Here is a 72089-nt window from a genome sequence, read left to right as displayed (position 1 = left end):
GGCAGAAGCCGCCAAGGCATTCTGAGGGGGACAACAGAGTCACCCACCACACATCGATTGGACAAGTCCGCACCAGGCGGTGAAAAAAGCTGAGAGTCACAGTCCTCATAGACGATTCTCCATGTGAGATGGAGATCGACACAGAGACTTCTCTGACTATCATAACATGGTCGACCCTGAAGAAGGCTATCCCTAGCCTCACAAAGCAACACCTTCACGCCCCTGACATCCGCCTATGTGATTACTAGGGGAACCAGGTCCCCGTAATGGGCCAAGGCATGTTCCGGGTGGACTTCAAACAGTTCAGCAGAAAACTCCCAGTGACAGTGGTCAGCAGCAATCTGCAAAGCCTCCTAGGGCTAGATTGGTTCCAAGCCCTGGGCCTCAACGTAACCGGTATCAATGCCATGACAAACGCTTCCACATCGAACGCTCCATCAGACGACGACACTGAGGCCATTTTTAAGGAGTTCGAGGACGTCTTCGGCACCGGTCTGGGTAAGTATGTGGGGATTTCATTTAACCGGTCTGGGTAAGTATGTGGGGATTTCCATTTCATTTAATTTGGACCCCAACATTGCCCCAATAAGGCTAAAACCCAGGAGAGTGCCGTTTACTCTCCGCCCTAAAATCGACAAGGAAATTGACAAGCTCGTAGGCCAGGGAATCCTAGAGCCGGTCGATCATGCACGCTGGGAGACCCCTATAGTGACACATGTCAAATCTGACGGCTCAGTCTGCATCTGCGCGGACTACAAATGCACAATTAATAAAGCGCTACAACAAAGCACCTACCCTGTACCCATTGTACAGCATCTCCTCCATTCACTAGGCCAGGGGAAAATAGTCACAAAATTAGACATGGTGTAGGCATACCAACAATTGCCTGTAGATGGCGCTATGGCAGAGGTCCAAACCATTGTGACACACAGGGGTGCATTCAATTATCACCGCCTGCAATTCGGCGTTAATATCGCCCCTGGACTGTCCCAAAGCATCATGGAATGGCTTTTGCAGGGGATCCTAGGAGTCATCACCTATTTCGATGACATATTGGTATCGGCTATAAACAAGGCACAACTTTTAAAACGAGTATGAACAGTTTTGGCCAGAATTAGAGAAAAAGGCCTCCGTCTTAAAAAAAGAAATATGTCAAATAAATGTGCCGAGGATTGAATTCCTAAGGTACCTTATCGATGGCTCTGGGATTCCCCCAACCTCACAAAAAATCAAAGCCATTCAGGACGCCCCCACACCTCGCAATCAAATCGAGCTGCAGGCCTTCCTCAGGCTCCTTAACTTTTATAGCATCTTTCTAAAACAGAAAGCCACCGTTGCTGAACCCCTACACCGACTCCTGGCCAAAAACACACAGTGGACATAGGGAAAAGCCGAGGCTGCTGCATTTGCCGCGATAAAACGACTCCTGTCAGCAGATTCTTTCCTCATCCAGTACAGCCAGACCCTGCCATTGGCGTCAGCGCAGTCATCAGTCACCGCATGCCCAATGGAACTGAAGCCCCCCTAGCATTTTACTCCAGGACCTATCTGCCGCAGAACAGAACTACAGCCAGTTGGACCGTGAGGCTTTGGCTGCTGTGGCCAGAATAAAAAGATTTCACGTGTATCTCTATGGGAGGGACTTTGAACTAATTACGGACCATAAACCGCTTTTGGGCTTGCTGGCTGGGGACCAACCAACTCCTGTGTCATTATCACCATGAATGACCAGATAGATCATTTTCCTGGCTGCCTATTCCTACCGGCTCATCCACTGACCTGGCTCCACCTTGAGGCATGCAGACGCTTTGAGTCGCTGCCCGCTGCCAGAACTTCTTGCAGACCCTACTCTCGAGACGCCAGTCCTGCTTATTGACTGTTTGGAGACTGGTCCTGTCTCATCTAGCGATGTTGCCCGCTACTCCGAAAAAGACTCCACCATCAAACAGATTTTGAACTGCGTGTGGAAGCGGTGGCCCAAGGGGCCTGTTGGGTCTGATTTCAAAACGTACTATTGTAAGTGTGATGAATTGTCTGTTGTTAAGGGCTGCTTGCTGTGGGGGGACCGGGTCGTTGTTCCACCCAAACTGCGCATTGTAGCATTAGAGGCTTTACACGTAGGACATCCTGGAATTGTCAGGATGAAGTCTTTGGCTAGGAGTTATGTGTGGTAGCCTAACATGGACAGGGAGATTGAAGAATGGGTGGCCACCTGCACGCCGTGTCAGGAGTCCAGACTAGCTTCCCCAGATGCGTCCGCTAAGGAGTGGGAGCATCCTCAAGCACCATGGTCTAGGGTGCACATCGATTTTGATGGCCCAGTTCATGGCCAGACATTCTTAGTAATTGTGGACACCTACTCAAAGTGGTTAGAGGTAGTCCTGATGACCTCCACAACAGCAGAGGCGGTCAAAGTGCTATGGAGACTTTTCTCCACGCACGGCCTGCACGATGTCTTGGTCTCTGACAATGGGCCCCAATTCACGGCCATGCAGATTGACACCTTCCTAACAGCTCAGGGAATCCAGCATGCCTTGGTCGTGCCATTCCATCTGGCCTCCAATGGTCAGGCAGAGAGAATGGTGAGATCTGCAAAAGAGGCCCTCTCTAGGATGGGCCCGGGAGATTGGCAAACATGGGTTGACCATTACCTCCTAATTCAACACATCACACCCAATGCCACCACTGGGAGAAGTCCTTTTGAGCTTCTCATGGGTCGCCGGCTAAGGTCTCCACTTAGACCAGCTACACCCTAATTATTCTGCCTCATTGCCCCCAGACTCCACAAGCAAGATTTGGAATTTTAGTGTAGGGGATTCGGTATACGCTCACAACTACGCTGGGGGATCACTGTGGATTCCTGCCACAGTGATAGGCATCACCAGCTCTCACTCTTACCTTCTAGAGCTCGAGGACGGTAGGAACTGGAGAAGGCATATTGACCAACTCCGTGGCCACCTCTCCAACTCCACACTTAGACAAGCAGAGGTAACTCCTGCACAAGTTAGCCAAAGCCCTACCCAAACAGAGCAAACAGTCACTCCTCCTACAGTCAGCTCAAGCCCGAGGGTACCGGAGTAGTTACCTGGTTGTGTTGCAGGCCCACAGGGAGTTCCGAGTGAACCGGCTCCAGAAGCTCCAGCTGTGGCCTGCAGAAGGTTCCAGGAGCTTCCACCAAGCAGAGCTGCGGAGCAAACAGATCCGTCCTACCGGTCCAAGGAAACCCCTCCTACTGAACTGCGCAGGTCAGGCAGAGCTACACAAAAGCCCGCCTACCTGCGTGACTACATCACCCGTAGGATTGTCCCATCTAAGAGGGGGGGTGTTAGATATCTACAATAGCAACTATGGTTTCCACCAAGGTCCTCTGTTCCGACAGAAACAGAGGTTTGATTCTATTGGTCGAAAGGTCTGACAGCTCCCTATAAAAGGGCTGCTGTCAGACTCAGGCTTTCTCTGGATAGTTCACAATTGTTGTATTAAATAAAGAGCTGTTGTTACTGTTAGCCTGTGTCTGCCTATCCATTACCCGATCTAACACCATATACAACATTCCTCCTGGCCTTCCTGTTCTCTACCATCTTCCTGTAAATTAAATTACCATTTAAGCTCACACCTTCTGCTTTGGTGACTCCATCCAGCTACCTCATTCTCTGTCGTCCCTTCTTCTTTTGCCCTCAGTCTTTCCCAGCATTAGACTCTTCTCTTCTCCAGAAGATTTTTAATAGGACACAAATCTTCAAAGGTTTCATCAAACCTTCATCAAGATCTTCCTGAAGTTGCTTTATGAAGTAGCCCTGCCCATTCTCTGTTTCCAAAAGTTATATTGTTACATTGGTTTCCTTCTATTATTCCTAATATGGTGGAACTGGCAAATGAAAAATGTCTGTCCATCCACAGTGCTTACCCAGGAATCTTTTTCAGGCCTCTGAGACAACTAGTGCAACTATTGAGAGCCTTTTTATACTATGAGGTTACTAGATGAGGCTTTAAGGCATGTTGTTCAGGGTGCAAACCCTTATCTGTCAGCTCTATGGGATATTGCAGACAAGAAGCATCAACCATGAATATCAATACTACCTTTATTGTAAGGTGAAAGCATCAGAATTTCTCAAGTCTGAAAGTACATCTGTCCCCTATCGCTTTTACAGTCCAAGAAACTATGAACAATACCTTTTGAGACATTTGCCATGCCTTCATTTTTTATATGGACTCAGCTGATTATTATTTTACTGTTGCTATATATATGCTGGTCTTCTTGTATTCGAGACTTTTCCCGTGTAACATTGAGATTGTCTTGGCAACGTTTTGGCGAGGTACCACTCGCCATCTTCAAGTTGGTGTTTTCGACTTCGTGCTTGTGCGAGTAAGGCGTGGTCGGAGTTGTTGTCTTTCTATAAATCTTGGGGGGGTGGAGTGCTGGCTTTGTTGCTGTAAGTGGGTTGATTGGCTGTGTAGTTGCATCCTGATTGGTAGATGGAGTTGATGTTTGTAGATTGGTCGGCTGTTTCAAAAGAAACAGCCGACCAATCCTGTGTGGCTGAGGTGCTGGTTGTGTGTCCGTTGTTCTTTTGTATTGTAGCAACCTGGGTGGTGGGTGGGGTTCGTTTGTTGACTAGGGCTGGTTTCCAGATGTCTGGTAGGCGGGAGGTATCGTCACGTTTATTCATGTTGTGGGGGTGTTTCTCTATTTTGATGGCTTCCATAATTATTCTCTTGTTGAAGTGTTCTGTTTTGGAGATTAATTTGGTTCCTTCAAAATCAATTTCATGACCTGTTGCTTTAAGGTGCTGGAAAAGGGAGGATGTTTTTTCTTTTTTTCTGACTGCGTTCTTGTTTTCTGCAATGTGTGCATTTATTCCCCTATTAGTTTGTCCAACGTATGTGGCAGGGCAGATTTTGCATGGTATTTCATAGACTCCTTGGTTTTCTAGCTGGATCTTGTGTTTGGGGCTTCTTAAGACATTGGCTATTTTTTGGTCAGTGCTCAAGGCTGTCTTGATATTGTGCTTGTGGAGAATTTTGCTGATTTTATCTGTGATGCCTTTAATGTAAGGGAGGAGGGCTATGCTGTTGTCCTTTTCTGTGTCTCGGTTCTTGGGGGGAGTCTACCTTTGGATTAGGCTATATATGCTGGTCTTGTTGTATTCAGGTCTTTTCCCGTGTAAGATTGAGATTGTCTTGGCAACGTTTCAGCGAGGTCTCACTTGCCATCTTCAGGCTGGGTTTTGGGCATATATATATATATATATATATATATATATATATATGTATGTATGTATGTATGTATGTATGTATGTATGTATGTATGTATGTATGTATGTAGGTAGGTAGGTAGGTAGGTAGGTAGGTAGGTAGGTAGGTGTGTGTGTTAATCCTGATAAGGAGCAGAGCCTGTGGCTAAGTGGCTAATATACTGCCTAATATGTAATACAGCCCAGGTTCGAATCCCAGTAAGGGTATGGCTAGCTGATGAGAACTAAATCGCTTGAAATAGCTCTATACTAGTCTCCCTTTATTTATTTATCAGCACACACACACACACACACACACACACACATATTTATATATGTGTGTGTGTGTGTGTGTGTGTTGTATTTGTGCTGATAAATAAATAAAGGGAGACTAGTATGGATCCATTTCAAGCTATTTAGCTCTCATCAGCTAGCCATACCCTTACTGGGATTTGAACCTGGGATGTGTTATATATTAGGCAGACTTGCTAGCCACTACACCACCGGTTCTCCTCCTTTATCAGCTGTATGTAGGTATGTATGTATGTATCTATCATCTATCTATCTATCTATCTATCTATCTATCTATCTATCTATCTATCTATCTATCTATCATCTATCTATCTATCTATCTATCATCTATCATCTATCTATCTATCTATCTATCTATCTATCTATCTATCTATCTATCTATCTATCTATCTATCTATCATCTATCTATGCACGCCCCTTACAGACATCTTAGGAATGGGGTGAGGTCAATAGTAGACAGTTTAAGGTTAAATTCGCTAAGAGAATCAAGATTGAGAAATAGAAGGGAATTTTCCTGGAATAAAAGCAAGATAGCAACATGCATTAAATGAGAGAGATTGGAAGAAAGATGAAGCTATATATAATTGGAACAGATCCAAAAGAATTTTGGGGACATATATTTCTATTAGACTGTTTCTATTTGCCACCATATTATTATGTGGATGTGTTCTGGTTTAATAATATGAAGCAGTCTTGTGATTTAGCAACACTAATAAACATTGTTCAGTGAATTTTTGTTAACAGAGTTGTACAGCACTTGAACATTATGGAAAGGAAGTGGCTTGGGCTTTGTGCAAACCTAAGTACAGCATCTCTCTACTGTTCATTAAAGCAGTCTGATTTTCTCAGGCTTCCACAAAGGGTTAATTTATTAAAGTTAATGTTGCTATTAATGCAGCATAAATTTTGTTCAATTTACAAAGAAGTCAGAAAAACCAGGACTGCTTTAAAGAATAGCAGTGCCTTTTGCAAGCATTTCTTCCTAATAATATTCATAGCATGCACAATTCTATTCCTCAACCAACTGATTGGGCTACTTTTGACACAATCAAAGAAATTAATTAATTAATAATTCATTATGTTTTTTTAAAAGTTTATTACTGAGGTTCATCAAGCTGGTCAAGTTATGTACATCGATGTAGAATATTCGTCAACTTCTTTCTAAGCCATTCAGAGTCACCTGATTGTGTGCAGCTAATAAACTTGACTTCCTCCTGCTTCTTTGGAACCATAACTTCCAAAATTCCTATATCACTATCATATCTGACCACTAAATGGCAACAATTAAGGTGTATAGGAAATTTTATTTGCTACTATTTAGTGGCGATGTGGATCTAACGATTATATGGTTTTTTGCAGCCTAGATATGGTAATTGAATTCTGGATCTTATTTTCCAATTTATTTGAAGGATACCAAGTGGAGGAAAGTTGTATTAAGAATTGTGCATCAGTCCTTCAGCCAAATTCCAAGCCTTATGCTGTCCATTATTTAACCAAATTAATTGTATAGGACAGACAACACATAAGTTCAGCAAATGACAGAATTAAGCTAGACAGCTCACCAATGTGAGGTCTGTTAGGAAAAGCAGAAATCACTTGTCAGAATGACACATACTGTTTGGTTTCCCTCTGTCCACTATATAAAGAAGGACTGTACAAATCTCATCCATGACAGAACACCTTTGTGATTATGATTAATCATGAAATCCATTTATAAATAAGATCATAAAGCAGGAAGAGAACTTTCAGTTCATCTCATATATGTAATTGGCTATTCACATTCAGTTTTGTGCTATAATGGTGATATTAAAATTGTACAACTAACTAACAATTTGTGAGAAAGGAAAATATTTTTAAAATGTTAGACTCTTACTGTAAGAAATAATAGCAACACTAGCAGCCACAAGAGGGCATGTTACACCATGTAATCCTTATTCTAAAATTATTTGATGGCACATAATCAATGGTGAATGAAGACAGCTATACATGTCCCAGGATAATGTTGCAGGATCTAATCTGGGTGGACACCAGGACCAGAGGCTTAGTTTCCTGCATAATCAATCAATTGATTTTTAAAAAATGTTGAAAGGAGAGCCCAGACCCTAAAAATGAATATTTCTTAGTTCTATTTGAGAGGACCATGATAAATATTCAATTGAAATTGACCAGTCAAAAATCTGGATATCTTCCCACACACACACATACATCAGATGTATTTTGCCTGCATTTTGCTAATAAATGTTAACTTGTCCCAAGTTGCTCTCTTCTGAAACTGGTCAATCCAAAACTCTCAATATCTCAAGTCAACCCAGTTATTTGGCCGGTTGGCTGGAATTGACGGATTATTGTCTTGCAGAGGTATTTATAAAAAATAATAAATAGGGGATATTAATAAATAAGTAGACATAACATGTGGCATTGCACAAGGCCAGAGTTAGAAAAAAGTAGCCAATCACTATGATTCTTCAAGATAGACAACTGTGAGTGCTACTTATTCGAAAGATCATACAGATATTCCATCCTTCATCTACAATGTATTTTCTAGTAAGGGAATGGAATAAATGGTGGAAAGATGGAGGAGAATTATAAATGTGAGATGAGATGCCCCAACAATCAAGTTCTGTGAATAAAAAAGCGATTTTACAAAAATGAAAGAAAAAACTCCATCCTAAACAAATAAAGGACATCCACCTCACTAACCTTTTTTAAAGAGAGAGCACTTCAGGCAGCTATCAGCACAATCATTTTGTGTTATTTACATTATAAAAGGGCAAGTTGTTTTGATTCAGTAATTACACTGTGTATTATATTTTGTTCTAGATCATTTTATAGTCCACCATAGTTTCTATTATGCTACAATATTTTGCAATTAGGGATTGCCAACCATTTTTATTCTGGTTTTGTTTTATAGAAGCATGCATACTCAACGCCCACATGCATTTTAATGTGTGCAAACCAACATAAGACATTTAATGAGCAACAGTTGATTTTTCTACATTCAGGTTTCATATTTTGACATTTTTAATATCTCAATTTAAAATTGTATCTGTGCCTTCGGTGGCTATAGCATGTCAAGTGTATGATTCAAAATCCCAGGGATATTATAATGAATCGCAGATAAATACAGACAGATATCTCTATCTTTCCCTTCCACATCATTCCATAAGTGACACAGTTGACCCTGGAATTCTAATATTACAAATAGTTGGCTGATGTATCCATAGGTGGCTAGTCCCAAATCTTCTCAAAGAAAGTTCAAGAAATGGCCAGTTCTCCTACTTCTCTTTTCTCTCCTCTTTTCTTTCTTCCTTTTCTTTTCTCTTCTCCAAACATTATCATGCAGTACATGAAAGTCAAGAATAAGGCACTGTTTGCTTTTCTAATAGCTGTACATTAACAATATTATTTGCTTTTCAGTTGCTTGCATCAAGAACTGCTGCTTGTAACTACAAGATCCTTGTCAATATCTGGTGGTTTAAATTGAAAAATGTCAATTTATAATATAATATGTAGAATATACTCAGTGATAAATAACCCTTTTCCTGAAAATTAAAGTTAAATTAAACATCTATCTCTGATAGTAATGACCTGTTTTTGCCAGTCAAGACTGTTGATGGATAGAATATCTGATTCATAAATCCAGTGCACGCCTTGATGTGACATCCATAAATGGGTGGAATAAATTGCACAGCAAGTATGAAAAGCTAGGATGTGTACTAAATTATGAACCTTATGCATTAATGATTTTATTGCTGTTTTGTTGTGATGCTGTTTATTATAGTTAAGTACTTTGGTCCATGAAGCATTGGAGATCAGTCAATGAAACCAACCAGGTTAATGGAGCTCTGACATAATCTAAATGTTCTAATAAATTATTAAGAAATCCTGACCAGTAAATCTCAGTCTGTCTTAAATTTTTGGTTTCCTATTAAAAAAAACACTAGGCTATCTTTATCACTAACCTTTTGTGAGTGTAAAGGGCTCACGGAGGGTTTAGCTTCGCTAAACACAATCCCTATGATCTTTGTGTTCTCTTAGTAGCAGCTGTTTCTTTTTTCTTTTTCATGTTTACTTTTCTTTTCCTAACTCCACTTTTCTCTGTTGGTTCCAACTGTTGGTTTTCTTCCCAACTGTTAGTTATGGTAGTCCTTCGGGTTTGAAGAAGATACACTGTTCAGAAGTGGATGGATGGATACCGAAACTACAAACTATGGATTCAGAAGTGCAGAGTCTAGCACAACTGGGGCACTGAAAGTTTATTGTTGTAGTAACTGTTGGTGTTATTCTGTGTTGCCATTCATGGTTTTCTATCAGTTTTTGGTGGCACCTGTCTTTCAAGGGAGTAGAGGCTTCTTAGCATACCCTTAGCTCGATATTACAGTGGCATAGGGGTTCTTTCATAGTTTCTTGTGTGGTTGACCTTGAGGTCTCTTTCCAGACTCCCTTATAATATAGACCAGTGATGGCGAACCTATGGCACGCGTGCCACAGGTGGCACGCAGAGCCATTTGTCAGGGCACGCAAGGCGCTGCCCTGTCAGCTGGCCAGCACGCATGTGTGCGCTGGCCAGCTGAGTTCACCCTTTTTTAAAGCCATTTTTTCACCCTCCCCAGGCTCCAGAGGCTTTATAGGAGCCTGGGGAGGGTGAAAAAAGCCTTCCCCCCCCCGGACGCCCTCCGGAGGCGTCAGGGAAGCCTCTGGACAGTCCCTGAAGCCTTCGGAGCGCTCAAAACGATCCTCCGAGCAAACTGGAAGTGACTTCCAGTTTGCTCAGAGGGTTGTTTTGAGTGCTCCAAAGGCGTCAGGGAAACCTCCGGACAGTCCCTGAAGCCTTCCGAGCACTTAAAACGACCCTCCGAGCAAACCGGAGCGCTCAAAATGATCTTCCGAGCAAACCGGAAGTGACTTCCAGTTTGCTCGGAGGGTCATTTTGAGCGCTCCGAAGGCTTCAGGGACCGTCCGGAGGCATCCGGGGGGGCGGAGGTGCTGTTTTCACCCTACCCAGGCTTCTATAAAGCTCTGGAGCCTGGGGAGGATGAAAAAAGCATGTAAAAATGGGAGGGAGCGCCTGTAGTGCATGCATGCGCACTGGGGGGGTCGCGCCTTGCATTATGGGTGCAGCACGCCCACACACGACCCCCCTGCGCTCCCCCCACTTATGGCACGCGAGCCAAAAAAGGTTCACCATCGCTGATATAGACCAACAAAGTGTATAACAGTCATCCATTGTGATGATGTGTCCAACCCATTTCATCAGGACTTTAATAATCAGGGATTTGATGCTAGTGGACTTTCTGCAATCCAAGACCTTGAGTTGGAGACACCATCATGCCAATGAATACTGAGGATGAAGTGGGGAGTTCTAGCCACATTTCTAACCAGTTCTGTCATGCAGGGGTGGGGAGTATAATCTTAGAAAGGCTGCCCAGTCACCTTGGATGCTTCTGGAATCTCAGCTGTTCTGGATACTGAGACAATCCACTGATCCACAAGCTACCCATTTGCAGGTTTATAACTACAACTGCCAATGGTCATCTCTATTTGCACTCCCCCATTGCTACAGGACTCAGTGAATTAGGTTTGGACTGAGATTATTTGCAGATGTTATAGATAATGGATTGCCCAACAGAAACCTATCAGTAGTAAAGTTTTAAGTGGAACAGCCCCTGCACAGGGGCAATCCCACTCTCTCGGCAGATGAGATTTTAATATAGTGGCTGTCAGTTTCAAGGTTGACAGTGGCATGATGAACCATTACAGCTGAAGATCTCTCCTTCTGCATTGGCTGACCAGGATGTCAAAGTGTTTTATGCTCAGACTGCTCCAATAATAAATGACTAACTTATAAACATCATAAATGGATGAAATATCATTTAAAAGGCTTATATACACAAAGCATAATTTTCTCCCTTCTAACTCTCTCTCTCTCTCTCTCTTTCTCTCTAGATAATCTAACCATATTTTCAAAAAAAATACAATTCCTTTGTTCTACTTTGTGGGATAGATACTTTAGTTTCTGAAGAAGATTTAGCATTGAAGACTTTGCATGAAGCAAGTTTGATCTCACCAGATGTATAAGATTTAAAATGCCATCAAATTTCAGACTGCAAAAGGAGGCCCAAGAAGCCCTGAGAGTAATACGTCAACTCAGCTAGAGGACGTTGACTTGCAACTGCACCCTAAAGCAAACAAGAAAGAAATTGTATTCAGGACTGGAGAACATACTACATTTACCATAAGTATAAGATAGAGAGAGGAAATAGCTAATGAACTTTGGCTGTCCAAAAATTCAAAACATCTCCAAACAGACTGTAATTAAGTGATCACTTTTACTAAAATGCTTCAAAAATCAGTTCCTTTATGATATTTAAAAGGTAAATATAGTCATTGTTGAGGGCAGAAACATCATAATTACTTCCATGAGAATGCCAAAAATATAAATGCACTTCAAAAGTACAGAAATTCAAAATGTACTTCAAAAGTACAAAAGCACTTCATTTTATCTGATATAAAATGAGAATATAATCAGATGCAATATATATTAATTGAACTCCTTCACACTTTCACAATGTATTACCCAGTGGTGGGTTTCAATTTATTTTACTACCGGTTCACTAGCGTGACACTTCTGCGCATGTACAGAAGCCTCCGGGCGGGTGGGCGGAGCCTCCCACCATTGCCACTACTGGTTTGCCCGATCCGAGGCAAACCAGCAGAAACCCACCTATGGTGTGACCAATATCAATAAACTATAAATATAGATTTGAAGGCAGAGCTATTTTTTAAGTAAAAGAAATTGATTTTCATTAACACTTACTTATATTTCACTAACACATACAGCAACATAATTGTCTTCTCTGTTGATTGCATATTTACATTAGTATGGTTAATCTTCAGGATTTCAGGGCTTTGTGTGAATTATCAATATTTAGCATAAACTACTTAAAATATGGCAAATCTAAAGCAAAAGAGACACACTACCTGTTTGTCATGCATGAATTTCAAGGTTCTCTTCTAATACTAGACACTTTATTGCAGGGGTGTCCAAACTTGGGAACGTTAAGACTTGTGGACTTGAACTCCCAGAATTCCCCAGCCAGCCAAGTCTTAACGTTCCCAAGTTTGGACACCTCTGTTTTAGAGGGTCCCTGAAGCACCCTCTTCGTTGAAGTGCCCTCAGGGTCACCTGAGCAGTGCTCCTGGTCCTGTAGTTTGCAATTTTTTTTCCTCTGGAAATCCATTCCTACTCCCATATCATTCAAAGGGTGTTCATCCCAAATTGTATAGCTAAAAGTCTGTAGAGGCTATCAGTCATCCAGGTCATGGTTGTCCCAAAGATGAAAAAGAAAAGAAGAAACAAGGGAGTCCAGTTTTTGCTGGCTGGGGAATTCTGGAAGTTGAAGTCCACAAGTCTTAAAGTTGCCAAGTTTGGACACCCCTGCTTTATTGCAATATCTTCATATAGTAATATGAACCATATGTTATGTTAATCCCTCCCCTGTGATTTGTAAACCATGGCTCTTTCTTTGAAGAGTTCTGTTTTATAAAAGCTTTAACGTACTGTAACATCTGCCACTAATTTGGTGCCATCCAGATGTGTTTGACTTCAAAATTCCCAGGAATAATATCTGTTGCAGAACCAATTAGCTCATGCAATGACGACAGTTGCTCTGAATCTGAAGTTGGGCCTGTTTTAGGATTTGGAAAGAGAGGGTGGCTATTATTCATCAAATGAGATAATTTCCTACATTTCAGGCAAAGTTCTATGTTCATTGCCATTGCTAATAAAGCTCAATTTTAGCCTAGCAAGGTGACACATATGCATATGGGTCTATGAATTAAGTCTCTCAAAACTGTTTGTTTATATAGTATTTCTTTAAGAATATAATTTTGGAATTAAGGAAGAGAGAATATCCACAAACACAGAGCGAGAGTGACAACTAGATAATGGAATACCTTCTCCTTTGTGCATTAACACAAAAGCAGTCACTTCAAGATGCCTTTATATGCAGCCAAAAGTGGCCCTTTTGTTTCCGAAGCAACAGGAAGCGAACCATTTCTAATCAGCAGTGGTTCTTGGCCTCCCAAAAGATGCTTATCTCTCTCTCCCAGGCTACCAACTGTAGCTTCCTGAGTCAGAAAGATTCATTTCTTTCACACACATATCTCAGCCCCCCATATGTGAAGAGCGTTCAACGGATGATTATTTTTGGAACAATTTACATTTCATATTTAAACCGAGTTTGAGATGTTTAAAAACATATTTCCTAGAAAGATGGAAGAAGAAGAGGGAAATAAAAACAGGCATAAATGAGAAGAATCTAGTTATTATTTCAGTTATTTTAGAACTTCTTAAGGGGATAAGTTTAAGTTTACTGTATTTTCATTGCACCTCGTACAACGAAATTAAATGCCACCTTCGGTGCACATCATACCTAAGAAAACTATTTAAAAAATAAAACAAAAGCACATATCCTTCACAATTGAACTGAAAACCCCTGATATTGCATTAATATCGCAATATACGGTAAGAGAGGGTGCCCAAGCTATTGTAGGAAGAACAGAAGACACTTGACCTAATCTTACAAAAAATGATTCAATCTGATTATACTGATAAAATCAGCTTGCATTCTAAAAGCAAATTTACATATTGCTAGTTGTTACTGGAAAATACTTTGTTGCTGTAGGGAATTCCCCCCCCCCCCAAAAAAAAATTTTTTTAAAAAAAACCAGTATACTCCTACAGTCCTACAAGTACTCTTTTGCTGCTGTGCTACGACCTCAGAAACTAATGAAATATATGTGCAGTTGCTCATTTTGTGAGCCATGAAAGTGTAGAATGCAGATTCTCATTTAAATATCACATCAGAACATCGCCTTACGCAGCCTGGTCAATTGATCATCCTGGACAGAAACAATGTATGTGTTTTCTGTTCCTGATGTACCTTCCCTAATAAGAAAAATTTCTCTGAGATTTGGGGTGTTCTGCATCCTTTGGTTATTCTTTTGTTCTAATTTCTATTTTGCTCTCTGAGCTTGCTTCCTGACCTCACTTGCTTTTTTTGTTCTTACTTACAATAGCAGGATTTCAACTGTCCCTCAGGGTTTCCTAGTTATTAGGTTATTCACTTTTCTAGTACTGTACTCAGTTTCATAACTCTGTGAATGTACTTCTGGGAACAGGCTTCTTATAAATGTTCATTTTTCATAACACAGTCATATAGAGCTTATTGTGATAATCTTTGAAAGTCCATCTTATTTTCTATGTAACTAAAAGTGATTCTTTGAGGATGGTGGGGTTAGATAATTGTCTTGGGATTCCCATCATCAGAGAATTTCTAGTAAGAATCTAAAAAGGACTTTCTTGGTCACTACTTTCAGATTTTAAAATTTTCAAATATCAGAAAGACTTTTATGCAGCCCTTTTATTGATTGAATAGTGGGATATACTTTAAATCAATGAATAACAACCAAGACTTCTTAAAATTAATATATACAGTGTGCAATTTCAATTTACCAGTCAGAGTTTAAATGATGAGAGCACTTTGAAGAGGAAAAGAATATATGCAATGATTGAACTTTTGTCATAATCAATATGCCAAGAGTTATTTTTATGTCTAATCTCCCTTTCTATTATTAGCTATAATAGATGGGACTAGAACCTCACAATTCATCTTCAAATCCTGAAGACAAACCATCAGTTCTTGTAGCTCAGATGTGACAAATAGAGAATAGAGAGTGAAGAAGGGTGTCTTCTTTCATACTTTCCCATTTTTCATGGAACAATGGAATTATTATTTGAATAAAGTTACTGATTGATAGGAGTTCACTTTAATTGAGAAAGAACTATGTATCACACTTTCCATGTTTTCAGTCTCTTGCATAGCTGGATGTATCTCAACATGACTACAAAATCAGCAATGTCCCATCTGATTGCTAACATATCATTTAAATTTCCATCATAACTCGTAACTAGCTGCCCTACTCAGGAAATGTATTCCATCAAGAATTCTGAAATCAATTTTCATTCACGCTAGGAAATACCAACCTTTCTGGTTCTCACACCCAAGAGCATGTAAGTTGAAATTTATCCTATTTTTAGTATGATGTAGTGTTATTTTTAGATTTTTTTTTGGGAGGAAAGGCAAGTCAAAGTCTGCCACTTATAGTCCGGATGGGCTTGCTGTTTTCTTTTATTCAATCCCACAGTTCAATGTAATGAGAGAATACCAGGAAACCAGGCAGTGTGGACAGGAGGAAAAACAAGTGACTTGAACAGCCAGGAAATAAGAAGGTTGAAGGTGATGAGAATAATGACTCTTCTACAATGGTATGGATAGGAACTGATATCAGATTTGTGGAATTCCCCTTTACATGGCTAAAACTCGGGATTCAGTTGACAACTCAAACCAGTTCTTATTGCTTCACTTTCAAGGGAACAGATGATTCTGCAGCTGTTGCAGTGCAAACCTCTCCTTACCACATGAGGACAGAGTGGTGAGGACCTTGTTAGAAACAAAATTAATGAGAAATTACCTCTGGTGTTTTTCAGAGCACTGTTATGCTTATATGTCATGGTTGGTAAATCTCTTATTTATCCAAATAAGAACAGTCCAAATGCTTCAAGTGTAATGCCCTGAGGAGGATTTCAGTATAATCCTCTTCAAGGTGCTGCCCCAGATTCATCATAGATTAGATTAGACAACAACTTAAATAACTACTGTCCAGTCCTTAAACTCTTATTTTTGTTTCACCATCAACCACAAAAAGCTCTGGAAGTAATGGATTGTTATTTAAATCTTTTTCAGTTTTCGGGACTATGTTCAGAAACTCCTGCAGCCCTATCAGGTAGACAAGACTGAGAAATAGTCAGTGTTCCAACTTAAAGATATTTTTATTAGAACAGGTTTACAGAATCTTCCGAGTCTGAATGTGCTGCCTTTTCTCCTTCTTTTATCTAAATGAGAATTGAGGGGAGAAGGTTGTTTGTAGCATATTCACAAATTATTTTCTTGGATTGAGGTCAGGTTTTGTTTACCTGATAGTAACTTCTCTCTGCTCTTCAAACCATCCTCTTTATTCGTGACAGCTACATTGTTTGCTCTTATTGATGATCTACTGCAGATCTTAGATAGGGGAGTGCAGCCCTGCAAGGTTTAGATTTTTCAGTGCCACTCAATACCATTGACTATGGTATTTTTCTGGACTAGTTTGGATAATTGAGAATTCAGGACACTATTCTTCAGTTAATTTTATAAGTGGGTTGTCCCAGTTGGTGTGTATGGAAATGAGGGGTTGAGCCCTCAGTGTCTACAATATGGAATTATTTTGGGCTTGATTTCCTGTCCTATCATCTGTAACATCTGCATGAAGTCACTGGCTTTTGGAGGTCATCCAAAAGTTTGGGGTTTAGTATTGGCAATATGCTGATGATACTTGGTGATACCTGATATACCAGGTGTCAAGGCACTGACTAATGAACCCAAGCAAATTAGCTCTCTGAGACTTGGCTCCTTCTCAAATGCCTTTTTTATTGAGTACATCATATTAGCACAGCTTCAATAGAAAACCAAATCTAAATCTTTCCCACAGTTTCAGTATAATTAAACTAGGAAATAACCACATCCCTAAGTGTCACAGATCATATTGGCTAATTGAATAAAGTGGTGGGCTCCTTCCCCAACCTTATCTGTTGTTAGTACAGATGATCTTGGTTCTCATGAGAAAGCTCTTTGTTGTGTCTAGTAATTCTAGCATCCTTCCCCCCCTCCCCCCCATTTCGGCTGTGTGTCAACTGAGGAACAGAAACTGAGGAACCTGTAGCCAGGTTCAGTTCAAACTTGACACCAGGCTGTTCAGGAAATGTTGCTAAAAGCATGTCTTTAGTATCATGAATGGCAGTAAACTGATCATTATTTAATATATTTTATTGTATTTTTTATTAATTGAAGAGGTACTTATGGGAGTTTCTACTTCAAGTGCCAAAATGTCTTGGCCAGTTTTCATTTTGACTAGGTTGGGGTGGAGTAAGAATTATATTTGCTGTTCTGCCTTTGGCAGTTAAATGTCTTAGGTTGCCATTATCAATACTGGTGAAATGGTAGAAAAAAATGCAGCACAGGTCATCGCCTTTAGTTTGGAAAATGTCCTAGAAAGCAATGAGAATAGGAGAAGTTCTATAGCAAGTTTGAGAAAGGATACAACCCTTGAAGAAACCATCAAGCTGAGTACTTTCTGGATATTTTGTCATCGCTCTACTTCAAATTAGCCTCATTATGAGCTTGAAGAATTTGTGTGACAGAAAAAATCACCAGAATATCAAAATAAGCAAAAAAACCTATTTCTTCCAGGGATGGTCCATATTTATGAGAAACAAAGATGTCGTCCATTCAATCAAGTTGGCAATCCTTTCTTAAAGTTTATTAATTCAGCTTCCTTTCTTAAAAACCTAACCATTCTTTTGGAAACAAATAAATTCCTCTCACAAATATCACTAACATTTCTTCCTAAGAAGAAATGATGATTCAATTATTCAATGATTCAATACATTGAATCACATTTTTCCAAACACAGCATAATTTCCTAGTTTTTCCTCACTAACTGTGGGTTAATAACAGCAGCCAATCAGCCAGCTGGAAAATTGACTGGTAAAATATTTTATATAAAAATCTTAGTAGGAATTGAGACATATATTTTGACCTTCTATGAGAGCACAAAAATGAAATATTTACCTGGGACTGCTGCCTAGCTGATGAGTCAGTTGGAAAAAATGCAGAACTTCAAATGTGAGTCACAGAAAAACAAATTTTTAACAGTGTTTTATGTAAATTCAGACCACTTAACATTTAGATGTACTGCACACATACATAATATAGGTGCTTGTAACACTGTAAAAGGGAAATTATCTGTTGTGTTTGTCTTCTGTTACTTTGAAAGTGATTTGGAATAAAATATTATTTCTTCCCTTCTCACTCCAAGGAGGCCCATTTTTTGAAATCCTACATGATTAACAGAAAATAATAAAGACAGAAAAATTGTGAAATGTAACAGTAGTACAAAAAGTATCAATAAAAGATGAAAGAGATCGTTCTAAGGAAAGAGAGACATATTTCATATAAAGAGCAATACAGACATGCAAAATCAAGTTCATATTTTTAGCATATGAATCAATAATCTCAACTGGATATTCTTTCTTTGTTTTAAATTTCAATGTTTTCGTAGATTTTCACGGGTGTAGGTATGCTGGTTTTTTTGTATTCGGGTCTTTTCCCGTGTCAACCTTACATATATATATGCTGGTTTTGTTTGTATATATATGGTTTAGATTGATAGATGAATGCTGTTTGAATGGGAACGGATGGCAAGGGATGCCCATGGAATTTAGGTGGCAAAGGGTTGAATTCTCTGAAATGGCTGTAAGTGTTTTACAACTACTTGGTTTGTAAGTTATAATCAGCATCTTGGATTGCACTTAGAAATTCCATGGGAGCCAGTGGTATTATATCAGCCAATCATGAAATGCCCAGAACTTCCCAAACTGTCATGCACTACTGTATCTTCAAGCCAGCCTGTTTTCAGTCATTATTATTCTACGTTTCTCCTAACCACAGGAGAGCCACATGTGTGGCCATTTTCCTGAGCTTTTTTCTTAGGCTATCAGATCTTCATAGCAAAAATTGAATTCTGCTACTTATCTAATAGTAATCCAGGGTTTTGCAGCCCAAATGTTATAGCCTTACCCTTTTTTAGATTCTGTAACTACTAGACTTTGCCACCTTCAATTGGACAAAATGCTCTTTTTCTTTAAAATGAAGTGATCTTTTTGTCTATAAAGTTTTACAGCTGTATAAAGCCATTTTTATTTTTCTTATATAACTCTGCCTGAGAATTGTACTGAACTATAATAAAAAAGGAATACATGTAGTCCAAATTACCAATCCCAAGATAATATTTTTATTGTCCTAGGCACTTTGCAAAGCTGAACAGGAAGAACACATGGATTAACACCAAAAATGGCTTTCAGTGTTTAAAAGATTGGATCATGCTGGCTGACTCCTAAGCTATACTATTTTATTAATAAACTCATTTGAATTAATAGGACTGTAGCTGGTTTGGTTGTATATGGAGAAACTGAAATCAGTTGATAATATAGAAGGCAAATCCTGCTACAGGATGTTCCAAAGATCAATAGTGTTTGTCAGAAATGCTAAAGAACTGTGGAAAAGAGAATGCTAATGGTCCTACTTGAGCTCCCCTCCCTTTCATTTTCACCAGTACAAAAACAGGAAAACTATAAAATACTTAGGCCAAAAATCGCATAATGAGCTTTTACTGTGAGTTTCAAGACACACACCACATGGTTTTACATTGGCAAATATTGACGCAGACAGTTATAGCAGCTGTATTTCATAGAAGTTACCAAACCAGATGTTCTTTCAGATGCAACAATGTTATATTTGACATTTATTAAATTAATAGTATCGATAAAGTAGCTGCCAATTGTTAAGATCTTTCCTTCCCTATATTGACATAAATTTATCTGTATAATCTAAGCTTTGCTATAGAGAAAATCTAGTTAGAAGGACACTTAAGTCCCATCTCTCCATTCCATTCCATTCAGTCATATAGTGTTCAACTTCTGGAAAGAGTCTGATTCTGAATATATGGAAAGAAGCTGTACTTACTCAGTTATCAAAGAAATAACTACTGTAAATGCTCAGGTATATTGTTCAGGGACATCTGAGGGGGAGGGGAAGTCCCCCAAAAGTCAAGGGAGTGGCCATAACTGTGTGCCATCCTTTTTTTTTTTACATGCAATGCATCTTGAGTCTTTTGACACTTCATTTCCCCAGCACTGCAGATACTGTTGATGCTGGGTTGTTGTTGTTTTTTTCATTATGTGATATATTCCAAGGAATATCAGTTTTGCTGAAATTGAATCGTAAAATTTATCCTCAACTGAACTTGTGTAACTTGTGTTTTAATTGAGCATGTACAACATGCTGGGGTGTTTATTTACACAAACAGATCAGTAACATGGAATGTGTAACGCAGACTGCTTTGTGAAGTTTATCCTACATGATAATGCTCTCCCAAATATACTTGCACATTCTATTTCCTATAACATGCAGACTAAATATCTTCTTCATTTTTCATATATTTAAAAATATATTTTCTGTATGTACAAATATATTCTGAAATGTAAAGCTGACATGTGTCATCATATAGGAGATGGAAGATAATAGTTTTTGAAATTCAGACTACCACAATACATAGAAAAAGTATAGCCAGATGTGCAAGTTGGATTCAGAAGAGGCAAAGGCACATGAGGTCACAGTACTAACATCCAGTGGATAATGGAAAAGGCAAGGGAGTTCCAAAAAGACATCTGTTTCTGCTTTATTTATTATACTAAGGCTTTTTTACTATGTAGCCTACAACAAACTTTGGATAACCTTTAAAAACATGGATCACCTCATTTGCCTAGTAACCCGATGAATAGGAAGCAACTGTTAAGAGTTGGATAAAATGAATTTAAATAGTCAGAAATTGAGGAATTAGTGGAGAAACATTGTGTACTATTCCTTTATTTACATGTTTTCTTACTATATGAAAAATATAACATGAGCAATGTTGAACCAGAATAAATAGAAATTAGAAATAAAATTGATCAGAAAAACACCAGTAATTTCAGATATGCTGCTATCATATTGATAGCAGGAAGTGAGAAAGACTTAAGGAATTTCTTATCAAAGGAGAAAGTGGAGACTGCAGAAATCTGTGTGGCATCAGTATTAACATGAAACAAAAAGACAATGCCAAAATGGAATCAGGGGATGAATAAGTTGAAGTAGTTGTATTTTAGCTTTGTGGGCTCAAAAATTCATAGGCATGTGGTCGGTGACCATGAAACATGAAATATCTGCAATTTGAGAAAGAAAACGAAGCATCTGACAAAATGTGCAGAGACATCACACTGACAATCTATATTGCCAATGCTATGATTTTCATAAATGTAATTCATATGTTAAAAAATAAACGTTGAGGCATTTGAATTATGGTGGAAAACAGAAAAACAGACAACTCATTGAAAGCACTAAAGATGATGGTAAGCCTTAAATATTCTGAATGATATAGTGCCACATCAACCTGAAACAAAATTATAGTCTTTACTGCAATTTAGATTGCAAAATTGAGGCAAGCAATATGTTTAAATATTTGTGTCAGGGTACTTTGTCCTTCTACATAGAGTTATTTTCAACATACTGCATTAGTTAATTTGCATCTTTGTATATTTATTTTTTGACTCCATTGTAGATCATTAAGAAAGGAGTCGCTAATTAGCCACTGTGTGTGTGTGTGTGTGTGTGTGTGTGTCTGTGTGTTTTACAATCCCTGGTATTTCCCTGGCTCACCTGATAAGGAGGAGAGCTTGTGGCTTAGTGGCCAATACATCTGCCTAATATGTAATACAGCCCAGGTTCTAATCCCAGTAAGGGTATGGCTAGCTGATGAGAGCTAAATAGCTTGAAATAGATCTATACTAGTCTCCCCTTATTTATTTATCAGCACAAATACAACACACACACACACATATATAGGCATACCAGGGGTTGTAACACAAATACATTATATATATATATATATATATATATATATATATATATATATATATATATATATATATATATATATATATATATATATATATATATATATATATATATATATATATATATATATATATATATATACACACACACACACACACACACACACACACACAGAGAGAGAGAGAGACAGACAGACAGACAGACAGACAGACAGACGTACGTACGTACGTACGTACGTACGTACATACATACATACATACATACATATATATATATATACAGAACAGGACAATGGCATCGCCCTCCTCCCTTACATCAAAGGCACCACAGATAAAATCAGCAAAATTCTCCACAAGCACAATATCAGGACAGCCTTCACCACTGACCAAAAAATAGCCAACATCTTAAGAAACCCCAAAGACAAAATCCAGCTAGAAAACCAAGGAGTCTACGAAATACCATGCAAAATCTGCCCAGCAATATACATAGGACAAACAAACAGGAGAATAAATGCACGCATCACAGAACACACAAACGCAGTAAGAAAAAAAAAAAACTTCTTCCCTTTTCCAGCACCTTAAAGCTACAGGACATGAAATCAACTTTGAAGGAGCCAGGTTAATCTCCAAAACAGAACACCTCCACAAGAGAATAATCATGGAAGCCATCGAAATAGAGAAACACCCCCACAGCATGAACAAACGTGATGATACCTCCCGCCTACCAAACATCTGGAAACCAGCCCTAACCAACAAATGAACACCACCCACCACCCAAGCCGTTACAATACAAAATAACAATGCACACACAGCCTGCACCAATCAGCACCAATCTACCAATCATGATACAACCACACAACCAATCATTCCACTTACTGAAGCAAAGCCAGCACCCCATCCCCTCCCACCAAGACTTACAGAAAGACGGCAGCTCCGTTCCCATTTTAAGCCCACATTTTGAGCCCACGCTTGAAGATGGCAGGTGAGATCCTGCCGAAACGTTGCAAAGACAATCTGAACCTTACACGGGAAAAGACCCGAATACAACAAAACCAGCATACCTACACCCGTGAAAATCTACGAAAACAAATATAAACATTGTTGTATAAAATAGTACATATAACTAAAAAACCAACAACCCCGGAATAAACTATCCTAGGAACAGATGTTTGTCTTTGGGGGATAATTTCCAGTCTTATGCTAAAATATGAACTATCTATGAAATATTTTTAATCATAGAAATAGGGGGTTAAAATAATAGATTTTCATTGTTGCAGTGGTCTAGAAACTCAATAAGTAAATATAAAAATGAAGTGTATATTTGTAAACTTTAAGCTTTATTTAAATTATTGGCTATGTCAGGTTATAATAGGGAAATAGCATAGGCTAATAACTGGTTGTTTAAGAGCAGTTCATGTCTAATATCAAGCAATCCATATTTGTGTCCTCTACTAATCAGAAATCAAAGAGGAAACCAAAACATTCCTTCTTGTTCTTTAACAAAGGACTAGTGGAAAATCAATTACAAACCCTGATTTCAGATTCTTAATTGATGTTTGCTAGAACCTTGGTTCAGACATTAACAAATATTTTGCTTTGTTAAATTCTGGGTTAGTTTCATCATTCCTCTGATGCTGCTGTCTTCTGATAACCAGAATTCCTTTTCATTACAACTGAAGCAGCCAATATTTATGTACATTCCTTTCTTCCCAGGGACTGACTAATCCTCACACGTACATTCAGGATGCCCAAATATGCATCATAGCATAACCTGATAAAAGGCTGGAATAGGATGTGACATTTCTTTCACGGGAACTTTATCAGATGACTTTGTTCTGTATACTTTGTCTGGAATTACATTCTTTATGAATTGGATGCCTTTGGTTAGATAGTAATTTGAAACACGATAGTCTTTTTAAAATTCCATTGCAACAGAGTCAATTGGTTATTGTGGCACGTTTTCCCTTCCCCTCAGTTTGATATAACGAATGAGATCAGCATTTTCCAGCTGGCATAGTATTAGTATCTGAGCAGGGAATAAAGTTGTTATTGGGAATTTTTATTACTCTGTGATGTTATCCTTTAAAAGGACAAGATGTTAAAAATTATAAGTATATATAAAATAAAAATCAATAATAAATCATTGTAAAAATATCAAAAATATTTAGCCTATGTACTATGTTGGCATTTGAAAAATATTTTCAACTCAATTGGGAACATGTTACTAAAGCCTCAACAGAACATCTTAGTATGCAAATCTATCGATATTAATTCTGAGTTTAAACATGTTTCTCAAAAAATGTTATCAATACACACACACACGCACACACACACATACTACATACCAGTGGTGGATTTCAATTGTTTTAGAACCTATTCTGTGGGTGTGGCCTATTTTGTGGTTGTGGCTTGGCAGTCATGTGACTGGGCGGGTATGGCCAACTTGACATCCCTCATGCACACTCTGTCACATGACCACCATTACCCCAAGCCATGTGGCAAAAAAATTTGAGACTCCTATGAAGTGGGGGGGGGGAAGAGAGGGGAAAACCTCCCAAAAATAGACAACTGGAGGATTAAGGGCCAAAATTAGGGAGATCTGCTGAGGAAAGAACTTTGGGAGATTGGAGGAGGCAGGACAGAGGGGAATCTAGTAGAAAGCTATCACACGCTGGGGAAAGAACTTTGGGAGATCGGAGAAGGCAAGACGGAGGGGAATCCAGGACAAAGGTATCACATGTTGGGGAAAGAACTTTGGGAGATCAGAGGAGGCAGGACAGAGGGGAATCCAGTAGAAAGCTATCACGTGCTGGGGAAAGAACTTTGGGAAATCTGAAAAGGCAGGACAGAGGGGAATCCAGTAGAAAGCTATCACACGGTGGGGAAAGAACTTTGGGAGATCGGAGGAGGTAGGACAGAGGGGAATCCAGTAGAAAGCTATCACATGTTGGGAAAAGAACTTTGGGAGATCGGAGGAGGCAGGACAGAGAGGAATCCAGGAGAAAACTCCAGAGCTTGCCACTGCGGTCTGGTGGATGGTGCCGCTGGACCTCTCCATGCTTCTCCGTTCACCACCTCCACTCCCAGGTATGGGACTTGACACCGAATTAGGCTAGGATAGTGCGGACGGGCGGGGAGGAGCGAGCGATGGAGCAGCTTCCCGACAGTTGGGGGGGAGCGAGCGAGCGACATGGCCGGGGCAAGTGTTCTGGAAGTTACTTCCAGGTCCACCGGTTGAACCTTCTCTCACCGGATTGGTAAATTTCACCATCCGGTTCCGAGCGGGTGCGAACCGCAGAAATCCACCACTGATTCATACATACATACATACATACATACATACATACATACATGTGTGTGTGTGTGTGTGTGTGTGTGTGTGTGTTTTCATAGATTTTCATGGATGTAGGTATGCTGGTCTTGTATTCGGGTCTTTTCCCATTTAAGATTAATCTTACATGGGAAAAGACCCAAATACAAGACCAGCATATATATATACATATATACATACATACATACATACATACATACATACATACATACATACATACCAAGATTTCAAAAATTCATCATGTTCATTATCAAAATGTTATTATATATTTGTATAGAAACATCATTACTATTCAAATTTTTTTACTGAATTAAACTCATACAATAGGAAACTATATTGTTTAATTTTGTCTCACAACTAATCTACTTCAAAAGCTGAATGCTGATAAATTAAAATTAATTAATTAAATTAATAAATGAACCAACATTTTGAATCCAGTATAGATTTTTTTTCTACATGAAATTAATTTTGAAATCATGTAAAACATAATTTTCAAAAAAAACACCTGATGCCATTGATTTGCAATATAAAATATTCCTCTTATATAAAACAGAGGTTTGGGGGTCTAAATTCAACCACAGTCCCAGAGCAAACACAGTCCCAGCATTTGAGATGTATTCTGGGTGTAGATCCAAGAACATCTGCTGCAACAGTTAGAGCTGAGTTGGGAATTCATACAATCCATGACTACCCAAAATTAGAGCATATAACTACTGGTACAAAGTTAATAAAATGGATACTGACAGACTCCCCAAGTTATGTTTACTAGCGTAAATGAAATTAAAATCACAAATCTCCTGCATTACCAAACTAACAAATGTTGTAAGAAGCTGTGGCCTTCCTATCTCTTGTGTAACAGGAGAATGATTTTAAAAAGAGCTGCCCAAAGAATTAAGGATATGAAGCACAAAATGATATAGATATCCTTAGTAAGGTGGGTAACCTGAAATTGCTGAGCAAATACAAACATACTTTTCAAGTAGACAGCTATTTGAAGTTACAACTGCCAAAACATCTTAGGGAGATATTTACGCACGCGAGATTCGAACATCTTGACACACTGGTCAGATATGGGAGATTCCATTCTATACCCTACAATGAACATCTCTGCATTTGCAGAGCGGCAGAGGTAGAAGACCTGGCTCACATCCTATTTGATTGTTGCTTGCATAAGGGGATGAGAGACAGGTACCTTGGTCCATATACCAAACGAAGGACCCATTGGGATCCCCATATCAAAACAACTTACTTTATGTGTGGCCAGAACCTGAGAATAACATTTAACACAGCACAGAACTTAAACAAAACGGTTCAGTTGAGATCTGCATACATGGGATTGATTAAGGTAGATTGTAAGGGTGACATTGAAATATTATTTTATATCATTTCATTCTATTCTACATTACTTGATGTAGAGTTTTAATTTTTGAAGAACAATGTTGGTTTGGTCTTTGAAAAGGCATTCTCATAAAGAATGCTTAAGAAATGTTGGAAGCCAAGAGAGTATCAGAGCCAAACAATAAAACTAAGAGATACATAAATTGTATTTTGACTGTTTTATGCATGTTATACAGCATTCCTTTTATAATCTTTCAAACATTGTAAAGATTACACACTACTTGATTGAAAGCATTAATTCTATTTTCTACCCAGATTTTAAAAGAAAAGTTTTCCAACCATTTTAAATAGGATTACTCCAGAGCATTAATTTTTCATGATAGTTGGAGTCAAATTTAATTTTCTAGCCAACAGAACCCAGTGTGCCTAACACTCTTCATTTCCTGAATTAAAAACTTGACAGAACTTTATAGCATCAAGTAATATCCTCCAATAAAGCTTGCAGGAAATCAATGTCTTTTTCATGTCAAACATGTTTTAAAGTCCAGAAAATCAAAAGGATCTTCACATGTGGCATCCACAGCTTTAGAAGAAAAATCCTAGATATTTCTTCCTTCCATAAAGAGTTAACTTGTCATTGCTTGCATTTCATTGCCTTGCAAGGTGCTTTCAAAATGTCAGCATGTCAAAAAAAAATTCAGTAGAAAATGAATGAGCAATGACCCTTTTTAGTCATTTCTACAGAGACATTCCAGCTTTGACCTTTTAACTTTATCTACCTTTTAAATCCAGTGCCTTTCCCTAGTTGAATGGCTTTTATCCAGGGGTGTTATCTGAATTAGATCAAGCCACAGGTTCCAATAGCAACAACTAATTCTTGTCTTGGCTTATCCTTCTTCTCCAGATTGGCTGGCCTCTTAGACTGACTCTTGTCTAGCAGTGATCTGCTCTAGACTTGTTCTAAAGCTGTACCAGATCACAATTACCTGCAGGGATCATGGCTAAGAAGAAAACAACCAGCAGGGGCACATATAGCAAGTGTGTAAAGATGACCTGTCCAATCCTGTTGCTGAAAAATAATGAGCTGTTCCTTTAACTTACGGGGCCTCTGAAGTTGAAATTTAACAAAATGTTCAGCCGAATTCTACCACTCGATTTTTATCAACATAAAACAGAAAGATTGTATGTGCAAAATTACTTTTAAAATGTTTCAAAATGTTATCTCTATGTTATTTTCCATTAAGATGGAAGAGAAATACCTCCAAATTACTTCCCCGCCTCTATATCTGAAATAAGGAAGTATATATTCCAGTTATAAATGATTGGTAAAATAATTTTATTTTTGCAAAATACATTTTCAACGTAAGGAAAGTGTGTGCAGCTGATCATTACAATTTTCAACACTGAAAAATCAGCCATTTTATCATAAGTATAGTACCTAAATTTTAATCAAGCAGGTGAGATTTGGGTAAAAAAATGTGTCTGTCTGTATATCTCTATCCTCTGTCTATCATCTCTAATCTTTTTATTTTTGCCTGTCTGTAATTTCCTCTTAAGAAAAGCATGGCTATAGTTTTAAAAAGTTTTAAAATGTGATAGCTGTTTTGTTGGCATTGTTTCTTGAAATATTATCATTTTTTAAATTCTTCAGTTCTTCTTCAATATCAATTGAAAGACTATGGAACATTGCAACATTTGTATATTACATCCCCTTTCAATAATATTCATTTTCAAAACTTTCTGGGGTTGAGATAAACTCAGAAAACATGCATTTTGTTATAGTCACTGCTTAAGTATTTACTGTTGAGAATAAGGCTCAATTGGAGTTTAAAAGCAAGAAGAAAAGAAAAAGGAATGTATTGTATATTTTGAACATGTTGTGTTTGGTTTAATATATCAAAGAATTCAAGGAACATAAAACAGCTTATTGTAGTATATGAAGATTGAAAACAACTGTGTTGTAAGTCTTGTCTGTGGTTGGTCCAGTTTACTCTTAGAATGAAATTAAATGGACAGAACTACAAAAATATATTTATTGTGACCCTCATCCTTCCCAGATTGGGCCTCAGTTCCTCAAGAAATAAGGGAATCCCATCTAGACCCGACATATCATTCAAATTTAGAAAACTGTCCTGTCCAAAACTCAGATCAAGCTTGCTTTTAAAATATATAATTCTGACTTGCAGGAAAAGAAAATCATAATTGGGCATTTCTGTAGTATCAAAACCCACTGAAAAAGAGGTTCCACATTCTCTTTTGAGAGAGGTCGTCCATCAGGCAACCAATTGATCAATTCTAAGATGGCTTCTTTGTGTGGGTGTATTGCAGCCTGATCTGACATTTAACGAGAATAGTATCAAAACAGTGATTCCCTAATGTGACTCTCAGTAAATAGAAAAAAACAGAGATAGTAAGTATTATGGCTAACTAGCAAAATGATCTGTTCCCATTTCACTCCACCACTATATTAATTTCACTGTAAGATGCTCAAAAATACATATCAGACCATTGATGAAATCCTATAGCAGTGGGAATATGGGTATGATATATCTATTTAAAAAATGAGATAGTTGGGAGGATTCTATCCTGAGGAACTGTAGAAGATAATAGGGAATATCTGATAAAAGACTGCTATTTTGTTTTGTGACTGCTCTTGCCTGCCATGGCAAAATTTTATGAATGTGCAACACTCCCCAAGATAATAGTTTTGTGAGAACACCAGTACAATGTGGAAATTCTAAATGTGAGACTCACATAAAAATGATTGTTGGCCCTTCCAATAAATACAGTAATACAGAACTTTAGTGCCCAACTGATAGCACACTTCCTAGAACAGTGATAGTTAACCTTTTTAGTGCCAAGTGCCCACAGCACACGTGCCTGCAAATGCACATGTGTGCCCTAATCCCCAAAATGCAATGTGAATGCCCCCTGCGCATGCGGCCTGCCCCTGCATGCAGGTTCCCTATGCATGCTCCCCCTGTGCACATGCACCCTGGGTCACCTGGGCCCAATTTTGGTTTCCAGGTTGGTGCAGAAGGGTTTTCAGGTCAAAAACGGGGCGTGGGGGGGGTTGCAATCTCCACAGTTTCTTCCCCCAGAGACCATAGCTTTCTCCTCCATTCCTGCCATGGAGAGGCACCTTGGAGGGTGGAACTTGCAGAGATCGGGGAAGGCATGGACAGCATAAATGCAGGAGAGCCAGGGTGCACTGGGGGAAGAAAGGCAGGGCACACTGGGGGGAACTGCGAAGATCGGGGAAGGCCCCGCCCCCGCGCATGCACAGCAGAGACCCAAAGACCAGCTGGAGGGAAGTGTGCATGCATGCACAGTGGCCTGGCCTGGGATGACGCCTGGCATACCCACAGAGAGGGCTCTATGTGTCACCTGTGGCATGCGTGCCATAGATTCACCATCACAGTCCTATGCATGTTGATAGTCCAGTAAAAATGTAATCATTATCCAAATATACTTTGTGCATAGCATTAAGAAACTTCCAAAAAAACAGCATTACTATGTATGAGGTTTTTAAAAAATAGCTAGCTAAATGTTTTAAGTTTCTCACATTTAATAAAGTTTATAAAGATTCTTAAGAATCTTCTGTTCAAGAAGAAACTGCTAGCTGCCCCACTAAGGGTCCCTCCACTAGCTTTATAATATCAAGTCCTTCAATTTCAGTATGTCTCTAGCTAAAGTTCTCTCCTGGGTTGGCTTGAAGCTAATTAATTTTAAATTTTAATTTCCTCTACATGGAAGAAAATCTTACTTTCAGCAGTTAGTTCTTGATTTCTTTTCATTTAAATATTGCAACTAATCAAAATTATTTTTATAGAAGAAATGTAGTTTTAAAATTCTCCAGCACTGCTCATGTTAAAGTACCCCATATATATATATATTAAAGCTTATGTTCTGTCCATAATAAAAGCAAAGAGTTTCCAGGAAAGTGTTAACTGATGTGCTATTGTTGGGTGAGGGGAAGTTTAACAATGATGTTGACAGACTCTTCTGAACTATATAAAGCTATGAGATCAGACTTCAGAAAACTCCACCTCACAATCTTGAGCCACAAGCACATCTTTTAGGAGGGAATCCTATCCCACAATGAACTGACCTCAAAAAGCTTTAGTTAATAAGGAAGAAACACTGAAGCCTCCAGAACACAGCAGAGAAACTAAATCTGAGGGGAGCTCTGAGAATCATTCAGTTGTTAGTCCTAGACACTGCTTCTGTACTGGGAATGATGCTAGTTTGGAGTTTTAAGATCATGAAGGAGAGGCAACTCCTCTGGGCAACCTTCTATATTTTGTGCCTGTTCGGTGAGTATTTGAAAAGAAGATACAACCTATGAATCTCTTGTGCACAAAAGTGAAAGAATGGAATTATGAGTTTGTATGCCATCGTTTATGAAATATTAATAGAAGTGTGTACTTTTAATGTAATGTCAGTCCCTTTGAGGTTCAAAGGGCAGATAAAAGTAGTAAAAGAAGGCAGTATGGAATCAAAATCTTCCAATTTGGTGATTTATAGACAGAAAATGGTTACAGATGTGTAGTCTCCCTTTGTGAAGAAATGCTGTATGGAAGCATACAGAGAATAAATACAGGTGTTTATTCATTGCTTTGGAACTGTATGATCTTTTCAACAAATCATCAAGAATGCTTAGTTATCCTAGCATGTATTTTTGTCATTCATTCTTAACCCAGACTACATAACTAAAAGCCAAAATACTGTTAAGTTGTTGTTGTTTTTAAAGAAAAATTCTATGCTTGTAATTCTCAACTGTCTATGCCATATAGTTTATTGTTTTAATAATCTTAGAGGAGTAGATTCCGTTTGTAATTAGTGTATTTATTTAAGTCTGCTCTTTAAAATGTATCCTTCTCCCCAATCCCTATTGTCCAATGTTTAATTTCAAAAACAGTTATCAATTCCATTGCAAATGCATTATCTTTCTGTAAATGCTTAAATATGCAGCAGGATAAAATATATTTGGTGTGTGTGTGTGTGTGTGTGCATGCACTCACGTGTACACAAGGCTTCCAGTCAGTGTTCATCCTGATGACCACCTGGACAAGTCCCTGAAGTTTTATTAGCAACATTTTTTTTTTCCAGAAGTGGTTTGCCATTGCCTCCTTCCTAGGGCTAAGAGTGAATGAGTGGCCCAAGGTCACTTAGCTGGCTTTGTGTCCACAATGTGACTAAAAAATGAAGTTTTTTTTTATTTGAACATGTCAAGTCCTGCACTATCCATACTCTTCAAATAAATATTTCTAGTGAAAAACATTCATAAATACAATCCAAACCAATACTAATACAAGACTAACAGTAGCAAACAGTAAAGCAAAGTTTATCAGATGAATATATTCACCAGTTGATACTGCAATTTACAATTTATAGACCACGTGCGAGGATATTTTGCCATTGAAAAAGTCCTTCCGTTCTGAGCAATGGGAAGTTAGTGATGTGCATTGTCTTTTTTTTCAGTTTGTTTCTGTAGTTAATAAAGCTCATCTGTAGGGGAAGATGTTGTCGTGATGATAACCACATTGCTCTCATTTAGGTGAAAATGGCCCACAACAGATTGGACTGTAGACCAACTAAAACGTTCTGTCCAAAAAGAAAAGTAGCCAACTTGCTCTATTTTTCCTTTAGCATATCATTAGATGTTACATCCTATCAGATGGTATACATTTTTTTTCTGAATGATTTATATCCATTGTGCTTTAAAGCACTCCCAAAGGATCCTCAATTGCTCTCAGTTGATATGTTTGATTCTATTTGCTTCTCCAAATGCCCAGAAATATAATTAGACACCTGCTGGGAACCTGCACATTGTCCATATTCCCTAATAGCCATCCACAGTGTTTCTGGAGACAAATGCCTATTATTAGATAGAATAGAATGCATTCTATATTGGTAGAACAACGTTACTTATGATATGAAGAATTTGCAAACTCAACCTGCAGTAGTAGATATATTGTGTAAATGAAATTCTTTATTTAAAAATCCAGATGTGCATTGCTGTTTTAGTGGATGCAGATAATCAGCCTCTTAGTCAATATTCATAACATTTTGGGTGTGGTGAGGACAATATCTGGTCTGTAAATAACCTTGGAATAAGTAGACGGTATTATTTTCAACCATCCAACTTTGTGCCTGTGTAAAAACCTGATCATGCCTGTGAAGAATGGGAAATCAGATAATCACCGTAATCATGGTGTGTGTGTGTGTGTCTGTGTGTGTGTGTGTGTGTGTTTATATTTTTTTATTCTAAGCAGTATCTTCAAGTACTTTATTAGCAGTTTTGAAAGTTCTCATATTACTGCAAGAGCAACTCCACAGTTGTCTAAATACAGGTTTCAGTCCAGAGGCCCTTAACTAGAAATTAGATAAACATGGAATTCGTTTTGCAGCTATGTAGCCAATATGCAGGGGAATGACTATATGGATGTATATTTCAATCCATTTCATACTTTTTATTCATGTTCTACTCAAAGATTGGGATGCATCTTGAAAGAAAATGAAACCAATGCCATTGGCTGTATGTAACTGAGCGTTGACTTGAGTCCAAGAGAGAAAAGGCTTCCAAAAAGTGGTGGCGACTGTTACCATTTCAGAGTTGCATGAGGAGTTTTGGTTTTGGAATTTGTTTATACTTGGCAGTCATTTTAAAGAGATTATTGTGCACTTGTGGATTCTTGAATTCTTTCCCACTATCTTTATACTACTCTCCCCCTCTCCCTCCCTCCCTCTCTCTCTCAAAATGACACGTAAATTCAGTACTTTATTAGAATTAGGAGTAAACCAAATTTCTTCAATACATTCCATGAATGTGGCAAAAAGCAAAGTAAGTAATTGATTAGGAGACTTTATTTAAATTGTCATGCTACTATTTCTTGGAGATTACTACAAGCTTAAGATCCTTATTTCTTTAAAAAAAATCAGAAGAAAAATATCCCTAAGCAAAATGAAAAATCCAGAGGGTAATTTCTCAGAAACATCTGTTTGTGTCCATCCTTTCTTTTTCTTTTTTAAAGAAATGTCTATTCACGGTGAAAAACCTGAATGATTGAAATACACAGATGTACAAACAACAGATAGCATCTGGAATGTGGAGATGTATTTTCTTTTGATAATCTTACAGAATCCATAACCAAGAGTTAAACAGTTAAACAGTTAAAGAGCCAAAGAGGCCTGACCTGCTGAAGCAACTTTAGATCGGAAACATGATTTAATTTACATGTGTCTGAAAAGATAAACATTTGTTTATACAACAGTCCCATTTAATGTTTCATTTTAACTTTTCCTTATCAGCTTTCAGACTCAATTACCTTGACCATGGTCACACTGCCAATTTGCTAGGTTAAATCTAAAGGACAAAAGAGAATTGTGCACTTCTACATTTTGCACTGTTGCCCGATTTTTAACCAAAAATTATTCTTTATTTATTTGCTTCTTTTGGTCATCTAACAAGACATATATTTATTATTGCTTTTTGTTTTATCTTGTTTTCCTAAGCAAACAGAAAAATCTCACTAATTTTAAAAATCTTTCTTCATAGGAAGTAGGTGACTTATGTCTTGCAATTTATTTAGTCATTTGTTTCTCCTGCTTCCTTTTTTCTATCAAGTCATCAAATGATGCTTTGCTTTGTATCTACAAAGATCTAGGCAACTACTACGGTAAAACTATAAGATTATCACTTCAAACTGGTGAAGTGAATTGCAGAGAATCACATCTATATGGGTACATAGCATCCCTTTTCATCAAGAGTACATATACTGTAAAAGCAATTGAAGCTGTTATTGCAAATTGTGGTGCTATATATAACATATTGCTAAAATATCATATTGATGTGTGTGTATTTCTTTAATAGCTATTTCACATATGATATGTTAACTTTTTAATTTTTGTTATTTGCGTTGTAAAAATCTAAAGGAGGAAATCAAACATATATTCCAATGTATTATGTTTTATCCTTGCCAGGGAGCTGAAAGTGTCTATAAGCCAAATAATCACTACCTAGAAATTAATACATTTGCCAAATATTGCATTCAATAAGAATGCTTTAATATAACAAACAAATTTCTTACATGTCAATAATGGTAACCAAATAGAAAAAGAAAACTGAGCATAGAGTGTTGTATGATAATATCTCAGAAAAAAATACCAGTTTTTGAAGATTGAACTGAATTTCATGATACAAATTGATAGTTGTTATGTTTGGTGAGAACTTTTTGGAATGAGAATATTGTACTCAGAGCAAGTACTGTTAATTAAATTATTTAGAAAATGATATTATTGAAGATGATTATTTGCAGGAGGTTTGTGATATTCTTATGAGATTATCTTGGGGTCTCATAAATAATACTTAACATGAATTACAAATAAAATGATGTTTCAAAAAGTTTTCAAGAGGACTAATAGAATGGGAATAATCTGAATCTGAAATCTCCAGATAATATACTATAGCAATGCTAAATTCAATTTGAGCACTTTTACGTTCATTTTGTTTCTAATATATACAACCTGGATTGGTGTAGAAAACTTGGTAAAGGGTAAACTGTTATAATAGGGATTATATCTAATTTACTTCAAATCCTAATGACATTTTAAAATCAAATCACTTGAGCTGAAATGAAATAAAAATTTAAGCAATAATATCCTAATATTATATGATCAACTGTGGTGTGAGGTTTTTAAAATTGATTTCTGAAGTTTGAAAGATGACAAAACTCAGATGTTCATATCATATTCAATCCATTTAAAAAAATAAAACATTGATGTTGTATGCACTTCAGCTATTGCATTTGAGTAGAGTAGATGAGCAAAGAGTTGGCTTAACCTGGTGTTGTAATATTTTAAGTTGTCAACTTCTCTCCTTTCCACGTTCTCCTCGGTCTTTTCTTTGTGTCATTTGTGAGTGTAAAGCCCACACCCATATCCCGTCTATGTCCATGTGGAAAAGGAAAAAGCATCTGGAGGAGGGAATGGGTAGAATTTTATCAGATACTTCCAGAGGGAAGGGGACTCCACCCTTCTGAATTCCTGCCACATGGCTGGAGAAGAGCAAAATTAAGATTCATGACTAATGTTGCTCAGAATCTCCAAAGGTGGTACTCATTATAATTATTGGCAGAATAAATCACAAATACAAAAATCTTGGCTTCTCCAATTTGATTCCCTGTGTGTCCTCCAACAAATGAAATTCTGATCCTCATTTTTACTCACATAGCTGTGTGATATTAATTTTGGCAGTCTGAGGCTAAGTGCTAACTTCTATGCTTCACATTTACCTTAAATCTCAGCTATTCTATCATTTGAATTCTCAGCTATAATCAGTTGATGAAATAAGAGGGTATACAGTTGTAGAACATAAGTTGTACAACATAAAGGATACAGAGGCAATTCTTATATTGCTTTAAAACTTTGCAAGGGCATGTCCGGAAGGCATGAAAATGCATACTGGAGATTTCCATAGTTTTAATAGTTTTACAGCAAATCCAGCCTTTGTTATAGTGATGTATTATTAATAATGACAGGTTTTAGATTGCTACAGCTAGGGCTCAATGGTATTATAAATTGCTATTATGGAAGATATCACATAGAAATAATATAAGACTTGTATGTTGTAGAAAAGTGTTATTGAGCAAAAACCTATACACAACAAGATTAGACAATTGACTACAGAGTTTTGGGTCTCTCTCTCTCTCCCCCTCTCCCTCCTCTCTCCCTCCTCTCTCTGTTTTCCCTCCCCCCTCTCTCTCACATACACACATCCAAACATGTACAGATGTACATACCAACAAACATATAGTATTTCCCACATTAGTTCTAATTCTATTTCCCAAGACTATATGGTTGCATCAGATAGTAAGCTGTACTTATGGTGAACATATGAAGGCAAGGAGGATTTACAATTCTGCTTAAAAAGTGTGAGTCATTGCCTTGCTTGCACATGGTTTGAACATGAAAAGCAAAAACAAGATTACAATGCAATTTATTTCATTTAAGAGCATTTACAATGCAATAAACATTAGTGTATACTTATTCCACTCATTCTTAGGAGGATGAACAGCTTGTAATTATTTCATCAAAGATATATCTATCATAGTCACAAAATGATTAACTAAGAAATGGGTAAGGGTGATTTGAAGAAACATAGATCTTCCTTAAAAAGAGAAAAGGATCATTTTGCAATTCATCATTTTTCTCTTTTGTTTGCTTTTTCTTAAAATGCAGCTCTCATGAACATATGCAGTTTGATCTAATTCTGTTAAGCTTTCCATTTTCAGAACCGGAAAAAAGGCAGGTGCACCACATAACATCCTGTGCATTTAATACAGCCAGTATCCTCTACCTGTAATACAGATGACTGATTTGAAGCATACACCTAAAGAAGGGCAAGCAAATTTTCAGGTTCTAAAGCTATGTATGAAAAAAATCAGTCGTAGTTCAAAAAGCCATGGCAGGTAAAGGCAGATGTAGTGATTGTTCATCTGGTTTGTTTCTTTCCCTCCTTACAGGAAAGCTTTATATTGTAAATAGCTGTTGCAAAGGGTCAAGACAAATGCTGCAGGTGTAATGATTCTATAGCCACACTCAAAAGGATAGAACCAAATTGAAATATAGTGGTTAGTACCAGTGCTGGGATTCAAAATTTTTTACTATTGGTTCTGTGGGCATGGTTTGGTGGCTGTGGCATGGCTTGGTGGCCATGGTTTGGTGGCCGTGGCAAGGGAAGGATACTATAAAATCTCCATTCCCTCCACACTCCAGACGATAGATACTGCAAAATCCCCATTCCCTCCCGATCAGCTGGGACTCGGGAGGCAGAGAATAGATGGGGGCAGGGCCAGTCAGAGGTGGTATTTACCAGTTCTTTGAACTACTCAAAATTTCTGCTACCAGTTCTCCAGAACTGGTCAGAACCTGCTGAATACCACCTCTGGTTAATACGCCAGAGCAGCAAACCCAAAGTTCATGGATTCAAATTCAGCCAGGCAAAGGAATGTTGTATCTGAAACTGATTCTCTGGTGGAGTGGTTGAGGAACAGACAAAATTACACAGAATTTTTCTGACTATTGTGGAATCTCGATCAAATTGAACACTCTGAGAATGAAGGAGACTTGTGAAGGCTTGATGTTTTTTGTCCTTTGTAAGACAAATTCTACAATAGCCAGAGCAGATTGGCTGCACCTAGATTTTTTAAAAAAATTGTATGAGAGCCAGGATTTTGATGCTAAAATAGGATTTCTAAGTTGAGACTTGAATGTAAATACAATATTTTGCCTCATACTACCTAGACTTCCTCTTTAACTGACAACCTCTTCCTTTCCTCAACAAGTATAATAGCCCTATGGTTTCTCTTGCCCCTTTTAAGGAAAGCAGAGAAAAATCCTTCTTGACATATAGTTGATGAAGGATTAACATGTTTTTCACATTCCTTAGTTACTCTTCATAAGGTTGTCTTTAAAGGTAAAATGTTTATAGTAATAACATTTATTAGGGTTATGGTTAAGGTTACAGGAAGCATTTTTATAATATAAAGTAACCCAAGGTGATGAAGATACTTAATACTCCTTATTTTCCTCACAACAACAATCTTATGAGGTGGTTTAGGCTGAGAAAAAAGACTGACTGAAAGTAATCCAGCCTGCCTTCAAGCCTAAGATGGGATAGAACTCAGTTTCCTGGTTTCTAGCCTAGTGCCTTAACCACTTTATTTCTGTTTGTAGAAATTTGATATTAAATTTAATTAAGTTCATCTTATGGAGTAAGATTCTCAAATAAACAGAGACTCTCAAACCATAATTCAAGTTTTTCTTTTCAAGGATCCAGGGAATTATAGCCATTAAGGAATTATTTGCAGTACAATATAGGTTTTTCTAAGTTTTCATTTTGCCAAGTCTGTATATTTGAATAATGTATACTACGTTGAATTCTGACCACAAAGCTGATTTGTTCTTTCCATGACATCACCCATCTGAGAAGGTTTACAAAGAACCAAACCTTCAAGAGTTAGCATATAGTTCATGCGATCCCCTAGAGAACTGTTCTTCACGTGTCTTCTCTGGAGCGGAAACATAAACAGAGTAGATGAGCAAAGGAGCTGGCAAAGAAGTTGCTCCAAACAGTATTCTCCTGGGAGACAGCACTGCACAGGAAAAGGAGGGGGGGACCCTCTGGAAGAATGGTTGACATCAGAACAGGGGCTTGACTTCCTGAAGTCCATTCTCTTGATGTCATTTGGTTTTTTTAGGGAAGTGTGATGGATAGATGAGACTGAATATGACCCGAAATCTAGATACATTTCTAATATATTTTTATATTTTATGTGGCATAATTATATGCTTACCCAAGGATGTACTTTTATAACCTTGGTGCCATAACAGAAAGGATTCTTTTTTGCACTCTGTTAAGGTTGTATGGCATATAATCTATTGCCATCTATACTCAGTGATTCAGGCCCTTCATTTAGAAGTGAGTCAATGAAACCTGAGTAGATATTCTTTTAGATGAGTAGGCTTAATTTTCCCATTTATTTTGTTCAACAGCTTGGGTGCTGCTAATAGTGTTGAACCTGATGTTTTTTGCATGAGTTTATGACTGTTGTGGGTGTGGAAATTCTTGTATTGCAGTTGCTGTAATCTATATTCAGGGCTTTCCTGTGGGAGGCACAGGGACAGAATGTTTATTTGAGCATATTATACACATACAGCAAGAGAGCTTGCCACATCTCATGTTAATCTATTGTTCTCCATTGTTTTGTCCACAGAAGCTTTATATAAACCAAAGTGTTTGTGGGAATCTGAAGTACTAAAATAACCATTAGTGTTATATTTTAATGTTGTTGCCTTGAAAGATATTGATCCATCATTTGAAACACTGCATTTTACCCAAATGTGAGGCCCAGTATAATTGCTCCCATCCCTATTGAATAGGCATTGCTGCACTCAATCTCCTCTGAAATAATTACCATACAATTGAGCAGGCCATTGAAGCATCTGAGCACTGTATTTCATGCCACAATCACACATAAACTACGTGGGATATGTAATTCAAAAGGATCTGCCCCAGATCTTCAAATATTCTTTTAAACTAAAAGGACATCATATACTCTAGTGAATTTAGTTCAGCAGAATTATTGTTTGGTGCTCAAATAAGTCCCTGCAATTTATTTATTTATTTATGTATCGACTATGTTTCTAATGATTTTATTTGAAGTCCCATGTTGTGTCTCAAATGTGATCATATATTATGAGACTGGCATTAGTAAGACTGAATGCAGTGCCTCAATACATATGCTTATGTACTGGATACGACTCTTCTTTTTTCTAGTAGACCTAATTCCTGAATCTTTTCTGATAAATTTGTTTCCTTTTGGGCCATGGTGATACTTTAAAAACTGGAAATTCTAGGTTATTTGCTAACTGAAATATACAGGTAAGCTTGAACAAACAAAGATAATCAGAGCACCGCCTCAAGGACAATGATATTCAAGTAGACCTGATGTCCTTCTTTAAAAAATATTATGGACCCACCAGATCTTAATTATAGTTCTCAAACTAGTTAGGGCCTTAACCCTGGTATGGTTCAATACACTTCCATTAATGATCCTGAAAGGGAGGTACAAAGACATCCCATTTAAATTCAGACTTTACCCACGTGCAGTCACCAAACATGTTTTACTACACTGTACATTTTTATGTTGACATTCGCTGCTAACCCTGGTCACTCTGACCAGTGTTATTTTTAAAAAATTCTTTCAGATTCAACTGATTCCATTTTGCCAAGATTTTGTCAACTTACATATAAGATATAAAGCAATTTGTCTCATTGATCTGTTTACCTAAATGATTAATCAATATCAGTTTTATGTAAATAAAGTGTTTTATGAATTGCTTATTGAAATAAAGATCCTCCTCCTGCTGTAAACAAATTTAACAGAAAACTTTTTTCCTACTATGTAAGAAAAAATAGATGAGATACTGAACTTTTGACTCTTTATTACATTAGATGAAAATGCACAGCACTTGTTTTAGCTGTTAGTTACAGTTTTCTCTGCAGTTAGTCTTGTGCTTCAAGCAAACTTATCTGCACTTGAATTACCAACAAAACCTATTTTAAAGACTGGTTTTTCTAATTAGTTTAGACATACTTTGTATTTAAGATAAGCATAGACTTTCCATGATACTATTTTAAGTCTCAGCCTAAACATTGTGTGTAGTTGCTGGTCAAGTCCATTAAACCATCAAGCCATTGACACCATTATAAATTATGGCATTTTGATCATGCATTCACTTCTTGAATCCTGTTTTTGTTTTAATGTATCTTTTAAGTTTATCCTTCCATGTCACCTGGAAAGGGTTACATGCAGTAGTGCAATTCCTATTTTCTTCAGTTCACAAACTATAAGATTTGACCCAGGGCTTTCATCTGCAGTTTACTAGCAAAAGTAACTCCATTGAGAACTGAAGGATTCTGCTCTCCTCTAGGTAAGATGCCCAATGCAGACTTATGCTGAACTAGAGCCACAAGTATGCTAGCTTACTTCATGGGACAAACTGTCCATTTTCAGAGCCTTACTATCTCTAGATGAAGTCATTGTTTCCTAAAGAAACATGGCAATGATTTTCGGATTAAATCCTCCTTTCAACTAATATTTTTGCTGGAAGAAAGCCTTCTGAGAAAGGATAACTATTCTTTTGAGTACGTTTATTCGTTGTTAAACAAGTCACCATGTCTTGTATTATTTTAAAGGGTGCAACCAGATGAAATAGCATGAGATCCATGGCTGGATCTCTCTCTTTTTGACAAATGCAGCTGTGAGTGAACCTGAGTCAGATTAGAGCAGTATACACCAGAAGAGCTTTAGACTTTTCAGTTGAGGCTTTTCCCGGTTTCACCTCATCCGCACAGACAAGCACAAACTTATTTTCCCCAAAGCAGAATGGAAACATTTGATTTTGTAAACAGAACACATAAAAAGAATAAGCTGCTCCCTTTTTAAGTGCTATGGTGGTCCTAATGTAACTAGAGGGCCCACAGCTGTTTTTTAAACAATCAATGGAACTGAGATCTTGGTGTTCTTTCCTGCCACCTCAACTTGTGCCTCACAGATGTGTGAACATGCCACTAATGACACCTCTCAATTTCACTATAACATTGAACACAGAGCAATGCACTTTTGTTCCCTCTTGTGTGACATCATCACCCTAATGATGCTGAATGGGTCAGAATGTTCTGCATTTTCACTTCAATGGTTGAACCACCTCTACCATTTGTTTGATTTACAGCCACTACTAAACCTCAGCTTAAACACGGGACAATCCACAGTTTGGGTTTCCCGTCTAGAAAAAGACAAATCCCCTTTTCCAAGACTTTCCTTTTCTTGTCTTAAAAATCAAGCAGGCATGCAGACAAAAATGATCGAATTTATATACATTCCCAATTTAGCACATTCATTAAAACAGAGAAGGGGTCAGGAATGTTTAAAGCAGTTTAAAATGAAACTTAACCACAACATTTACTATTCAAAATTTAGGGGACTTATCTACTTAAATTCATTAGGAACCTTAACCTCACAGAACAATTCCTTTGATTTCTATAATAATAATAATAATAATAATAATAATAATAATAATAATAATAATAATAATAATAATAATAATAATAATAATAATAATAATATATTTATTTCTTAGCCGCACCCTCTCCCGAAGGACTCGGGGCGGCGTACAACGAAACATACGAAATAAATATGTAAACAAAACAAACATATAGCAAAGACATACACTGAAACATACACAAGGAGGAGGTCGATTGATAAAAACAATTAAAATACAGTATATAAAACCCCTAGAAATTAAATATAATTAAAATACCCAGTTAAAAACCCGTCAGGAGCGATATGGTTAGATCAAAGTTGAGCCAGGCCAGCTGCTTGGAATAGGTGGGTCTTAAGCTTAATACGGAAGGAGCGGAGGTCAGAGGTATTCCTAATATCCGGAGGGAGGTCATTCCACAGGGCTGGGCCCGCCACAGAGAAGGCTCTACTCCTAGGCGCCGCCCCACGACATTGTCTAGCGGACGGCACCTGGAGGAGCCCCTCTCTGTGCGAGCGAATTGGTCGCAGGGATGTATATGTTCTACAACATATCTAATCATTACTCGTTTCCACACTCTTGAAAATGCAGATTTCTAGTGGGTGGGAAGAAGGAAAATTTAAACTGATCAATCCACCACATGGATAATCTGATATCCTGTCTTCAAGGCAATTCCTACAGTACTAAGGGACAGGAAAATCCTGTGGGTTCATGAAGATTTGAGAATGCCTGAACAAATTATTTGTCTTCAGATGTGGTCAACCAAACAGAGAAGGGAGTCAGAATCTGCCCCAATGTGCAAGTTTCATTTAATCTGTTTCTTTCTAGTTTCTCTTTGTGACAGAGACAGAACAAGCATTGTTATTGAAGAATGAGAGAGGGATCATGATTACAAAGTATTAAAATAATGGGAAGAACACAGGTATTTCTTTCTATTTTTCATAAATGATGATTATGTGCCATTAGGTCTTTTTTTTTTACTCCTATCATCCATATAAATAGATTTTCTCCATGACAATATATTCCTAACTTGGTCTTTCGGGTCTTCTAATGATGTGTTCATTACCACTGTAGCAAAGTCCATCCACCTTGCTACTGGTCGTCCTCTTTCCTTTCCTTTCATCTTTTCCAGTATTAGAGCCTTCTCCAGAGAGATAGGTCTTTGCATAATGTGTCTAAAGTGGGATAATATGAGCCTAGTCATTTGAACTCAAGGGAGAATTTTGTCGTGATTTCTTTGATTATTCATTGGTTTGTTTTCTTAGCTGTCCTTGGTATTCTCAACAGTAAAGTTCAAATGTGTCAATACTCTTCCTATCGTGCTTTTTTCCAAATTTCACTTCCATGGGATGTCACAGGGAAAACCATGGTTTGCATGATTATTATCTTTGTAGGCGTACATAAGGGTTTTTTAATCTTTTCCGAGGCTTTCATGGCTGTTCTACCAAGGGCTAGTCTTTAGCATATTTTTTGACTTCTTGTCCCTTAATGGTTGATCCTAAAAGGCAGAAGTTAACTAGTAGGATTTAAATTTTATTCATGTTATATTTGTAGTATACACAAGCTTCTATTTTGTTTTAAGTTGCCATCAAGAAGCAGCATATAAATTTAATACTAAATCAAATGAAAACTATAAATCTGATTTTTTTTCAGTATGCAAGTAGGTTATATTAAGATGATTTGTAATTACTATAAATTCAGCAGTTCAAATGTAAATCAAGCACTTAGTGAAGTGTATAAAAATGAGCATGCAAATATCACATGTCTACAATTTGTATACGAATACATGAATGTTAGTTCTTTTGCAAACTGGAATATCTATACAAATATCCTTTCATGCAGTGAATACAAAATAATGTCTGGCCAACACTATGGTGAACTTGCAGCATTAATACACACATCCTGAGCTATGTTATATGAGACATCAATTACTCTGTTTCAGGCACTTGGCTCTAAACATTTGTTCTAGATTAATTTTAAGATAATCCAGAATTCTTGGCAATGGGAACATAACCTTTTGCACAACATAATGTTCTTTTAATAAGGCTGATGGATATAAATATACACCTTGCCCAAATCCTGGAAAATAACTGATTTCTTGTTCTGCTTCTAGCCTTTTGACCTGTAGAAAAAAATACCATGATTAAAATTCCTCTAAAACATACTTTCAAGCAATTTTAAAGGAACTTGGAGAAGTATGGCTCATGAAAGGAGCACAGGAAAATTGTCTGCTTTCAGAAACAATAGTAGCTCATAAATTACATTAGATATCGGTAATATTTTCACAAAAGGGAACAAACAAAGCTGTTGTTGAATGTGGATTATAAAAATAAAGATTTAAAACTTGTTCACTTGTTATCTCAGTTTCAAGTCTGTATTGACTTTTAAAGAAAAAATATAACCACAATAGTTTGAAAGTCTGAAATTGTAGCATTTGTTATTAGAATCAACTAATTTTTTAAAAAGGTTTTTGAAAGCTCAAATGCATTTAACTTAAAATGGCAAAATAATTAGGAATTAAGGTATCAGTGTTTCATTACTGGAATTATAAATGGAAATATTATCTTAAATATTGCTTAAAGAATTACAAAGAATTAGGTTAGAGATAGCTGTCCAGATGTTGATAAACTCCAGCTTCTATGAGTTACTGCCAGCAGAGACTAAAGGGCTGTAAAATTGCAATCCAGCACTACTGTGAATAGCTCAGAACAATTTTTCAAACAAAAACAGCATCAACTACTAAAAACATCTGTATACAAATGCATGTTTTGTGATATGAAATATCTATTCTAATACAGAACTTTCTTGCAAAAAAAATGAAGGTTATGTATGTGTGTGCGTTCACATGAATGCTAATTCAGTTACATCTTTATTCTTTAATTCTCTAATTTCATTTGTGTCCTGCATCATAAATTCCTTAAACTAGCTATCTTTCATTCTTCCAGCATTTTTTGTTCAATCCTACCTTGAAAGCTTTCCCATCTGGTTTCTGCCACTATCATCCTCTGAATGGCCCTTACCAAAAGTATTTTCAATGCCCAACTTCCCATCCAACTGTTCTCACTCCTCCATCTCAATAAGATCTGTTCAGTCTTTGATATAGTTGGTTATTCTCTTCTGTTTGATTTCCCACTTGTCCAAATTCTTCAAAGTTGTCTTCATGATTTGGTTCTCAGTTGGTTCTCTTCAAGTCAAGATCTATCTAATCAAACTTTTACTGTTTTCAAGATGACCCATGTTTTCTGTCTTTGATTTTTCCCTCTCAGATCTCTGTACTTGGTCCTTTGATATGACTTTGACCTTTCAGGAGTATGTTGGATGATTGCATTCCAGATGTAACTGGGTCAGAATAAAGAAGTGAGCAAAGCTAGGATAAAAACATCTCATTTAATTTAACTTTAATTATTTACAATTAATGTAATTATTACCCCAAGATGAAATAATTCACTTCTTCTTTCATATAATGAATTGCATGTAGGCAGCACACTTCTATGGCTTGAGAAATCACAAAGAGTCCTGACATTTTACCCCTGCATTAGCAGTGATATTGTAATTTTCAATGCAATATGTTCCCAAGTTGTTATTATCAAGGACTGCTTTCATTGGTGCTCTGATGCCTAGGCAAGAAGCTTCAACTGTCTGCCTGACCTTTCCTCCTGATCTCCCACTCCCAAATTGTTCAACTGCAATGGGAGAAAATGTACATGTGATTAACTTTCTCGATATACAGTATCTTTCTACATGTGTATATTATATGCTTGTAGCTTTGGAAAGTACATGATCTCTCCTGCTGAAATGTAGATATATCGGTTCTTTATAGTCTAGCAAGAGAAATATACTGTATGTTGGAAAATATAGTTCCAAGTAGCATCCAAAAGTAAATCAGAGTCCAAGGCAAAGTATTGCTCAAAGTTCCAATTTATTAAGAGAGCCATGTTGGCACATTTAGGTAAACCTGAAGCTGAAAGCTTCCTGGTTTTCCCCATCCAGTTGAAAGTTCAAGATCTTGTCCCACACCCACAAGTCCTTCACATGGTCCAATCTCCCACTGCCATGCTGGCTGTTCCACCCATCCAATTCTGGTTAGGTGCAGAGACAAAGGATGACCTTGGTTTTCTAGAAAGAATTTTGTTGTGACTACATAGTATGAGACTCCTTACAATTCCCCCTCCCATTTTCCCACAATAAAAAATGCATAGCAGAATAATAGAAAGTATGGCAGGCCAAAGAACCAAAAGAAAAGATGACTGGAGGCCTGACATAGTACTGCTCCCATTGCAATCTCCACTTTTAAATCATTCTTCCTACTCACTGTATGACACGTAGTTCCATTACTGCAGAAGGAGTAATCTGCCAAAGTAGAGGCATTTTAGGTTTCAAGGGCTACACTTCAGGGGTACAGGAAACGGTTCCATGGAATTATAGTTGCTTATCTGCTTTTCTATTCTGTTACATCCCTTCCTGTAAATTTTAATCATCCAAAGAGCTTCTGCTCCACCCTTTCATCTTTTGTATTCTAGAAGATGCTGACCTGGGTTAGATACTCCTAGAACTGCCTCCCTGAATGCCTTCTTGTGTTGATTCCCTCCCTAAAATTCCCTCCCTGAAATTCACATTTTCCTCTCTTTTTTTCAGAATAACTTTAATCTAAGCCAATGTACAAGCAATTAAATTAATAGCCTGTCTTTTCCAGATTGATCGCTCTCTCCCCTTCCTGCTCCCCCAATGCTTTCTTGTTTATTTTAAATTGTGAATCCCTACAGGAATCTGTCAACCTTCCTCTTTGTAAATTCCATGGAATTCTATTTAAATACTACTGTACTGAAATGCTCATCGTCGTGACCTTTAACTGGGTGCAACAGAACATTATAGGGCAACAATTTTTTGAACTAAGGAACCTTAAATAGGCTAACTTACAGAATGTGACCAAAATCTGGGACCCATTATTCTAGAAGGATTGAAACTGGGAAAGTTGTGGCTGCTTCAGTGCTACTGGATGCTGTTGTTCTGCTTTGCTTCTGCTATATTCACAGAACTTCCTTTTCAATGTTCCATGACAGTTTCTCAGTAATGGGTAGGGAGGGAGGGAGGAACAAAAGAGAAGGAACGCACGTATATTCTCTCAACCCATTCCACTACCACCCCCAAGCTGCCCTGATCTCTGCCCACAAACTTTTCCTGACCTGCCCTGTCCCCATGTACCTTTTCTAACCCATGTAGAATCTCCATCAGGCATGAAATCCTCTTACCTTTGCTACCGGTTTGGAACTGTACTGAATAACTATAAATATTTTACATTTCTTTCCTTTTTTCATTTTTAGAAAATCCAGTCTCTGGTGATGAAAATGTTTCAATTTCTCCAAATACTACCATTATTGCTGAGAAGTTGACGACAATCATTACTCCTAGTTCTGCTTCTGCAATTACCTCTTTAAGCTCTACTGTTACATCACTAGAAGGTAAATTGGCTTTAATATTTCTATGGAACTGGTTTGACTCATTTAATCATTTATGATAAAAACATAAACTTCCTCAAAGTGTTGCCATTTCTGTTTTCCCAGTTTTCCTATCTTTTCTCGGACAGCTAATATTCTGACCTATTCTGACCTGGAAGAAAAAAAAAATTGAAATGTAATTTTCATTGAATAATTAGTGCAATTTCCCAATTTTTCAAGAAACTGTTCAATTTTTAAATTCCTTTTATAAGGAATGAGATGTTATAAGTGTACTTTAATTTTACCTCTAGACATCAATTTATCATTTCCCTTCCCAATTCTAGACTATTATTTTAAATCAATTTTTAAGCTGGTATTAAAATACTTTATAGGGTGGCTCAGTGGCTAAGATGCTGAGCATGTCGATCAGTAAAGTTGGCAGTTCAACAGTTAGAATCCATAGTGCCGCATAATGGAGTGAGCTCCCGTTACTTGTCCCAGCTTCTGCAAACCTAGCAGTTCGAAAGCATGTAAAAAATGCAAGTAGAAAAATAGGGACCACCTTGGTGGGAAGGTAACAATGTTCTGTGTGCCTTTAGCATTTAGTCATGCTGGCCACATGACCATAGAGATGTCTTCACTTTGAAATGGAGATTGTCCCCTAGAGTCGGGAATGACTAGAATATATGTATGAGGGGGAACCTTTATTTTTGCCTAAAATACTTTGCTTATTATGCAAATGTATTGTTAAACATCTGAAATGTTTGGATCAGGTGTTACTATCATAGATCAGTTCAAAATAAATTCAAAATTAAGACATACCACTCCTAAATAGTGAGTAATGAAAATAAACAGCAGAGTTCACAACTGTGAATCCTAAATGTGAGTAACTATTTTTAAAAAATAGAATAAAACTAGCAATAAACAATCACTTAGTCTGGAACAATAGATATTTAAAACATGATTATTAGTAAGATACAGCTAATACTGCAGGTAATAGGACAATATATTTACCGGTAGATACTTAGTTATGTTCAGTAAGACAAAGTTCAACTGATCAGATAGCAATAGGTGAAGAGAAAAGGAGTGACTAGAACATTAGTCTAAAAATGGAGATAACAACTCCTGATATGAAATAACATAAAGTGAACAATACAATGCTACACAACTCAAGATGGCTTAATATCTGTATTGTTCCTGTGCCAGAGGGGCTAGTCTTTACTCAAATGAAATGTCTTTTTATCTTCCCTCAGTGACAGCTGTTGGGAAGGCATTAAACCTAGCCAAAGACAAAAATCTCCTAAATTTAGAGACCAATATTTCATTAGGTGTTAAGACATTCAAAATTGAAGGGTTGGACAATGAGTAAAAACATACAGTTATAGCTAATTGGTTAGAGGTGGCCACTACATGAGGGAATCGGAGATGTAATTGGTTGCTGTGAGAGTATTTATTTATTTATTTATTTATTTATCAAAATTTATAGACCGCCCCCTCTCTCCGGAGGGACTCGGGGCGGTGTACAGGCATCACATTAAAAACAGATACAAAAGATAAATACCCTTAAATATATTCCCTTAAAAGCGAATTAAACCTAAATTCAACTGTACAGAATAATAAAAGTTAAAATCAACTAAAAAACATACCCCTAAAAATTTAAAAATACAGACTTGAGGGACTAAAATTGGTAAAGGGGGAGTTTCCTTGTTTTCCACTTTTTTTCTCTGTGTGCTCTCTGTGATTTACCTCATGATGTTCCTGCTTTGTTGGCTTACCTGACGATGCCCCTATTTTCCTATTTTATTTATTGTAAATATATTTATTTATATAAAAATGCTTGCTCGTGTTAGCATCTATGACTCCATTTGGACACCGGCTGCACAATTCCCTGACATTAAGATATTATGCTGGTTAGAATGGTTGAGAGAGATTACTCAAAATATATTTAGGTATGGCTGACTGATGCATCTGAAACTCCATATTAAAATGTGCTATTTGAGATTATTAAGTGCACACTAATAGCCCATCAATTTACAAAAATGTGAAAGCACAGCTGCCAGTTCTTTAGATGGTGTGGTTCTTCATTCACATTAAGTTCTTTCCAAGAAGTTGGGATGTCATAATATATTAGCCTAGTATATATGCAGATCCAAGAAATGTGGCTTTTTGTAATTGACAGATGGAAAACTTGTATCTTGATCCATTTTCCCCTCATCTTTTGCAGAAATTGATCATGTAATCATTTTAAAAAATTGACCATGTATGTATAAATTGATCATGAATTATTATTATTGGTAGTCAGCCAGATGTTTAGACTGAATTTGGCATTTTGATCTACCAATCAATTCCTTTATTTTCTTCCCAGAGACGTCAAGTAATCCTACCAAACCAGAGACATTTGCCTCCAGCATACCCACAACAAACGTAACTTCACCAAATACAACAGCTAAGTCGGTTACTACACAGTGGAGCACACTATTGACTACTAACAATGAGACAACAACTCAAAATTTAAGCTCAACATCGCTTCTAACACATGAACCTACTAAGCCAACAACATATAATTCCACTGTTTTTCTTAATACAGCCACGACTGAGAATAACAATCTGATGGTAAGTTTGTGAAAATTTGGGATTGTTATAAAAAAGAAGAACTATAATCTCCTTTATTGGGACATTATTGTAAATCAATGATTGGTTTATTGATCACTCTCATCAATGCATTAATTTCAGATAAAGTGCCAGCCTTTATTCTTCAGCTTCCTAGATGATTCTCATAGGTGCACATTTATTTCTTTGAATCTCACTTAGGCTATTGTTCTTATTTCATTTTATTGAGGAAGAGGGTGCAAGAGAATAGATGTGTTTATATAACTTTTTTCTCAGCAGAGGAAGCTCCAACAGCTGATTGGCAAACTGCCCAAAGCACAAATGTGAAGGGAAGAGGGAACATAAATGTACAACTCCCAGCTGTGGTCTTCTCTAATGCGCTTTCCCACATTCAGGTTTTTAATAGCATTTGACATTCAGACACTGTAGTGTTCTACATGACCATTTTACTAGCTACTGTTTTGTTACTATTTTGTGTTCAGAAAATGTACATTGTCACACAATCTCATCTTGCTATATGAAAATGTATCTGAGTACAGGTAACACTCAGATAACTAATTCAGTTATTGCATAAACATTTGCCTTAATCTGAATTTTCATTGACTCTGTCCTCAGTATTGGAATTACAAAGCCAAATATTCCTAAAGCAGAAGTAACTGATACTAAAGTAACATATTCCTTGATACTGACCCTTCTTTCATATATCTGATATGTTGGATTGCCTTTGAGGAAGTTTACCTATGATTTCAAGTAGATAGTTCAACAGATTTATTTGGTTTGCCATCTACATTTTAGGTTACCCTATATTCATCAATGGTCTTTTCAGCCATGTAATGCTATTTGTCTGATGGAAGCATATAGGTTTTTGAATTATGTCTCCTTTCAGAAAATAGTTGAAAGTTTTCTAACATTAGAACTGTGAGAATATTTCCTAAGTTATTGCTTTTTCAGGAGGCAACTGGACTTTCTTGTTTTTCCTTTGAAATATTTTTGCTTCTCATCCAAGAAGCTTCTTCAGCTCTGATAGGGTAGTGGGGAATGGAAAAAAAAAACAAGAAAGTCCATACTCCACTATCCAATCAGAGCTGAAGAAGCTTCTTGGACGAGAAGTGAAACGTCTTCAAAGGAAAAACAAGAAAGTCCAGTTGCCTCCTGAAAAAGCACTTTTGGGACAACCATGACTGAGAATCTCTACAGAATTTCCTAAGATAATTATCTCTTGCATACGTCTGCCAGCCTGAACTTTGTAATTATGTTCACAGATATGGTTCAGTGTGTCCCCATCACATAAGGTGAACTAGTATTTCAGAAACAGTCTTCTTGATGTTGGCATTTCTATTATAGAATAGCCTTCTCAGAGATAGTGGCCTAACACCTTCTTTGTGGTCATGTTTATACCAAGTTGCTGGTTTGTCTGCTTAATACAACTATTTGTTTAAAATCACATGTAAGCATGAAAAGACCTTTTTAGTCATTTCTGTTATTCTTTGGGAATTATTTTTTCCGCAAGAAAAAAATATTTGTGCTTGTTTCTGTCACATTTTAGCAATGTTTATTCTTTGTTCTTGAATTATTCAGTAAGCACATATCAATAAAAGAAAATATTTGTAGCTCAGGGTTGAAATTAGGTTGGTGCTCTCTGAACTTAATCGTTTTCTTGCAGAGGTTTCATTAGCTAAACTGGGTAACATCATCAGGCTAGTACTGATGATGTTACATAGTTTGGATGATGAACCATTTGCAAGACAACAACCAAACTGAGAAAGCACCAAGAACCTTTCAAGCACATATTAATTAATTGGTGGTTTCACGGAAATGCAATTAGCAAATAAAATAGACAAATGACACTAGACAAAGGGAAATACAATGATACACTCTTTCATCCTTTCTTTTTCTAGTTCAATATCACATGTATGAAAATCAAGCAGCTGTCTCCTGCCACTGAAGTGGTATGCTTGGAACTCCATGAAGTCCAATCTTGTGTAAGTAGACAAGAAGGAGAAAAGGCATTCATTATAATAGAGGTTTTGCTTTGCTTTAAGATAAAAAATTGAGAAGGGAATTTCTTGGTGTAGAAGATCCAACATGGAAAAGTAAAAAGTGATCGTTATCCTCCACCCATCTTTAAAACAATAGGTGTTCATGCATTCCATTTGTTAAATTTATAAGTTGTCCAATGAACTCTATCCAGCATCACATCAAGCACTTTTTCCACTATAGCATGCATAGTTGTAAGATAAAGGTTTCCCTTGCACATATGTACTAGTCATTCCCAACTCTAGGAGGTAGTGCTCATCTCAGTTTCAAAGCCGAAGAGTCAGCGCTGTCCAAAGATGTCTCCATGGTCATGTGGCCGGCATGACTAAATGCCAAAGGCGCACAGAACACTGTTACCTTCCCACCAAAGGTGGTCCCTATTTTTCTACATGCTTTTGAACTGCATGCTTTTTTACATGCTTTTGAATTGCTAAGTTGGCAGAAGCTGGGACAAGTAACGCGAGCTCACTCCGTTACGTGGCGCTAGGGATTCGAACCCTAGTGCTGGATAACGGATAGTTACACGACGTTGTTGTAGTTGTAGGAATAGCATAAAGCTTCTCTATATGTATAAGAGGGAAGGAGAAAGAGAGTGTAAGGAGTGTAAGTGCTGAAATGAGCACTGTGAGATTGCACAATCCATCCATGCATACTTCTATGTGACATTGTGAAGCAAATACGTTTTTGCATGGTGATGTTAGGATGCCAATTTCTTAAGTTTTGGCATCATTGTGGTTAGTTCTTAGCATCTATCCTAGAGGGTAGACCGAGGTAACAATTCATGACATCCTATTTCTATAACAAGGAAAATTAACCTGAATTGGAGGGGAGATTGTAAAGATTTGTGAAACTGATTAGACATCGACTAGAAAGTGTTAAATCCAGTTGGTTGAGAAACGTTTTGAGTTCAAGCAGCAGAATGCTGGGATAAAGCAAGAGTTCCAGAAATGGGAGAATGGCCTCTCTGCAAGTGCCACAAAATCTCTGTCTTGCAAACCTTGAAATGGAAGTTTTGCAATTTGAGCTGTACTATAGTTAAACCAGTAAACAATTATATTGAGCATACACTGCACTGCAAAGGCAGATATAATGTCAACATCCCGTGTTGAAATGTACAATAATACCAGTATTTAGAAAGATCTAAAATGTGGTAGAATGTGTGGAAATTATTTAAGCTGAAAGTTTTTCAAGAAGTCTGTATGCCATCTGCTGACTTAAAACTCCTGCAGAAGTTCACTTTTGTAGCATAGGCGTCACCTAGTGGGGAGATATTTAAGCAAAAAAAATCAAGTAACACAAATGTTAATAATTTATTTAGAATTGTGGTAACAAAATGCAGGTTAGCTATCTTTTAGCTCTATTCATTTATACACTGTATTTGGAATCAGTATTAGGGAAATTTTATCAGATTGATCATTATTGTTATTTCAGTTACAGTACATGATTGAGAACGATTACTCCTCTGCAGGATTGACATAATTTATATGTTCCTGTAAATGTGTGAAATTAGGCATTTTATAGAATGCCCTAGGAAATCTATAGAATGCCAAAAATGAGACGTCAAAGTATGAAATGCTTAATATATCACACATTTCCTGTGACTTCTATGCAATGCCAAATGGCAAAATGGCAAACTATAAAATACTCCCCCTAAAATGCCATTCTTGCCTTCCCTGCTGCAACAAGTAGCTCAATGCTGATCTTTTATTTTTTTTTCAGTAAGAAAGTCCTGTACTTTATTTTGAATTTCTTCTTTCGTTTTCATATACTGTATGTTAGTACTAATCTTAACTCTAACTCTTTTCATGATTCTCTTTTCATAATTTGCCTAAATAGCTCTTGGCACACTGCATAATGCCTAGGTATACAATACCTAGAAAAAGTATATAGCATATTAAAATAACACAAACATGTCATACTTTGCCTAAAAAATCATGCATTCTATAGATTTCCTATGTCATTCTATAGGGATTTCCTAGGCATTCTATACAATGCCAGTTTTTCACACATTGCCAGTAACGTATATATTGAAATCATTGATTGGAAAGCCTGGAATCTGAACTTCAGATACATCTAGAAGCCACCAAATTAGGAAAACTGCCTAAATGAATCAGGCTGTGAATCTTGTACAGAAGTAGCCATTTGACTGAAGATCTGGCTTTGTTATCACAACTTTTGATAAAGGCTTATAAGCCTTGGAAATCACATGTTAGCATATCCCCAATGCTAAAACATTGAATAATATTATTCAATAACAATTCTGATATTAGTAATGGTTTGTAGGTTTTTCTAAATTATTAAAAACTGGCTAATAGTGCTGTACTGGCTAATAAGGCACTATGTAGCATTCAAACAAAAATATCTAATAAGCAAAAAATTGTTATTAACTAACCAATGAATTGTGAACATTAATTTGTCAATATGGAGAACTATAATATATTCTATAAAAGGAAGTCACAAACCAGTGTTTGATTTCCATCTGAAACATTGTTTTTATTCACTGGTATATGGACAGGGTGTTTTTTTTCATGAACAGAATTTTTTAATGGATGACTAAGAACCCAGATCATAATATTTCCTTTAATTGTGATGACCATGCATGCTATTGAGGAAACATGGATGATGATGATGATGATATTACAATAGTATGATGAACAGGAATCTATTATAAAATTCATCTTTGAATCATCTGTTTATACTATATTTTTTGTAAGGAGAATGAAAGCTGAAACCATTTCTAGCAAAATCAGTTGCGTAAGTGAATATTCTAAGTATAAGCTTAAATGTCACTTTATAATTTATTGTTTTATAGTAATTATTATTGCTCAATCCTAATTGCTAAAATCATGCACCAATCTCCATCAATGGGAGAGAGATTATGGTAGCTGATACATCTAGGAGGCATCAGTTTTAACTTGTAGGTTTGTGTGCACCCACCTAATGAGAAGGAAGAAATCACTGGAAAAGAGCCTGATGCTGGGAAAGATTGAGGGCAGAAGAAAAAAGGGATGACAGAGAATGAGGTGGCTGGATGGAGTCACCGAAGCAGTGGGCGTGAGCTTAAATGGACTCCAGAGGATGGTAGAGGACAGGAAGGCCTGGAGGAATGTTGTCCATGGGGTTATGATGGGTTGGACATGACTTTGCAACTAACAACAACAACACATTTCTTTGTTGTGATCTTTTTCACTTATTATAAAACTGAAAAGATACCATAATGTATTATAGTCCTGAACATACTGGTACACACAATTTGCAGCTTTATCTCTTGGCTAATTTTCACTGGAAATTGGGATCAGGCCTTCTTTGTCTCATGCATTATTTTTAAGACTGATTGCTGTGTCTGAGACACAAATAGATAGAATGAACCCCTTCAACTTGTTTGTCTTTCTGTCAGGCTTTTTCCAGTAAGCTGGTCCATTCACTAGAAAGGAAACCCTGACATCCTCTCAATTCTTTCCACAAAAAAAAAAAAAAAAACCATAAGAGTGTTTTTCCTCAATATCCCAAACTATTATCTGTGGGAATGGTTTTTGTTTGGCTTTATTTGCATTCTTCCATTTCCCTTGCATAATGAATTCTGTGATTGTTTACATTTTTATTACTATTGTGTAGCTTTTGTTTATTCCATTGGGCCACATTAAATCACCATTTGAGATTTTTATGAAACTAATTAAACCACCTAAATGTATGAATTGATATTCCAAATATTAAATGGATTAATATGTAAAATCCTACACTGTGCCTATATATTCATGAATTCCTCCAGCCGGTAGGAAGTTATATACAGGGAACCCTCATTTAATGATTGTGAGTGCAGTTATGACAATGATGAAAATTTTAAATTACATTTTAATTACATTTGAAAAATGTAATTTTTCAAACGATCCTTTTATTTAGGATTGTTGCAGGTCTGTAAAGCAAAGAAAAGCTGAAATGAAACTTTTAAGACAGGGGTGTCAAACTCAAGGCCCGGGGACAGGATCCCCAGTCCATATATGTTTCCTGTAGAACATGGACTTCATATATCCTGCTCTGAGGGGAGGAGGAAAGTTCTCAGCAGCTGCTTAATTGCCTTTCCCATAAGGAGGCATAGGGAGAATTTAACAAGAGTGTTTTTTCTCCACAGCTCCCAAGCAGATCCAGCCTATTTTATAACTTTCTTTTACCTGCTTTTCTTTCTAGTGCAAATTTGGCATCATTCTAGTCATTTTTTAAATAATTATTGTGCTGATGAACAAACAGATGGACAGAATCCCACCCTCTGTACATATTTTTTCCAAATTCCACAATGTTAGAAAAAAAATTAAAGAAGAAAGTTCTACTAGTTTAATATATATTGGACATGAAAAATTCAACAACCAGATTCAATCTTTTTTTCAACTTATTCTTTTTCCAACTTATTGAACCAGTCTATATTTCTAAATTGCTTTAGATTATTATTTTAGCTTTAACTCTTCTGAGTCTGACCTTGACCTATGCCTTTCCTTTGATGTCCAAATTGACCAAATGGAAGGGGGAAATAACTACAGCCTCACACTTTTCTTCCTGTGTCCTCCACAACTGTTTGGGAAAGGCGACATTTTATTTTAATCTTTATGTGGGAAGATTCTTATCCTTGCAAAATGTGCCATGAAAAAACCATTTGAAATACTCAAGGCATTTATGAAACAGGAAGGCCAAGTCTGTGCTTGTTATTTCCCTCATCTCCTGCCTGGTAACAGTGAAAAAGGACAGGGTGCTCATGATTTCAAAACATTAAGAGTGCCTTGGCTCGTTTAGGACATAGTTGCAGAATGAATTGTTATAATGACATTACTTATTTAATCAGCAATTTAAGATTATATTTAATTAGTAATCAGTATCCACGGAAATGTGTTGACAAATATTTCAGTACATATTCTCTCTATTTTGATTTATTATAAAGTTTTAATAAGTGGACATGTAATCCTTTCCATCCATTATACTTCAGGGAAACAATTAAGAATCCTAAGCATATAGCTTAAACATGTTCTAAACTACTGTAGTTCTGCTTTCACATGCTATAATTCACATAATCTTTTCCATTTTTAGAGATGTGCTCATTAATGTACTGTAAAGAATATTCCTATGCATGTATTTTTGATAGTCATAGTAGGAAATAGGGATTCCATAAATGGAGTTGCTATGCCTTCTTGGAAAATTGTTCTTAATGTTTATGGTTTCTCTTAACCTTTGTAGATTTTGAGCCAAGAAATCCATAAATAGATGTTACTGGGAGAATAGACTGTAGCTCATGGGAATATTGCTATGTTTATATCCTGTTTTCCCCAAAATAAGACCTCCCCGGATAATAAGCCTAATCAGACTTTTGAGTGCATGAGCTAAAATAAGCCCTCCCCCCAAAATAAGCCCTCCTCTAAAAATAAGCCCTCCCCCAAAATATTGCAGCACAGGAGCAGCCATGAGGTGACCATGCATGCTGCCCCCTGCATCTCAAAAATAATAAGACCTCCCCCAAAATAAATCCAAGTGTTTATTTGGGGGGAGGGGTCAAAAAATAAGACCCTGTCTTGTTTTCGGGAAAACACGGTAGAAGCCAGTCATAATTAATATGCTACTTGATTTTGGATAAATGTAAAGAAAAACAAATGATGAAAAATGTTCTACAACAGTAACTCTGTTTTTGTTTTGTCTTGTTTTTTAGGAAAACTTTAAAAGAAACAAAGGGGAGGGATTGAGCAAATTGGTTTGTAAAAAAAAAGAAGTGCCATGCCATATTGAACTGGCCAACTCTGATATGAATCACCACTGCATGTTGTTGCTTGCAGTTAACAATACAGGTTAGTTGAAGGGATTTAATATAGCTTGTAATCAAATTGGTCAGAAGCTATGAGGGACTTGCTAAGATTGACTAGATTTCACATGTCTTATGAAACCATTATTTTACCTTTGGCTGCGCATGTCCAGAACCCTGCCATAACATCCTGTTGGAGAATGTGATTGATGACCACAGCCAGAGGGGAGGGGGCACATGGGTAAAAGTCAGACGCCATTAAATGTGATTTAGTTTCAGCTACACAGAAGTCTGTGCTAAGATGTTAGTCCTAATAAACGAATGGTTTTACTTTGAATTTCGTCCTGGGGCTCATAAATTGATTAGGGCAACTCTTGGAACCTTCACAACAACAACTCTTACTCATTTAGCCCCAACCCAGCAATTATGGGTTTGCAAGATAAATAAACCCAAAGTTTTTGCTATCTTCTTCATCCTTCGATTATAGAAAGTATTTGAAAAACCAGCCATTTCAAAATGTATTAGGTATCCTCAGATAGGTGTTACTTCTATTCAACAGAAAATTAAGGTCAGGAAGTGTTTTACTTTTGTTTGTTTGTTTTACTTCCCAGTTGGTTTACAGCCATGGGATTTCCTTGTTATCTCTTATCTAGCGGCTAACCAATCTATCCCAGCTTAGTTTCTTTTCAAAATCAGCTAAATGTTGTGGCCAGCAGAAAATAAAAAATTATAATCTTTTTCACCCACATTCCTGTCATTATTAAATTCAAAACAATAGATGGTATATATTACAACAGCATTCAAATACTAATTGAAAACTCTCACTTGAGTCACAGATTGCATCGGCCATAGTCTTATTTGGTTTTATTTTAGCAATTTATTTAATGTGTTTATTAAATTTGTGCAAACACACTCAGTTTGATTTGTAAACCATCACTTATAACTTATTTATGTATTTTTATTATGCTTGAATTTTGTCTGCTCCCATAGGATCTAGGCAGCTAAACAGGTAAACAGATAAAATGCTCCCCAAATCCTTAAATACACATAATTATTTTCCAGAAGCACACATAGGGACATGAGAGTTTTCAATTAAAAAAAAACTCTCTTCATGTACAAGACAAAAGGATTTGTTTTTCAAAGTTTTCCTGGATCCTAAGAGTGATGTGACATTTCCACTGGAAGGGAGTTTCAAAGAATGCTTGCCTCTAGAGCCACATCAGGTATAATCTTGGAGATTGAATGTGGAAGAGTTGATTTTTATTTATTCATGAGCTATGGTGGCACAGTGATTAGAATACAGTATTTGCAAGCTAACTCTGCCCACTGCCAGGAGTTCAATCCTGACCCGCTCAAGGTTGACTCAACCTACCATATTTCCAAGGTCAGTAAAATGAGGATGCAGATTATAGGTGGCAATATACTTACATTGTGAACTACCCAGAGACTGCTGTAAAGCACTATGGAGCAGTATATAAGTCTAAGTCTATTGCTATTGCTATACTATTTCATTTGTTTGGACAGGAAAATGAATTAAGGAGATGACGACCAGATAACCAGGATCAGATCTATATAGGTTTTAAATGTGGCAACAACCACCTTACACCACACCCAGTATTCAGTTGGAAATTAAGGCAACTCCCATTAGTACTGCAGCTGCCTCATTCTGCAGCAGCTTCAGTTTCCATAGGTCCTTCAAGAGTCATCCCATGTTGAGCATCTTTTAATAATGGCCATGCCCATCCCAGCTCTGTGAATGGGGAAAAATGTCGTGAAACATCACATGACAGCAACGTGACACCACGAGTTTGACACCTATGATCTAATAGAAGTGACTAGATCTTTAGTGACTATGAGCAAGTCCAAATCCAGGAAAAAAAGTTTTAATTCTACAAAAAAGTTTATCTCACATCTGGTCTTCAAACAGGAGAATTCTCAAATTAAAAACCATCTTTGAACAAAGGAATACAACCTTTAGAGTTTTAAGAAATGGATTTTCCCTGCAATTGTTAGATTTGCAGATCCAAAGCCACTTCTTATTGGAGGGATTCAATTAAAGTGTGTTCTTCCCCATCAAGACCCAAACAATTTCCACGGAGTCATTTAACAGTTCTACCGCATATCTATTCATGGCTATGGTATATACTATGTACCAACAGCATATGATGATGCTATGTTTTATCGCTGATTTATTTAATAAACCACAGTTGTATACGTCATATATAACTTTGAATAAAACCTCTGGAAGTGATACTGTAAATATTGTTAAAGTTTCTTTGCTTGATAAATAATTCCAATATTCTTCTGTTTTCTCTGCTTTAGAAAATATACGTGCAGAAGCATTGTGTCTCTTTCTGGATGAAAAGCAACCAGATTTGAAAGCGGTAATTTATTCATGCTTTTACATATAGGAGTTAGGTGAGACAGAATATAAAAAATAAAAAATAAAACCTAAAATATTACAAAATCTGAATGGTAAAGATCTTTTATCACTAAAATCATGTAAATGAACAGTGATATTTTTCACAAAGAATGTGGAATAAAATATTTATAATTTAATAATCAAATCACTATAACAAGGAACTAACTGTGGGAATTTCCAAAACAATTTCCAACTTACCATTTTTATAAAACAGAGTAAAATGTAACACTTTTAAGAATAAGCAATATGCATTTTCCTGGATTTGAGGTGTTATCAACTTAAAATGTCAACCAAAAGTTCTATTGGGCAGAAAAGCCTTCTGGGCATCTACAGTATCCTGTATGTGAAGAAACCACTTTTAGTGGTTCGCCAGAGAATATTTCAGAAGACAAAGTGAAACTGGTTTCATGGAGTTCTTTCATTCATTAAAGACTTACCCGTATTTTTCGGAGTATAAGACGCACCTTTTTCCATCAAAAAAGAGGGTGAAAATCTGGGTCTGCCTTATACACTGAATACAGCATTTTTTTCCTCCCAAAACCCCGTCCCCTTCACCAAAATGGCCTTGCATAGCCTTTAGAGCCTTGCAGAATGCTCCTGGAAGCTGGGGAGGGCAAAAATGAGCGAAAAATGGGCTGTTTTTCACTTGTTTTGGTCCCCCCAGCCCTCAGGAGCACTCTATAAGCCTCCTAAAGGCTATGCATGCCCTTTTTTTGGCAAAAAATGGCCCATTTTTGCAAAAAACTGGCCTTTTCGGGAGGTCTGCAGAGTGCAAAAACTTGTTTTTTTTTTATTTGCCTCTTTGAAACCTTGGTGTGCCTTATACTCTGAAAAATACAGTAAATAGCCTTCAAGATGTGCAGTGTTCTATTACAAAGTGCAAAAGAAAGTCCAAGTTCAGAAATCGCATCCTGAAAATTAGTTTCCTTTCTACTGTAGATTAACATACAAAACATATGAAGAACACAGGACTTCTCTCTTTCCAAACTACAGTATCTTGCCAAACATGCATATCTTAAAGCTGTGTGATTCAAGTTCAAAGAGATTCAGCAACTCACACTGAATCTTCAGATTGAATTCTTAAATCATTTGAAAGAATCACAGTGAATGAGGTGCTTTGAATTACTTTGGATTAAGAGATCTGATTGGGTTCTCTTTTATGTTGCTGCAATTTTCCTCCCAAAATGGACACTACTATTCCACCTATTGTGTCTCACTTTTGAACAGAATTTATTTAGGTAGGTTTACATGGAGTGCAAAATTTATTCCGCCGGTGCATGGTTGTTTACATTAGTTTGCTCTTTCTTATATAATCCTCTTCCTTTTCCTCAAGCCACATCCTTTTATTATTGTATTTCCTTTACTCCCAATGTACTTGTCTAGCCTGAAATATAGCCAACTGGCACATGTGCCCAATCTGTCTGTAGTTGTTTATTGCTGTTAGTCCTCTCCCTTTGTGCCTTTTTATTTTCTGCATTACCTTCAAAGGTTTTTTTTTTTTTTGCTATCTGTCTCTGTCTTACTTTATACTCTGTAAGTCTACCTTATACCTAATGTCATACCATGATATAAAGAATTAGTCTGTATTATATGCAATAGGATATTGTTTACACTAGCATATGTCAAACATGTAATAGCAATAATGTGCAAATTTCTTGGGATGTTTTTAAGTTGTTGGCCAAGCATCACATAACCCATCATTCCCAGAAGAGGCTAATTCTGCCTCTTCCGCTCTTCCAGGAAGCTATCAGCCCAGAAAGATAAATGACCGATGATTATAAAACCTTTAGTAAGAACTTACTTTTTAAAACCCCAAACCACCCCAACGAGGCCGTCGAAGTGATGTCCCGGTGTTTGGAAGCCGTACGGGTCTGGATGGGAGACAACAGACTCAGACTCAACCCCTCCAAGACGGAGTGGCTGTGGCTACCGGCCTCCCGGTTCAACCAGTGCATTCCATCGCTGGCCATTGGGGGCGAGCAACTGGCCCCCGTGGAGCGGGCGTGCAATTTGGGCGTCCTCCTCGATGCCCGGCTGTCTATGGATGACCATGTGGCAGCCGTGGTGAGGGGGGCGTTCCACCAGGTTCGCCTGGTGCGCCAATTGCGCCTCCTATTGGACCGGGATGCCCTCCGCACAGTCACTCACGTGCTGGTGATGTCTCGCCTGGACTACTGTAACGCTCTCTACATGGGGCTCCCCTTGAGATGCACCCGGAGACTGCAACTGGTCCAGAATGCGGCCGCGCGGGCAATCATGGGGAGAACGAGGTTCTCCCATATAACACCTCTCCTGCGCGAGCTGCACTGGCTCCCTGTGGTCTACCGGGTGCGCTTCAAGGTGTTAGTTACCATCTTCAAAGCGCTCCATGGCACAGGACCTAGCTATCTGCAGGATCGCATTCTGCCCCATACATCCCTGCGACCAATTCGCTCTCACAGAGAGGGACTCCTCCGGGTGCCGTCCACCAGACAGTGTCAGAGGGCGGCGCCCAGGAATAGGGCCTTCTCTGTGATGGGCCCAGCCCTTTGGAATGACCTCCCCCCAGATATCAGGACAACGACCGATCTCCGCTCCTTCTGCACGAAACTCAAGACCCACCTGTTCCAACTAGCCGGCCTGGCTTAACTAGAACTTTCTAACCTCCCTGGCAATTTTAATATTTTAATATTTTATACGTAAATTTTGGGGTTTTTAACTGTTTTAATTGTTTTAATTTATTGTTATTTATTTGAACCTAGTGGCTTCCATTTGTATTTGACTGTTAAATATTGATGTCACCTCCTCCATGCTACACTTGTATTTTGATTTAATTGTACGTCGCCCCGAGTCCCTTTGCGGAGAGGGGGCGACTGATAATCGAAATAAATAAATAAATAAATAAATAAATAAATAAAATAAACTGTTTTTTAAAGGCTTTGTTTTTAAGATTTAATAGGGCATTTTGTCAGCCTCACTTCCCCATAAACTGGATATTTTAACTCTCTAAACAGTTTGGAGCTGTTATGTTGCCCTTTCCTTATTCCTGCTATGTCTTGTTTAAACAAGATGTGAGAGTATTTCAAAGTGAAAACCTTCAAGCTACCTGACATAGGAGGTAGCTGGGTTAGATTAGGGTACAAAAACTTCAGAGGAAGCACCTTTTCTGTGTAACAAATTTTATTAAAAGACATAAACTGTATGGAGTAAGAAATGACAAATCACCTTTAAAAACCTATCATTTCTGCTGTTTGCATTCCTGATAGGTGTTTTCATACTTCTTTGGTTCAATCCTATTTTGTTTTTGTTTGTTTTTTTCCTTTTAGCTTGGGATAAAATCCCACAAGCAGCAACGCACTGAGATTCACCAGGTCCATTCTCGGGGGACACTTATTGCCTTGGTCACCACCGGCCTGCTGTTGGCATTTTTGGGATTAGCTGGATATTATCTTATGAGACGACGAAGCTGGAGTCCCATGGGAGAGAGGCTGGTTAGTGCTTATAGTTGGCAGAACAAGTAGAAAGCTCAAGGCATGTAACAGCAGTTGCAGAGAAAAATGACAGGATTGCTATTCTTCCATTACTATAAGTGATGTGTTCATTTCCATAAGATATTCTACAATTTCAAGTTATGCTTACTTTTTTCAACAGTAAGATTAAATAATTTACCAATACCATCAAATAGGAATCATGTTTTCCCAATATCCCACTGCTTTAAATTCAGATTGGATTTACTCCTCTTATTTCTGCTGCATTAAAAACTTTCCCTATGATTTTATCACCAAATGATGAAATAAAGAATGTGAAGAAAAAGAAAACATTTTTCTTAATTCATTTGTTGCTTTCAATTTCTGTTTCTTCTATCTTTAGGCTGGCTGGCAACCTTTTGATTTTAACCATGTCAGCTAAATGCACAACTGCAACTGTAATCAATTTTTCTTTTTGATATCTGGGGATGTGCAAATATTGTTCCCAAATGCAGAAGGTGGTAAAATGAAGTAGAGAAGTGGAACTGGGAAATAGCACCTGATACTTCTACTTCAATACCATTCATGGGGTTTCAGTCACATATAAGTTGACTGTCCATATAATTTCCCAGGAAAATATCTTTTTGAGATATTATAGGAATATTGGAATGCAAATAGCTGGAACCATTCAGATGAACTCTAAAGATTGTGCAAAATCTGTGGGACATGACCCTTTTCTTGTTTTTTTAAGAGTTTTTCTCCAAGAAAAATATCTTTCTCTTTAAATAACCACTTTCATACAATGAATTTCTGTAGGTCACCTTCATTAACATGGAATGCAAACGTAGAACTCTGTAGAGTTTCATAGACAATTTTCAAAAGATATTTAGAACATTTGGGAGGAACACCTACAATACCATACAGAAGGTGTCATTTTCTCACAGTGTGTCTTTCACAGAGCTAAATCCAAAGCACTGTACAGCCCTACCATATAGTAAAATTCAATGCCATTGTCAACACAACAATAGCTAATGGATGACCTGTTATTCCATTTATTTACTTATTGATTGTACATTATGTAGACTACATTAGCTTTCAGAAAATAGACTATCATTCCACTCTTGCAAATTAGTGGTATTACTGTCAATCTCTACAATCAAAAAATATAGATGCAGGTGAGCTTGTGTATGAATCAAATAATAGGGCAAAGAGTTAGAACAATACCTCTTACAATCCATGGGGATATTTCATAACTTATTGCTAAAACCTCTGTCCCTGAGCAAAAAAGTCCAGATTAATTTTCTGGTGCTTCCAGTTTAAAAAAATCTGGAAGTAAACTATGAATAATTTTTCCGCTCCAAACCCTAGATAACAGGAGAGACAAAACTATTAATGAAACTGTATTCCAGATTCTCAGTATTTGATCCAACCTCTCATTTTATTGACAGGTTTATAGTCAAATTATTTGTATTATCAGCATTGATCAGATAGGCCACTGAAATATACTTCGTACCTGAACAAGGCCTCCTTGTTCACTCTATCAAGAATATTATCTTAATATACTTTTCTAAATCCCTGACTGAAGTGACTGACTGAAAGAACAATTTTTTTTATGTTCTATATAGAAGCTAAATCGTTTTGTTGACCTTTGAACAGCTTTCTCTAATTCTGAATTTTATTATTTATATCCCTAACCCCTTTAGGGTGAAGATCCTTATTACATCGAAAATGATAGCCATGGCAACTCTGAGATCCCTGTGGCCTCTCAAGAACAGCCTGACCTGCAGGATAAACCAAATCTCAATGGAGGGGCTCGGGAAAATGGAACTGGCCAGCCATCCTCAAAAAATGGACACCAAACGAAGCCCCAGGTTGTGGCTGACACAGAACTGTGAAAATGCTGTGACCTTCTTAATGCAGCTGGAAAAGCTCAACTGCACTTACAAAGAGGAGCTCGGAGTAAAAATTCCTAAATGAAATCCTAATATCTTTTTTTTTTTAAGCGTTAACATTAGTTTTTCAGGGCTGGCACAGCATTTGTGTATGGCAATTGTAAAATTAGCAAACTGCTTCAATGGGATTGGGTATGTTCTTAATAAATGTGGACTTTGGGGTTTTTTTTAATTTTATTTTTCTACTTTTAGATGTGATATCCTTCACAATAGTTCACCCAGGGAGACACAAGGCATGTTTCCTAGAAATTAAAGATTTTTCACTTATTTGAGAGTTGTTTAATATCTATCTGATGCTGTTTAGAGTAAGAAAGGGCATTTTCACTTTTTTAAAATGTAAATTTAATTTAATTTTAAAATACAACAGAGATGTAACAACTACGGCTCCAGAATAGTATGCAGCTGAACGTCCCTAGATTTTGGTAATCACCAACCTTTCTCATACCCATCTAAGACTGTATTTTTTACCTTTCTGCACTTAGGGCAGGCTATGCTGCAATTTGTACATAATATAAGCTGATTGTAACTCTGCAACTCATCAAAAGCCTTTTGAAATATGATTGAGGCAGTTCTTAAACAACACAAAATAAACTGTTCACCAGATTTGCTTAATTCGAAAGAACTGAGTACCTTTTCCATTTAAAAGAAATAGGAAAAGTTAGGAGACTTTTATAACCTGAAAATGCAGTATAGTAGGCAATTGACCTGAATTTCAAATGCTCTCTCTTTCAAACTTTGTTTTCATTGTCCATATACTGTACATAAGAACAAGCAAGCAACTTTTTTTCCTACACAGTACTTTCTAGATGCTTCTGGGACTGTTACTAGAACTCATAGCAAGTACATCCTTTGCATTCCAAAAGTCACTGATTTTTTTTTAACATAAAGGAAATACGTTTGAAATGTTATTCTTAATCCGGATACAGTTAATTAAATTGAAATCAAGAGTGGCATTAGTTGCAGTTACAGTAAGTGGAGTTACATATTTCTGAGCCTGGCATCCTATTTTAACATCTTGGGGTTTGAATACAATGCAATTTACTTCTAAATTGACATTTATGTCATAGTTTTGCCTTTGAATCTAATTTTCAAACAAAACATCTGAGAGTCTATCTGTAAATGTAAATGAAAATGCAAATATAGCTATATTTAAGTTGTATGCTTAACTTTGTATAAGATAACAATAGTCATGCTTTAATTTAGCCTATATTTTTGACTAAATGACCATTGACTTACCTGAACGGTCGGGGCGCTGCGGGAGAGTCCAAGGATGGGTTAACACAGCCTATCTGCCCAAGGACTGAGTTGACTTTTCCCCTGGTCACGTCTCCTTTGCTTCCTTAGGTTCAGTTTTAAAAACGAGGTAAGTCCGGTGCAGGATGCCCAAAGATGCTCTAAGTTCATGGTATAGTCTCAAATCCTTCCATCAACCCTGGGTGGGTCTTGGACTCTCCCGCAGCGCCCTGAGAACGACCGTTCAGGTGAAGTCAATGGTCATTTCCAGTGCGCTGCTTGGAGAGTCCAAGGATGGGACATACCCAAGCTATTGTGTCCCAGGGCGGGGAGCGTCACGACTGTCCGGAGCCTCGATAACCTTTTGCAAAACTCTTCTTCCAAAGGAGGCTTCAGCGGAGGCAAAGGCATCAATTTTGTAGTGTCTGATGAAAGCTGAGGGAGAAGCCCACGTAGCAGCCCTGCAAATGTCAAGGATGGACGTTTGGGTCACCCAGGCCACAGTCGTGGCTGCACTTCATGTGGAGTGGGCTGTCACATGAGGCGGAACATCCCTTCCCTGGTGCTCGTAGGCCATCTTAATGCAGGCCTTTATCCAGCACCCAATAGTCGATGAAGAGACCTTGAGACCCAACGATCCTGGTCGAAACAATACAAAGAAGGATTCTGAGTGCCTGAGGTCCTTAGTCCGTTTCAAGTAGAGACGATCAGCTCACCGCACATCCAACTTGGGCCAAATGCGCTCCTTGGGGTGCTGAGGCTTGGGACAAAGGTTCGGAAGTATCACCTCCTGGGATCTGTGAAAATGAGTATTTACCTTTGGCAAGAAGGTCGGGTCCAAGCGCAAAATGACCCGGTCCGGATGTATGATGCACAGCTCCTCCGTGACCGAAAAGGCCGCAATCTCTGATACTCTTCTAGCAGAAGTGATCAATATCAGAAAGGCAGTTTTAAGAATCAAGTGAAGCAGAGAGACTGTTCTCAGTGGCTCAAAGGGTGCAGTAGTCAATGCTTGCAGGACGAATGACAAGTTCCAGGATGGGTACCTGTCAACAGCTTGAGGTCGTAGATTGGAAGCCTCCTTCAAGAAACTCTTGATCTGGGGGTGATGACTCAAGGACTGAAGATGGTTTCTAGCCAGAATGGTTGACAGGACAGCGACCTGACGCCTGAGCGTGGCGGGCGCCAAACCCTTGTCCAATCCCTCCTGGAGGAAGTCCAGTAACTGCAGTATGGACGCTTTGACATCAACAATGTTACGTCATTTGCACCAAGTAGCAAACGCTGACCAGGTAGCATCATAGATTCGGGTAGTAGCAGGTCTCCTGGAAGCCTGGATAGTCCAGATGACTTTATCTGAGAGGTGTTGTTCCATCAGGAGCTGCCCTTCAAGTGCCAGACGGCCAGCTGCAGCCACTGGGGCTCCAGATGACTGATGGCCCCCTACTTGCTCCTGAGGAATTCTCCACGGTCTTTCCATGGAGAGATCGACCAGGTCCGCGTACCAGGACCGCCTGGGCCAATGAGGAGCCATCAGGATGAGTTCCGCCCTTTCCGCCAGGAGTTTGTTGATCACCTGCAGGATGAGCGGGAGGGGTGGGAGGGGCGGGAGAGGAGAAATTCAACCCGAAATCTCCCTGGAGCAGTCCGAGACACGCCGAAGCCTTGGCCGTCCCCACACTCGCCAGCCGCCACCGGACCAGTGGCCTCAGCTGATTCCCCCCACCGCGCACGAACGCAGCAGGTGGGGCTCCACGATGCCCCAGAAAACAGCCTAAAAGAAACAAAACCTAACTAAAACACTAAAACACAATAGAAAAAACAAGGGAAAAATCCTAAGAATCTACTCTAATCACTATCTAACAATTTCACTTGGAGAGCCCAGCCTATCTGTCCAAAGACTGAGAGCTCCCCAAAACCAGTCCTATTGGGTGGACTGAGTTTTTAAAATTGAACCTAAGGAGGCAAAGGAGGCGTGACCAGGGGAAAAATCAACTCAGTCCCTGGGCAGATAGGCTGTGTTAACCCATCCTTGGACTCTCCAAGCAGCGAATATTCTAACCTTCTTTTCTTGCCCCAAATATTTTTCTCCATTGCCTTCCTAACCCTCAGTGCCCATCCTAAAATGTATTGATTATTTAATGTGTTGTTTGAAAATAGAATGTATAACAAAAATGTGACTAGGCTCTGAAATGAATTGTCCTTTTTATACTAATTATCATGGATATTTTTATTTTAACTGGAAATAATTCAAGAACACCTAACATGAATAATATTGCCTTATTTACGCTTGTCACTGGAAGCATTAGCTAGATATGGGATAATGAACATAAAAATAAGTACCCCACTAGAGAAAATATCTTCTTTTTAATTCAAATATCCTAATCTGGTTTTGTCCAGATACATTGCAACTAGAATTCCTTGCCAGGTATTGTCCAAATGCTGGTGCTAGAGAATGAATCAATTATTTAGTAGATTAGTGTAGATAGTCTTAATGTTTACATTTTTGTGTTAAACAAGCGAACATGATTGTTAATATGATTTAAAAGAAGCATGTATATCGGAATTGTCTCTAGTGTAAACTATACATATCATTTTAGATCATTTTCATAATTTAAAAAAGCAACTAAGTATCTGATTTCCAAAATGGCATTTTGATTGTTTTGGGTTTGATGAACTTAATAGAAAAACTGTAATGGGCAGAAATAATTTGCCTTAAGTTTTCAGCTGAAATATTCCTTTGCATAGATACAGTAATTAAATAATAGTAGAGACAAAAATGATAATGTAAGAAAAAAAATCAAAATACACAGGAATGGCTCATGACTTGTGTTAGGCTCCTTCACACATTACAGCAAGCTTCTTCCCGTGTTGTTCATTTTTAAGACAGAGTTAATTAGAAGCTGTTCACTCCACTAGAATACTATTTATGGGAAGGTAGGGACTTCTTGGTAAGACAAAGGCCACAAACATCTCCCACATGAATCAGGATTCTTGCTGAAATGTCATGGCATGTGAGAAAGATTGATATTGTGGAAGACTAACTGGATTCCTTAAATTGCCTAACAACTAATCCTTCATTGTGAATGCATAGGATGTTTTATATGCATTTTTCTGTTTCTTTCTGTGAAAAAGTAGAGAAATAAATAAATGAATGTATTACCATGGTAAAGATAGGAAACACAGCCTTTATCCTTACTTGGAAAGAATACAGGCAATATATATTTTCATTGCTTTATGTTTATGTACAACAAAAAGGTATGTCAAATTCATAGGTGAGACGGAAGTTGGGATCATTCTCCATACTTCCATTTTTTCTCCAGCAGCTCATTATCTTTCCTTATTTTTTTTCTTTCTCAGCTCTTCTCAGCTTCTTTCCTCCCTTCCTAGTATACCCAGAATACCATCAGCCACTTTTGTTTCAAACATAGTTTTACTTGTTTCTTTTTTTAAAATGAATATCAACATTTGTCTGAAGTGGTATAGTGTTTCCTGCCTGAGCAGGGGGTTGGACTAAAAGACCCCCATGGTCCCTTCCAACTCTGTAATTCTAACGTGCGTTTACACAAGTGAAAGTAAAGGGAAAAACCATATACTCCTGAGTTGTTAAAGCAGATCCTTGCTCCTTATGATCTCAGCTATTAATATCCAGTCAGTGACATGGTGGCTCAGTGGCTAAGATGCTGAGCTTGTCAATCAAAAGGTCGACAGTTCAGTGGTTCGAACACCTACTGCCGTGTAATGGGATGAGCTCCCGTTACTTGTCCCAGCTTCTGCCAACCTAGCAGTTTGAAAGCACATTAGAAATTCAAGTAGAAAAATAGGGACCACTTTGGTGGGAAGGTAACAGCATTCTGTGCGCCTTCGGCGTTTAGTCATGCCAGTCACATGACCACAGAAACATCTTTGGACTCTTCGACTTTGAAACGGAGATGAGCACTGCCCCCTAGAGTCAGAAACAACTAGCACATATGTACGAGGGGAACCTTTATCTTTTATTAATATCCAAACTTCTTCCAGAGCCATGAGACAATTCCCATTTCAATTTCTTCAAGACTTTCAAATCAGATGAGCAGGATGGATTGTTGGAATTGATATATAATTTATCAAGCATGATCAGTACAAATCATGATTTCTTTTTCATTTTTTAGTTGTTCTTTCTAGCATTCTTTTTTCATGAATCCTTTATTGGCTGTTTATGAGCTATTTAGTTAGCATCAACTTTTAAGGGCAAAACAGACTTTCTCCAGAATGATCTGTCCCAAGCCTTACACTTTAGGTTTTTCTACTGTATACCTATTGCTGGTATATTTCAAGTCTATTCTGCTCGCTGCTGATTGTCCTCTTCTTTTGCTTTTCAACTTCCCAGCATTGTAGACTTTCAGGTCATCACATAATTTGTTCAAAAGATGATAGCCTGAGTCTGGTTTTGTGCCTCAAATGATAATTCAAATGGATTTATTCTATGATCCACTTATTTACTTGGATATCCAGAGAATTTCCAAGAGTTTTCTCCAACACCAAAAGTTCAAAAACATAATCTTTTTTTATCCTGTTTCTTCAAAGTCCAACATTGCTTGCACAATTTTGATTTTGATAGCTATGGAGATATTAGAGCATCTGAGTATCTTTTCCAAAGCCTTCATTCCAATTCTACCAAATGACTGTGGTATATTTCTTGACTACTGATTCCTTTATTACTGTAGTCAAACCTAAAAGGACTGTTTGCAAACATTATTCAG

At 37.5% G+C, this 72089-nt stretch overlaps 1 protein-coding gene across 1 annotated transcript; it reads left to right on the top strand.

The window, feature by feature from the left end:
* The first annotated feature begins 30860 nt into the window (after positions 1–30860).
* On the top strand, positions 30861–66381 carry CD34 (CD34 molecule). Its single transcript, XM_081948046.1, has 8 exons — positions 30861–31143; positions 47758–47895; positions 50237–50484; positions 52380–52463; positions 58205–58340; positions 60617–60678; positions 64022–64186; positions 65866–66381. The coding sequence occupies exons 1-8, from the start codon at positions 31065–31067 to the stop codon at positions 66055–66057; spliced, it is 1104 nt and encodes a 367-aa protein (XP_081804172.1). The 5' UTR covers positions 30861–31064; the 3' UTR covers positions 66058–66381.
* The last annotated feature ends 5708 nt before the right edge of the window (positions 66382–72089 follow it).

The sequence above is a fragment of the Natrix helvetica genome (genome assembly GCF_964273705.1).
Source record: "Natrix helvetica genome assembly, chromosome: 3".
Taxonomy (NCBI): domain Eukaryota; kingdom Metazoa; phylum Chordata; class Lepidosauria; order Squamata; family Natricidae; genus Natrix; species Natrix helvetica.
This window is presented reverse-complemented; position numbering and strand designations above follow the sequence as displayed.

Excerpts from the sequence above, each read along its gene's own strand:
- CD34 (XM_081948046.1), top strand. The coding sequence starts at position 31,065 with ATGATGCTAGTTTGGAGTTTTAAGATCATGAAGGAGAGGCAACTCCTC. Across the intron at positions 50,485-52,379 it reads CTGAGAATAACAATCTGATG|TTCAATATCACATGTATGAA; the intron begins GTAAGTTTGTGA and ends TTCTTTTTCTAG. Across the intron at positions 60,679-64,021 it reads AGCAACCAGATTTGAAAGCG|CTTGGGATAAAATCCCACAA; the intron begins GTAATTTATTCA and ends TTTTCCTTTTAG.